Consider the following 72089-nt stretch of genomic DNA (forward strand, 5'->3'; position numbering starts at 1 on the left):
TGCCTCTTTTGAGGGCTATGAATGAAATGAATATCATGTTTATCTAATTTATTGCTTGTATTTTCTTTAATTTCCTTCATTACCTAGTTTCATGGATTATTATCCTATTAGCTTCTTACTCGATTTTTTACCGTATTCGTAAGTTAGTGTAGATTCTCAAATGATAAAAGATTGAGTAAGAATATCAAGTAAAATAATTAACATCACCCTTGAATATAAATAAGACAGTGGGGGGAATTATTTTAAACTTACACATTAAAAAGTAATTAAATATGAATCTTTTGGTCAGTCCATGACGGCATGAAAAGTTAAGTCGGGAGGATTGAGTCTGTCTACTGCATTTGGCGTAGTTCTAAAGGAGGATCCCACTATGTTTACGTTGTTGAATGAACAATAACGAGTGTGTCTAGTAACACTCTTCTACGTTGGCTTGTGATGAATACAACATTCGTCCTGGGAAAAAAAGAGCTTAGTTAGCGGACAAAAAATCTCTGCATGGTTGAAGACCGGATGGAATATATTGCAACGGCTTAAAAAATTTGGTCCAAAATGCAAGCAACATATGATGCAATGAGCACATATCGATTAGTCTCTTGAAAGTTGAAACGATGATTCCCCACGCTTCATGTAGAAAATTGAGCATAATACTCTCACGAGTCGAAGTTAAGACTGAAGACTTGTTTCTGGCATAATAATGCGGATGCCATTATAAACGAGGGTTTCACTCATCCCCACTTCAGTGTAAACAAATCAAAACTCCTAGCACACTTTCGACTCAATAAAAAAGATGGGACATTTCATAACCGACCAAGTTCTTTCATTTCCCAATCAACAAAAAAACACAATCTTCCTTCCTAATAAACCTCATAGGAAAGAGAAGACTGTACATTTTACAAAAAGAAGAGGCCACCAAGTGCTGCCCAATTGCACCGTTCAAAAGAATTATAGCCAAAATGGCGCGCGTTCAACCAATTTGATCGGCCCACATTCAAACCGGGGACGATCATTTCCATTTACCACCCAATGGTCCCACTCTGACAAGCTTCTTTTGCTATACAACTTCATTACACACTGTTAGTCCTAGACCATCTATATACATCAAAACGAATGACCTGTAGAGACTTGACCTGATGTTCATTGGGTGATACGCCGAACATCCTCCCCATTCATGCAAAAGCACAGCCCATCATTCTGCCTTCCTTGATCAGATGCTCGACCTGTTGGGGCAAACACCCTGGTGTATTCCTTTGTGTGGTTATCAACATTTAACGTAAGGTTATGAGAGTTTTGTGTTTTCCTGTCAATCCTGTATACTTTGTTCCTGCTTCTGTCCAGGCCAGCCCTGCAGTGGCACGCTCTCTCGTTCCATGTGTTATGAAGTCACTTCCGTTCTTTTCATTCACAAGGATGACTTATAAAACCCTCAAGGTCTCACTTAGAATCAAGAGCTGCCCCATGTGGTGAAGTTATGACACTTAAACGTGACCCTGTGATTATCACCCCTGAATAGCTTTCAAGCTCTCATCTTGCAGCGTCCATGATAGCAAATGCCCGCCAGAATCACCACTCAGTAACTGCTTTAGGTCAACTGTAAGGTGAAGGGCAGTAACTGGATGCTTATGATACTTCAGTACCTTGTGGAGCACGAACCTGTACTCTGGAGCCTTATTACTGAGATTTAAACCACCTGTTCCATGGCTAGTTGACTTCTGTTGGGGGCTCTCATGGTTGGAGTGGTGCACCATTTGCCACACCTTGACTGCCCCACTCTGATGACCCGTTACAAACCAGTTTGTATCCAGCCAATCAGAATAAGAACTACTTGTCACAGAAAGAATTGAATCAGAAGGCAGTTGGGATGTATTAACCATTGCAAGGCAGTCCCCATTAACGCTCCATACAGCAAGCAAGATTCCAGCTGCTGTCACAATATCCCCAGTCAAATCATTCACATAAATTGCGGATATCGGTGCTGGGAATTCTGGGAGCTGCCTAACAAAAACCAAGGAGCTGAGATCCCATATAACAACAGTGCAGTCATCTGATCCACTCACAATCAGCATGTAAGGCTGGCTAACATGAAGGCATGTGATTCTGGACGTGTGGGCACAAAGTGCCTTTTCCAGCTGTAAGTGTCTCATGATACGAGGACCATACTTGTTGAATCTCCAAACAGAAATTAAGCCATCATCAGCCCCAGTTACCAGAATCTGACCATCATGGCTCACACCAGTGCAATGAATCTGGTTTCCTCCATGAAGATTCTCATGTGTCGAGACCAGTCGATCCTGATCATAACTCATAATTCTTAAGCTACGATCAGGAAAACCCCATGCAACATACTTTGTATATGTTCTTGGTTTTAGCAAACAATTTGTTCCCGCCACTAGGATTTTCTCATTGACAGTTATAATCTGAGTTATGGAAGACGTAGTCTTGCGCACATCATGCGGAACAAGATGCTTCGAGTACTTGAGTGGGTGAGGAAGCCTTCTGTCAACCTGCCTTTTGACATGGGGTTTGAGAAATAACTGTTTGGGAGTCTGCCCAAAATGATTAATTTGTGCTAGAATTGAGGCTTTCATTGCAGGATCTGAAACTGAGTCTATGTCAACACTGCCCTCATATGTGTAGTGATAAAAGACATTCACAGCTTCCTCAGCCGCCTGCAAGTTAAGAATGAATTAGGGAAGGACAAAAAGGAAAATGTTTTTAAGCAAAAGCTGTGGCCAAAAGCTATGGAGTTGCTCTGAAAACCTGAATAAGCATATAGTGAAATTAACACACCACACACCCTACAAGGTGGCATTCCATATTTTCTATTCTTATTTTACTGAGTTGAACATTTAATGTGCGTTTAATACCAAAAGCACACATGGATTTCATCATACGAGTAGTTTAGGACTTAAGGCTCTCTTTTATGATACTAGAGGTAAATCATCTTCCTTATTATATCTTTCAGCTGGGCATTCTCTGGAGGAGGTAAGATACATGGTTCATAAAAAGACGAACCCAAGAGATGTCACATATACTTTAGAGAACATCCTAGTACTTGGGCAATATCTAGGGCTTTTAGTTTGATGTTTCTATTCAGTGGGCGTGGTTATTCTAATTCAATTACTTTAACTTTAATGGAGTATGTCAAAGATTGAGAATGATTGCAACATTTCGAATGCATATAGGTAATGACTGAGAAACTAGAACACAATGAGTATTGATACGAACCTTTCCTCTTTGTTTATATCCAAAGATGAGATCTATCCAATGATGCAAATTTTCTGATACATAATCAGATTCCAGTGCCTCCCTATGCTTTCTAATGAACTCTCTAACACTGCCTTTCGCCCAAGGAGGTAAACCAACATCACCCACCTGAAGTTGAAAACAAAGACGCAATTACTAAAGAACATGAATTAGAAAATGAAGACACAAACTATATTCTAAAGTATGTGAATTATCTTGATTTCAATCAGCAATTGCATGGGAGCAAACATTGGGACAGGGAGGACCAGACAGAAAGACCCCTTTCACAGCCTTAAACATGTACACCACCATCTAAAATCTCCCACCACTCACTATGTTGCGTTTTATAAAATATAGATATTCACACCCACAGTATGAAGAAACATTATCATCCAGAAGGATGTAAAATTATTCAGTACCATTATACTGGTAAATAGTTTGTCCCATGAGAATTTTTTTTGGTTTGGTAATAGACAGCAGAACAAGAAAAGAATTAAATGTCCAGTAAGCATTGAAAAATCTGACCTTCTCTCCTGACTGTTTCTCTCCCAAATCAAGATTGAAACGATTTTCCAGGAATTCTGGCATGTAGAAAAATTCTGGAATCAACTCCTTCACATCTGATGTGTTACCCTTTCCAGCAGCACTTGACCAAGTATCTCTAACACTATTGAAAAGACGATCAGCATGATCAAATTGACCTCCTTGTAGCTTTTGATTCTCTGAACTGAATGGTGGTAGGCGCAAAAGATAGAAGAGGACAATCCCAGCACTTGAATAATGTGAACCATAATGAAATTTTGGTATCTCTGGATCATCCCAGCTCTCATATCTAAGTACAAAATCAGAGAATAAGAAATAAGACGTGATACCAAGTAATAAGAACATCCACATGAAAATATAAAGTTAAAGTGATAACATGCTAGAGGGTAATCCAGAAGACTAATATAGGAGAGAGAGAGAGAGAGAGAGAGAGAGAGAGAGAGAGAGAGAGAGAACTTCAATCAGTTGAAGTACAGACATAAAGAACTAATAAAAGAACAAAGTGTAAACATGAAGGTTGACCTTTTCACGAATTCTTCTTCACCCTCTGATGTCTGGCAACCCATCGGTTTTTCAAATCTACGAAATGTTTTTGGATCCGATAAGTCCAGATTTTCACTCTCATAATCTGATAAAACCCATGGAAACACTGGATATTGGGTAAGATCACTGTATCCACGTCCAGCCAGGGTGTTGAGATGCATGAGATACTGAAAATTGCTTATTTCTCCATTTTGCCACCTTTTTGAAAAGGATTTTGCCACCGTCTTAAATAAACGGCTACCCTCGTTGCTTTCTTGTTTTGATAATCCTGAAATGGTTGTGTCCAACCTAATGCAAAGATACGAAACACCAAGTCAAAAAAATTGTGTTAAAATTTTCAGAATTGTTTTTTTGGGAAAACAAAAAAAATCAGAAGATAAGGAGAAACTATTGGACTGATTACTCTAAATGCTTGAGTAAAGCAATAACACAGGTAAACCTGCTATTCATATCTTTGTAATCTCATGCTAGCAATGGCATCAGTCAGACAAAGAGAAAGCATACACACAAACACATGTACCTCATAAACCAAGAACTAACAGAACTTGCACATATCTAAGAACCATCCAACATTTTATCAGCAAATGAAAATAATGTCCAAAAAGTTATATGACAGCAACAAAGTCCTAGGACGGTAGACTGAAAAAAGAGTGAAAAACAGAGAAAGACTTACATGCTGTTCCGGGGAAGATTCATGGCAACTAGATTTTTAAAAACTTCCTCCCTCTCCTTTTTGTGGAACACAAGGAGATCATTACATCCATCCATGCTAAAAATCTCGACAGCAACAGGACGCAGCTGGTAATCACGCTTCAACATTTCATGGACACTATCAAGCTTCCACATGTGCCAAGGGTGAGGCATGTTGCCACCTGTACACACTTTCTCCTTTCCCCATGCACCACCATTATAGGACCATGCTCTTCCCCCAACCAAGGACTTAACAGTTGTGCCCCAAGATGATGTTGACTTGGACTGGAAATCCATACTAGCATCCTTCTTTACACCCAGGGCCTGATCAATAATAGAGAGGTCATCTTCAAATTCCTTTTCACAGATGCACCCAGATTCATCAATGAAGAAATTCTCAATCACATATAGTGAGAGCTCGCCAATTAAAAATATGCCATCATGTTTGTCAAGGCCTACAACTCGTTCACAGTTATATCGAAACCGTATCCTTTCAAAAGGTTCCAGATAAGGTCTGATTAGGTATTCTCCATTGTCATGGAGTTCCTTGTCTGGTTTATCTTCTGTAACTTTTACATCACCAATTCTTGCAGAAGACGATTGCCACAGAGATCCTATGTCAGATCTTCCTTGTATGCTCTCATCTATGGGAAGAGAAGCTGAACTAGACTTACCACCAAACTCAAGTGCAGAGTGTAGACTTGCATCATTTATACTACTTCTATCTTCACTCCATTCATTTCTTGAAGCAGCAACCTCTTTGACATTGCCTGGTTCTTTGAAAAATGATTCATCATACAGCTCTCCATCAAGACCATTCTGTTTGGCACTACCAGGAATATCAGGAAAAAGTGGAAACGATGGTTCTGAATCATTATCAGAGGAGCCTGGATCGTTCTCATTTCTGGCTTTGTCAAGCTCTGCTTCCACAACCTCAAATTGTCCATCAAGAATGTTTTGGATGGTGTCAATTTTTAATTTGCAGCCATCAAGCTTTTTCCTCATCCTGTATGGACCTTCAATTGGACAGAGCTGCCAGTCCGGATCCTCAACAGAGGATTTTCGCATTGGGAATATCCCGCGCTCATGAACAAGTTGTTGAAGATGGGTTTGCCACTCACTCTCAGCATGCAGAACCCATCCATACTTGTCTTGACGGACAACTCTCAGCTCAGTAGACATTGCATCCCGTACCAATTCTAGAGCATATCTTCGTTCATTCACCTGCTCCCAGTGCTTTGAATCTAACTTTGATGCATCCTTTGATTTTCTCCCCATTTCTCTCTTACGACGACCTTCCATAGCTTTAATTCTCACACCAGGAAATTTTGCCGATCCAGTAATATACTGTACCCACATAATGGAAGCACACTGCTCTAGTACTTTCTCTACAACCTGTTCAGATTTCTGAAGCCACTCAAAGAACTCAGATAAACTTCCAGACAATAGCTTGTCAAACCCACCGTGTAGAACATCAAGCTGCTGGCCTTGGTTTGGTTTGGAGACAAGCAAATCTTCTAGGGCTGATCTACGATACACCAGGAGGTACTTGACGATATCAACTGCCATGTTCTGTACACTCTGCCGTTGGTCTCGAAGAAGAGATATCAAATTTACACAAAGACAACAGTTTATGTCAGTATCCATATTGCTGGGACAGAACATAATTCGCCTGTGAGCAACTAATAACTGCAGGACTGTGCAGATATCAATTCCTAAACTATCATCTGAAGAGTTTGAGGAGAGTCTCTTTCTGGGTTCAATTAACAAGCTCAAGCTTGAAAGCAGATTGTCTTCTCCTATTGATGTCAAGAATGTTGGCAGAAAGCAATACAACATCATACGATTTGTATTTTTAAGAATTGAGTATATATATGCGTCAAGTTGCCGACTCCCCCTTCCAATAGATAAGAGACCCTTTCCGCTAGCAGTAGCTTCTTCAATTCGGCCATCTTTATTTGCCAATTGTAACATAGACAATAAGAACTCGAGGGTCCTCAGTACAGCAGCTGGTTGAGGAAAAGCACCCATATATGCACGATCTACTACCATCCAGCATAATGCATCCAAATTGGAGGACCAACGACCTTTATCCAGCTTTTTCTCATCTTCTTCATCATCACGCAAGAGACGTCTTTCCAGAAAGTTCATCATTCTGCTCAGGCACAAACCCTGGAATACTAACACAGAATCTACATCCACGTATAGGGGAACACTTTCCAAGATGCTCTCTATAATCTGTGATGATTTTATTTGCTCAGTCACAAATTCCGCAAGAACTTCTGCAATAAAATCTAAAACAGCAGTTGCTCCTGCGGAACAAGGACCACCTCCATATCCACAATCATCCATTTCAAGAAGCAGCTTTGGACTAACGGCAAAAAAGGTATTTGCAGTAGAAGTCCCCAGAGATGTCGTCTTCACCTCTGTAGATTGATCAAATTCAATACTAGTCACAGAATGATCCACGGAAGGACTGGGAGCTAGCAGAGATCTGGATTCATTATAACCTGTACTTCCCAGCCATGATGTCAATGCTAGAACGGGTGAATGACTACTTGGAACTCTAGAGATGGACTTTTCCGATAAATTTGGAGAATCAAGCATGCTAAAAGAAGCAGAGCTCTGTGAATCTAGTGGTTTTATGGGCTCAGGCACAACTTTCTTCTTACGGAAGCTAGAATCATCCATGCTGGAAGTAGCAGACACCTGGTCAGCAATGTCACCATCTACGCTCTGCATACCTTGTCCATCATCTTGCAAAGATTTGTTCAATTCCTCGTGAGATGTACAAACTTTGATCTCTGCTTTCTCATCAGTCGCAGAATTTGGGGGCGCAGTTGTCTCTTCAGAAGTTGTACTTACTTGAGCAGGAGGGAAGCTTCCAGCACTAATGGAGGTTTTGGCAGACTGATCATGTTCATGAGGTAAGCTAGAGAATGTGTTCTGGGAACTACAGGTATCATCAAAATTGTTTGAGTTCTTCTCTTCTGTCTTAGAAGAAAGTTCTGTTGCCATCTTCACAGCAAGAGCCGCTCTGCAAACACCAGATAATCGTTTATCAGTTGACTGATACGAAAAGATAACAAAAGGTTTACAAAACTAACATATTTAATTGAATAGTGCAATAAGAAACAAATGAAATTGGGATGATAAAAATATCGTTTACAAGTTTAGCAGGTAAATTTTATATCCAATGACAAACCTGACACAAGAAAAATATAGGTCACCACAGCTTTCAAGAAATTCTGCTCGTTTGCAAATAGCAGTAAAAGAGGGGCACATTTTTGCCAAATCGACCATAAATCTCAAGACTGAAGTAGCAACTGCAGGTGCCGATGCCCCCCCACCCATTAATCGTGCCGCATATGTCTTATGCATCAATGCTTCACCTTGAAGCTCTCCAGTCATGTCTGCATTTCCATTCACAAGTTCCGCCACAATGCCAGCAACCTGGGAAAGATTGCCAGTTTGGTGGGCAAGCATAGACTGAAGGCTCAACCTGTCAAAAGTAGATTTTGCCATCGTAATCACAGACTCCAACAACTCTATAAATTTCAATTCCACAGAGCTTCCAGTATTGGGCATAAGGGCATGAAAGTCTAACATCCGAACTTCTGGCAATCTAGGATAGACAGGTTTGCCAAAAATCAGACAAAACAAAATATAATATATGTCTGGGGAATCATAAAAACTAGGAAGCACCCGGGACAAGCCTTGAAAACCTCCACTAGAGCGAAATTTCAAAGCAAATGTGGGAGAGGAAGTAAGACAAACACCAAGAAGAGTCATGATCCATCTCATGCTTGTAGGGTGGACAGCCTCATCAAGAAAATATGTTATCAATTTGGATGAAACAATCTTGTGCCACTGCTCAAGCAACTCTTCTGATTTAATGGTTACCTGCAGATCAATTAGCATCTCCAGCAGCATATTTCGAACAATTACATGTTTTCCCATGGCCTCACGCATTATTGGATTATGGGGAGTCAGTTCTGGTGGATCAAATGTCATGATCACAAACCTAACCACATGTTCCAGTTCAGAAGACAGAAAGCCATCTTCTAAAATAACCCCCAGCAATACAACCAACTTCTCCAAAACAGGAACTTCAACATCTCCACGTTGCAGAGTCACGAGTAAATGTTGAACAAGGTCAATACGGCGCAAGATAGTGAGGTTATGGTTCCTGTACCAGTGCATTGATACTAGATGCTCCAAAAATCCAAGGAGTGCAATTTGAATCGAAACTGAAGCAGCTACCCACAATGTCCAATCCAACAGGACATGCTCAACCATATCTGCATTGGATAATACAATGCAATTTGAGGTCTCAGATGGAATATCAATATTTTCTAGCTCCGAAATATGACTAAATGAATCTTTCTGCGCAGAAAAGTCATCCATGTCTCCTTGAGATCCAACCGATGAAAACTCCTCACGAAACCTTGACAGATTAAGTTCCTCAAAACTGGTTTCCTGCACAGTTGAGGCTGGTGACAAATTAGTCCGAGTATACTTCAACTTCCTTGGTTCAGAAAATGAAGCTTCACAGGCAGCAATCTGGAAAAATATCTCAAGAGATTGCATATCAAAAAGTGACATTCGTGGACGCAAAAAGAGAGAGAGCAGATGATATCCCCGGCATTTCTGCATATCTCTCACATTCTGAGGATTCTGATGAAGAGCACATGCCAACAAAGTGAGGGCCATGTGAAGCATGTCCCTAGTCTCAGCTGCCTCAACTAAGGCAAGGACAACAGTAATTCCACCCACTGGGCAGATGGTATCACCAACTACACATTGCCTACATAGATAGATATTCCCATGAAGCCGTCCAAAACGTGGAATACCTACAGAAAACTTGAAATAAGAACAATGCATAATAATAGAAAACAATAAAGAAATTAAGGTAATCCAACTGCTCCAGCTTTTAATTCTAAAGTAGCCACCATAAATGTCATATATGGAAGGCTTTGACTTGAAAATACCTCCAATAGGAGAGGCTGCTGCAGACATTGGATCAACTAGATTGAGCATGTGTAAAGCCCCAGATGCTCTATTGGCTTCTGTACAGGTGCCATCGAATGCAAATATAAGCTTCCTTCCAGCAAGCTGTAAGGAGAGATTTGCTAGTCTCTCCATGTCCCAAACAATTCCACTGCCATCTGCTTTTGTTTCTCCTTGCTTGTTTGCAGTATCATACTTCTGTGAATTAGAGACCAGGGTCAGATCAGCATCTAATGAGTCTAAGATAGCCATGCTGCCACCACCACATGCCTGGTTAGGGACAAAACGAAGGAGATCTGTGTCTTGGAAGAGCCCCCTATATCCTCTACCAAGAATGTACATGAAACATATACAACCTGAGGTGAGCACCTCTTCAAATAGATAGCACGAGCGGACCTTCCAGGTCAACTCACTAACTTTTGCACAGGTAACAGGGGTCCCTACTGTTACCTGCAAAGGCATTCCAAATGGTGATGGAGAATATCCCAGTTTCCCAGTGTGTCTCAATTTTCCATCGAGATACACATAAGCAACACTAGCTTGGAATAGTCCAGCTAGAGCATTTGGTTTGTTATGTACAACTGCAAGGTGATGCCACCTGCCTTCCTCAAAATCCAAGCCTGAAAATGATAGGTAACTAGAATTGCTGGTTGCAAGGGTCAGAACACCATCCTCCTGAAGATAGAGCTCTGCATAGAATGTAGTTTCATTATTCGCTGCACCCACAGAAAACATTCGCAGAATATGACGCTCGTGATTTTGCCCACTAGGCCGCCTTTTTGAAGTACCAGCTTTGGAAGATTCTGTTTCCTTAACTTGTGACTTGAAAAGATTTTGAAACTGAAACCAACAAACAAATGAATAACCAGCAGCTGGAGGCCAAGATCTTTCCCCCAGGGAGACCTGAATAGAAGCATGCCCACTTTTGCTCATGTCCATCTCTATAAATGGTGCAAGAGAAACACTGTCCGAGGCCGTATCCTCCATAAGGATTAACCTTTCCATCATTCCAACAAGTACGCTACCAGATTTCATTTGCCTCAGCTGCAACACATATCTAATGAGCATTCGGAGTTCTGATGTGGATAGCCTGTCGCCAACAAAATAATGAACCTTGTTAGTAAAGTCACATGAACATTCTTAAATTCTGTAGACAGCTACAATTCCCAAAATTCAAAAATAAATACACAGGCAAAAGAGAACGACAATTAAATGGAGATTGAACCGCAATTTTGACTGGGTAGAGAAAAAGAATTCTGACAATTGTACAAAGTTTTACCTGTATGCCCCAAGAACTTCTACTATCTCCAAAGCGTATTTAAGTAATGGAGATGATCCCGAAAGGAAGGGGCGGATGGTTTCCAGCAGAAGTTCTACGCAACCTATATATATAATAGAAAGTAGAAAGTGAGAACTAAGAACTGTAGTCATTAATTTAGAAACTAAACATTGAGTTATTTGCTTCGCACCAACAGAGGTGAGGTTTTCCTGATTGAAGGGGCCAGCACGAGCCAGACTTTCAATAAGTTTCAGCACTTCAAGCTGCAGCTTTGGGGTAAAGAGCAGTAATGAACGAATGAGAACTCTAATAGCACCTGCATTGTACACCCGTTCCTTATCGGGATGAAATGAGCCTGATGTAGTTGTTAGTGAAAAACTTGTAGCCCCGCTATCAGGCATATCAGATGATGTAAGACTTTCCGATGTCAAGAACGGTGGAAGTACAATTTCAAGAGCTAGTTCGAATAGTAATTGTATGACTTGTTTTTCACACTCCACACAAAGTAAGCCAGACTCAGACAAAAGCTCATAGAAAGTTTGGGATGTTATAATTGTGTGCAATTTTGTCCTGTTTACTGCATTATCACACACTCCAGCAGTCACAACACGCAAAAGGTGTGTAAACACCTTAATGTAGACTTCCAAAGAAGATTGATCCGCATTCCCTCCATCACCTTGGAAACTATGCAGTGTAGTTAGCAGAAGAGAAAAACCAGTAGCTTCACCAAAAATTCTCTGTGCTGAGTTATTAACTCCCAAAATTCGCCACAAAGCTCCCATTGTGTCACATTTTGCATCATTTTCAAGCCTGTATTGAGATCCCGAAACACTCGTAACCATTCCACTTTTCAGGATTTCAACAATTGCACCTAACTCTTCAGGATGTGCCTAGTAAAATTAAAATCAAAAGTTATTTGGGAACAAACGTAATTAGGCAAAGTTTGATTCATGCACTATGCCTTCTGCACAACAACTGTTAAAACATTCAGAAGTGCAAAGATTTGTTACTTTCAAGTTTCAACATTCATGATTTGGATTGCTAGTTGACATACATTCAGGAAGAAGAAAACAAAAATTACACAAATGGACCAGAGAAAAAAAAAATAATAATAATAATAATAATAAACAAACCTGGCTACCATCGTCAATGACCAAACATGACAAGACCCTAAGGACCCCCGGACGATGTATATCAGACACAAGAAATGGGAGAACAGCAGTTACGCCTTCAGCCAAACGAAAAGATGACTGATTTGTTTCTGTTTTCTTTAGTAAGGAGACCATGCAATCCCATGCAACAGAAATTGTACCCTCAATTTCGAATATAGGGAGCTTCCCTGAACCGGATTCCATTAACCTGGGTGATGAAATAATGACATCTTTATTATCCATGTGTGTTTTGAAGCTGTTTGATCCTGACTTTTTCTCCAGCAGATCAGTATTAGTATGGTCTACACCCAAAAGGAACTTGTGCTGCTTGAGGTCATCTAACAAAACCTCCAAAACACCAACTTCTCGGAGGACTTTCTTGTACTGCTGGTCAAATGATAGAAGTTTAACAAAGAAAGAAAGTATAGTGTGCTTCAAGTCTGATGCTATTGGTTGCTGCAGCAAGCAGCACAGTGACAGTAATTCTTGTTCAGGAATGCAATTCACAACAGTGACAGCATACTCTAGAATTTTTAAAATTATCTCACGGAAGGGAGGAGGAAAACCAGCCATATTTAGGATTAAAAGTGGAACAGTCCGTAACTGTTGGCACAACTTGTAGTTTTCAAGATGGCTTGAGAATATTTTAAACATCCGATTAAGAACTTCTGCTTGCAACTCCCTATTGTCCGCTTTGAGAAAAATATCCTGCAACATCTGAACAGCTTCAAGATCTTTAACTTTATTAATGTCCTTTTCCCACACTTCATCAGCCAAGCGGTCGGAAGATGCTGTATGACTCCTGTTATGATGAGAAGATTTGGCACCTTTGATTCCAGAAGTTCCAGCAGATTCGATTGGGCCAGTTTGAGCTAGATTAACAAGAACATCAAGCAACCTAGAGACTGTAGGAGAAAGTTGTTGGGTTACGGACTCCTTTTTTCCCATGAGATCTTGCATGTCTGAAACATTAGATGCATCTGAACCATCTGAACCAGAACTTTGGTCTGAAGATCTAAGATAAAGAGAATGAAACCCCTGATTTTTTGACATGGATGAAATCGCTAATGCAAACTGAACAAGGAACTGATACCCATGGGCATTATGAATATCTTCCCTGAGTCTAACACCACCAGCTTCTACATACCAAAATACACCAAATTAGAGCCAAGATTTGATTAAATTGCAGAAAATCATAATAACACTGTTCTAGATGATGCCAAAAATCAACAGGTATTCATCCATCTCATCAGGTTAATCTGTATCAATCAGAAAAGGAAGATTTAAAAGGAATTACCAGGCCTATACGACAGTTCTACACATTCAAGCAACAAATCCACAATTCCCATAGTGTATGCAGAATCACCACAGTCCGGATTAAAATCCTTAACTGCCATCAAAAGAACTTTTATCTGCATATGTGGGAGCAGAACATCAGAATCTAAAAAAAAAAAAATACACACACACAGCAGGACAATAAAAGCCATGACTGTAAGGTATGAACAGTAATAAAACAAACGTCAGCATAGCAATTCTAGAGAACATCCACCTTAACCATACATTCATCTAAACCTGATCTAGAGGGTGCGCAGAATGCATACATGACTGTGGAGCAAAGACCGTACAAAAACTGAGTGCATATTTAATCTAACCATACCAGATGATGTTTCCGAATATACCGGGCAGTGCTCCCATTGTCATTGACCAAAAGAAGACCAAGGATCTGGAAAATTGACCAGATGTTAACACAAGAAAGAAAAAATTAGCATGCTAAAGAGATAATCAAATACGACTAATATTGCTACCAGTTATGTACTGCAATAATGGAATGGAATATCAGCTATCGTTTACCTGCATAGCATGTCTATGAAGTTGTATGATGTGCAGCAGTACTAGTCCCTCCTTATATCGAGAAAAGACAGTCAACGACCCATTTGCAACCATCTGAAAGAGCAACTGAAGCGATTCATCCTCAATCAAACTCTGTGCTGCCAAAGGATGGTTTGCCAATGCTTTCATAACATGCACAACACTTCCCTCTACCTGCACAAATTAATAGGTTAGAAATGTGGTAGCAAGATCCAATCAAAATGCATCACAGATCGTTTGGTTGGTTTATTTATGCTAATATCAAGGCACTATCATGCTTGTTATGGTCATAATATGTAAATTTTTACTCCTACTTTCATGTTTTTAAAAGTAACTGTTTCTAGCAAACAAAGATAACAGCAACCAGCCTATATAACTTCTTTTTTCCGAAGATGAGTGGCAGGTGTGTCCCTGAGCATATAGATTCATGATTCATAAGCATGCATGCTGTTGAAATACCATTCAGCAAAAGCTACCTCAAGCCTATGGCCTTGACCAGCTTCACCATTGTAATCTTTCTCAGATGGATTTGGTTCTTCAAGACCAGCAGCCCTTTGCTGATGATTGGCTTCATCAGGATTTAGAAGGGCATTGAGAATGTGAATGAGACAGCATAATATCCCCGAATCAAGGAGAGATTGCTTATCAATAGGCTGCAACGGCAGTAATAAAGAGAAGAAAAGAAGATGAGTAAATTTCATAACTTCAACAGAATTGATGTATATAAGTTTCCGAGACGGTCTCGACTCTGTGATAGGATACACCGTTACACCAAAATATGAAAATATTAACATCAAAAATAGTGATCAACTTTGAATTTGACCTTCACAGCCAAAGAGAAATCAATAAATATAAAAATATAAAATTACCCCTGAAACAAGGACTTCTATGGCTGTCAACATGTTTGAACCAGGACTGATACCATCCTGCAAACGATAAGCAAGGATATAACTTTAAATAGCCAATGAAGGACAACATAACAAAAAGAATTAAGCTGACATTTTAAAAGCCTACCTTTGTCATTTCTGAAAAAAACTTCATTACTTTTACTACATCCAGACATCTTGTTTTGCTGCTGATTTTTAACTTTTCAATATCTGTTACAAATGCTCTTCCCACCACAAACGAGAATATATGTGTTTCAACTAATCTGTGATTCATAAAAATTTGCAGTGTTAGTCTAAAAGCTCTTGATTCACTTTCTGATTTCCGAAAGACTAGGCAGATGCAATAAAACTAAATTATAGTTGTACAGTGAAAAAGTTGCCTTAATGACCAAAATAACCAAAAGTCCCTTTTTGGAATTAATCAACAGTCAAAAAACTTTTCGACTCTAAATTAACACAAAACTGTATATATGCAAAATCAAACTCTAAATTAAATAAAGGAAACAAAGTTGATGGATGATAAATTGTTAGGTGTGCAGGATTAACTAGTTGTCCGTTCCCAACCTCTGCAACACAAAGTTGCAATTGCTGAAACTAATTCATTATATTTTCAGAGGTACCAGAACTCAATTGTGTGACTGGCCAGTAAAAAAGAATTCATTCATTAAAAAGCATCTTTGTACATAGTTTCCATCTCTCTTACACAGGAAAATTCACCCGTAGCCAAGGTAATTTTACTGCAGCACATATTATATTACAACATTTTTTAGGTTTTCTCTGATATAAAAAAGGTCCTAATATTCAGCAGATAAGATAGGGAGGAGAGTATTCATACATAGTAACTAACTGAGCTACATTTGCATGCTGCTTCACTAGTCTACAGAAAACATCTACTGTTAAATTTAAGGCCGCTTCTTTCTCCTGCATGTAACAAAAAAAACGCATTAGATATTGAATCTTGTAGATGACAAAAGATTTTGTATATAAAAATAGCTTCATGCAAATATATAAGAGATAGCAGTAACCCAAGAATGGAAACTTCTATCCCAATTTAGGATTTTCTTGGTAATTTAAGTACATTAGGATGTTTATCACAACTTTATGTACTATCTTGGCAGATATATCTACTCTCTAGGAACAGGATTGACTAAGATGGTTGAATTTGGACTTGGTACGATCTTATTTATCATACTTTCTCCCTACTGCTTGTGCAGCATGTTTAGAAGAAGCAGAATACAAAAAAAAAAAAAATTGAGCACAAACCTTTTCGGAGCTGGATGACCGGAATTCTTCCCAAAATCTCTTGAAGTCCAATTCCAATTCATGTTTGTCTCTGATTTCACAGGCATTGATGTTAATAATCCTCCAGAAGAGAACACTACTTAAATATAATCTACAAACACCTGATAACATAACATTTACTCCCTATTTGAGATTTCGACATGTAAGTTTACAAGTCACGATTGTAAACCCCACTCTTTGAAAAATTATTTCTGGGAGAAGAAGCTGGGGAAGAGTTGCATTAACTTCACCCTTTTTCGATTCTTGTATTCTTTATGCTCCAGCATGTTTTGAGTGGCAAGCACAAATTTACTCCTCTAATGTTTTAATAGAAAACTGAATACAGTAAATAAGTGTGTATAAGTATATACCTACATTACTACCCTCATCTTCAACAAATTAATGCACTAGCCAGCTGCTTCGTTCTACAAGGCTATATTCACAAACATAATCTATTACCCTTTCCTTTAAACTCCGGTAGAATCAGAAGCTTCTCTGGCGATCAACAACATTAACCGATTATCTGATTACTAATCTAAAACATCATGAAAACCTATAGAGGCAGGGGAATCCATTGCAAAGCGTAGTGTATAAGATGTCAACAACTTCAATTCGGAAACAGCTAAGTCAATGTAACCAGAATCCTACACTCCAAAAACTAATCACCAACTGACTCAGGCAACTAAGCCATCAGAATTGAACAAAGTCACGCAATCCAGCACAAACTCCGATTTCGCAAGTGCCGAAAGCCTCATTCAAGTCGAAAATAAACTAAAATCACACCACCTAAACCCCAAAACACTAATTCTAAGCAAAAACAACACACAAAATAGCCAATGCCGCACTCAAAACAAACCACTCGCCCTAATTGAAAGTCAAAGACGAACAAGAACAAATACATAAAGAGAGTAAAGAGCAGCACAGACCTTGAAGGAGAGTACGAGCCGTGCAGAGCTGAGAGAGCATTGCTGGAAGAAGAGAGAGAATCCGAAGAAGAAGAGGAAGCTGCTGCTGCTCCAAAAGCAGAAGCAGAAGCAGAAGCAGAAGCGGAAGCAGAGGGAGGGGAATTAGTAAGCCCAACCTTCTCTCTCAAGTCCTTAAGCAATGATCCCCATTTCATCGTTCTCCCACCGCCTTTGGATCCCTGAAACATACGCCGCCGCGTTCCTCCTCCTCTCTCATCCGCCGCACCAGATCCAAAGCCCTAGGAGGATCTGATCCGGCCACTAATCCAGAAATGAAAAACCAATCCAAACAGAAAATCCACAATTGAACGGCAGCGGGATCCGGCAAAACGACGCCGCTTCGTCCTCCGAGTTCGATCTTCGTCTCCTTCCGCGTCGATGGAGTTTTTCCTAATTTTCAGTCTCCGGATTAATTTTTGTTTCTTTTTTTCCGCCTAAAAAGAAGGAATAAGCTCGAAACGAAAAACGCGGAGGTTTAAGGACTTTAGGGCTGAGAGATAGAAAGAAAAGGCAATATATAATCTGTATTATAATCGTGATTATTACGAAGATGATGATGATGATGATGAAGAATAATAACTCTCTCTCGCTTTTCTCTGTGAGTCTCTCTGTGTTTCTGTTTCAGACGGCCGCTCTCTCCGCGCCTTTGTTCACGGTCTTTCTTCTCTCCTTCTGTGGAAGATTCAAAAATTATAAAGATAGATATCATTTTCATTTCTTTTTTATATTTATCGCCCCTTTCCACGACCACGTCAGTGTGGGATCCACGACTGGCAGCCTGCCACGTGGAGTCTCGAGATTGACGGGCAGACGACGTGAGAGCCTCTCCACTCTACAGGATTCAAATATTGGGAGCTTGGCTATTATGTAGTTGCTAATTTTATATTTAGATTGGGGAGGAAATGAAAATTTGGTCTATTTTGATGTTTGTTGTTGGGAGTATTTAATACTTTGACGTAAACTTTGCCCGTTTTGCCTTAATGGTAAAGGGATAGCACGTAATGTGTACCAAAAGAAGATTCACATTCCCTTGATATTTTGTTGCTTTGTTTTGTTTAGTTTGTTTTCAGTCATTGCTTAGATTCAAATTCTCCCTCCATCAAGGTTACTTAGTGAAACCCTAAACTTGTGTTTCGACTTTCGAGAGCACCTACCGCTACTAGTGAAGACTTTCAGAAGCAATAATCCAATTGTCAACAATGGTCATCGTATAAGAATTTGACAATTCTGATTATCGAGTGTCTACAATTAATACATAATTTGATTGTTACGCTTTATCTTGTTTGTTTTGCTTATCATTTGTCAGATTACCCCATATATGGATGAGGTGGACTTTGTTGTGTGAACGTTGAGATGCTTGATGAGGTACTTGTCACCATATGGTTGAGGTACTTAGTGGTTACGGTTTGGGGTGCAGTGAGTACTTTAGTGTCTCTGGCTCCCTTTTCATAGTGATGTTGGTTACTTCACCTGATTAATACATATACCCCCACTTGTTATTGGGTTTAGGTGAAACAGAAAATTTATAGATGATACCGAAAATTTGTAATATACTTTTAAAAAAACAATATTTTCTACAGCTGAAATTTAGTAGTAAAAGATGAAAACATCTGCATATAGCAAATTTATATAGAACAACTTTGTTCCACATATGAATAAATTATAACACCTCGTGATTTGGTAGCAAATTAGCTAAGATCCGCATGACCAAAAAAAAAAGAAGCTAAGATCCGACATGCTTCGTGTTAACATATGCAGGGGCAGTTGAACGTGACCCTTTGATGATCTACTGTGCATGCCTGCAGGGAATTTATTGTAATCGTTAAGAGCATCTTAGCCCACTCGAAATGGATGCCCTCGCTGTGAAGTAATAATATGACCAGGGGAGGGAAAACGAAGAGTGAAGACAACTAAATTATCTTGTAAGAGTGGTAATCTTTTAGGTGAAATATATTCATGAGTCATGACATACGAACTAATCTTAGGTAAATGCATTTAAGGGGAAGAGACGATCCTTTCACTGAATCGATCGTGGCTAAATTTAGTAATATGGTTCAGACCCCACTTTGAAAAGGATATGAGTAAATCTAAATTTTGGTAAATCTAGACACACCCGACGTAAGTATGTCTTACATTTCTATTTATTTTACACCATCATATAACTCGTTCAACTTTGTTGTTTTCTTTGTAATTAATATTATTTGTGAAAATACCGCAAACATTTATCTCTCTTCCTCTCTCTGTTAGCGAACCGTAAAATGTTTTGGAAAGTAGACACCCGTGGTTTTTCAATAACATAAAGTTCACAACCTAATTTGATCAGAACAGATTACAGTGCTCTGTCGAAACTGATCCGTCGAAGTTGACTGACTTGCAAATTCCCGCACAAAATTGTCATACTTTGCTAAAACGGTCATAACTCACTCAATACGATAGTTATGAACAAATGGTTAGTGTCCTTGTAAATTAAACACATATACCTTTTCAACGGTACTAAATTCACCATATTTCATCGAGTGAGCTGTTCTGCGAGTCTTATTGAAGTTGACCTAAGAGACTGGACAAATTCTGATTTGTCACATTTTCAATGTGTCTTTCACAAAGGAATGGGGGAATTGACCAATGAAGGACTGATTTTGGTCCGAGACGGAACCGTACACATCCTCTACGCTACCAGTGTCGACTGCTACACCAAGACGTACATTGATGTTGCTGGAATTCCCGACGACGTTGGTGTGGATACGATTTGTGTTGGTTCACTAAGCATAGAACTAAACCCATGTCAAATAAGCAATGCAATTCCAATGACGATACAAATGCGCATAGTTAATCACATCATAATGAAAAGCAATAGTGTCACAACTCCTAACAATACTTACATATATGAATCCATAGCTCATTGAGTCTCTTCATCATCTTTACTTAGACGAAATCCAGAATCAATAACTAGCTTTCATATGAACGCATGTGTGTATAAGTTATTGCAACCGATTGTACTACGTTCTCACGAACGTCGCAATCTGATTACATAAGCTCTCTATAATTTGGAGGCATTTAATCAAGCAATTAAGGTCCCTCGGGCACTTTCATATATGTGTCAAAATCCCTTTACATATATTTTATGACCACTATCATATGCTGCAAATCAATTTTCATGGACACTACTACTGATCAAGTAGCGGAAAAAAATTATGTCCATTACGAGAGAATATAACTCATCGTAGTCAATACTAGGATAATGAGACAATCTTTGCGCCATAAGTCTTGCAAATATTTCATGACTTCATCATTCTCATTACACTTACGAACAATGACTAATACAACGGAATAAAAGCATAAGCGAATACATCATCAATTATGGGAGATCAATCTATTAAACACACGCGAGCGCTATATACAATCAATTTGAGAGATTTTTATTCTTCTCTAACATCAATAAAATGAGTTTGTAGCGTCACACAAAAACTTAATTGATACACAATTTTAGAGAATATCTCTTGATGATAGGCGAAATTCTTGTGCGTACGCACCTCGTTTTTTTCTAGTTTTGATTCCAGAGAATAATGGTATCCCGTTCATCTAGGTGAGAGCCAAGATTGAAGCTATGACCATTACTAGTCCATCTATGTGTTTACCGCCCTTATTTTGTGGTGCAATACCACGGGCGCCGACAACACCACAACGTACGATGGTGTCATCATCGGCTTCCTTCCCACTGTCAGGGATGGTGCCAACGGTGCTAGGACCAGGTCATATGAAATTTTCCTATATTCTAAGAGTTCCAACCTTACCGGCACATTACAGTATTTAAGTGTGATCTCGTCACTTCACAATATCGGTAAAGTCATTGAGCATCGAATTTTTGACTTTCTGGAGGTCGATAATGTGTTGCACTTTTACTCACTTTGAGTAGTACGGGATCTGAATGAGACATAGTGCCACACCACGTCAATTACAGGCGTTAAAACCATATGTATGTCTCATCAAAGTGACCGTCTACGGATATCGCAGAATAGAGATCCACGGTTGTAGATTGGAAATAGCGGACAAACGTTGGTAATTTATAAAGCATAACCAACCAAAATACTTAAACATTTCAAGTAGACCCATTGAGATTACTACAATCGAGGCACATAAACAACTTAACCAGATAGGCGTTAGTGAAAAGAACGTTGGGATCGTATCCAATAACCATCTGGTACGCACTAAACGCTTGGTGAGTTGTGGGACTGAAACGAATAAGTATCGCTGCATGAAACATAATTACATATCCCCACACAAAGATAAGTAGGTTAGTGCTCATAACCAAGTCTGAGCTTTGCTTGATCGTGCAGTGAACGAACATGAGGAATAATATGTTCAACGACGATCCCAGTAGATATGCAAAATGAAATCATCAAAAGTCGTGGAGGTGAACTCTCCAACGGTATCCAATCAAATAGATTTGAGAGGATGTGAAGGGTGGTGAGCCCTTAGGATGATGATCATAGCTAAAAATAACTTAGCAAATGCAGTGTTCTTTGTGGAAAACAAAGCGACGTGTGACCAACGTGTAGATACTCTTAACATATACCATAAAATACCAAAAAATGTCTGCATTCAGTTGGATAGGGTATACTAATATCACCTTAAATATTGTGTAAGAATGAAATGTTCTCGGTTGGAGCCTTAGCAAATGAAGGACTCTCTTGAAAGTTAGCAAGAGAACAAGCTTTGTAAAATGAGCGATGGGCATCAAAGATTGTCATAGAGGCATTAGAAAACACTGGAGGCATCACAAGCTCTTGTGAATGAGAGGATGCCGCGACTGACGGGCTGAATGTCGTGGAGCTGCCGAGAGGGGCAGGCTAGGCCGCACCGTGCATGGCACGGATAGGCACGACCTCACCGTGTGGAGCACAGGTGAGGTGGTCCTCCAATCGCTTCCGAGACTTGAAATATTAATGATCATGTGAATTCGTAAGAATTCTAATCATCATATTACGTCCAAGATGTCCGAGACGAGAATGCCAAAGCATATAAGAGTTTGAATCACAAAAGTGGTGTTCAACCACATATGATTCAAAAATTCGAATGGAAGTAAGATACAAACCATTCCTGAGACTCTTTATCTTCCCTAAGCTGCGACGCTAAACTGCTTTCTTAGAGGTAACACAAAGATATTTCTCTCAATTCTCAACACAAATATCAAGATGAAAATGTATCATTGGCATGTATGGCTTTTAAAACTTAGCAAGACACAAAGATATACAACACAATCTCCGCACGAGATCCGTAAAACAACTACATACATCGTAGAACAGTGTGGGTGGTTACGCAATTAGCAAGACACTCGATTTCACTACGGGACATGCTCAAAATAAATTAAAAGAGTTAACGACGCGGTGAACAACTCTAGACAATACGCCGTAGGATATTGTAAGAGGGGTGATTGAAACAAAGTGCAATCTCATCGAATGTATCACATGACAATCAAACTACATTATTCAACTTAAGAGTTGGAAAAACATGGTATTGTAGCAGTTGAATACCAAACAATTAGGATGGTAAAAATCATCCAATTGGTGCGGGTGGTCACCAATAATAATAAAATCGTTTGAGCTATGAAACGACTTGGAGAAAAACCGGAAAATTAACCCAAAAACCATGTCAAAATAACTCAAAACTGGGTGAAATTTAGACTGGGAAAACATGACAACAAAAACTGAGGGAAATATGCCGGAAAATGATGAGAAACGATGAAAAAATCGTCGAAAAACTCACCAGAAACCGGCGGCGACCGGAGCTGGCCGGTATGGAGGTCAGAGCTGTAGGTCTGACAGGGGACGCCGGCAGGAACCAGGTGGCGGCGCCAAAAACGCCGGAATGAGGCCAAAAAGCCGAAAAAGTTACTTTTGCCGGAACAATACCAGGTACGGCCGAGGCTAAAACAACGTCAATTTTTAACGTTCAAAGGTCCGTTTTCCAAATTTTAAGGTCCAAATTCACAATGTAGTACTATTGGAGTCCCATGTAACCCAAAAGCGGCCAATTTAAAAACCACGTGAGTTGTAAACGTTGACCATTCATGCTAAGTCAAGGCAAATAAAATTCGCACGAGATCATCTTGTAAACAAGGAATACGATAAATTTTATTGAATATGTCAATCTTTAATACAACACAACACAAGCTTCCAATTCAAATAGATGAGTTAAGCTAAAGTCGAGCAAGAAACATGCCAATGCCAATGTCATACTTGAAAAATAGTAAGTAGAAAGCATAGTCAAAAGAGATTGACTAATCAAAAGTCTGTAGCAACAAAAATCTTGCATATCGGATCGGGCGGAACCTTAGCCTGAGGCTAAAAAAAATTACTTTATGGAGAATGGAAGAATGATACGTTTCCATCTCAAATGTTCCCTCAATAGATATAGATATAGATGTCAAAAAAGACATGTGTTTCTTGGATGTGGAGTATGCATCAAGGTCAATTTTGGTAATACAACATCATAGACAGTTATTGAATCACTTTAAGTGTGTCCCATATAATTTGTTATTTTTGGGATCTTTTGTCGGCAAATAGTGTTGCTTCAGAGTAATAGATTTCAACTCAAATAAATGAGTACGTAGATATTGAGATTAACATTTATAGACATGAGTTTAAGAAAACTCAAACATTCAAATAACAGTTGCGATGGCGATGCATCCATATGAAACGAGGGTTGTATAGGTTTCGAGTAATCAAAACTATTCAAGTATGTAACTGGAATTAAAAGGGTTGTGATGTATATGATCACAAAATAATCGATGCATATCGGCGATTCTCATGATTGCACCCAAAACAGTAGTGCACACAGGCGACCACACGAAATCAATTTTTTCCATTTAAATAATAACGTGACTCTCCCATGACCGGCACACACAAAACGTTGACCAAGAAGGGAATCATATTCATCTTTTGTCTCATCAGCGTTATAAGAAAGGCCAAAAAAGAGACATGAAGAAGCTCCACGTCGTCGAGTACTCGGTTGGGAGAAGCTGTTGTCGCCGGTGCCGGTTGACCAATAAAGGTCGATGGAGGATGGGGTGCCCATAGCAAATTCCTGGGTGCCCACACTAACTTCGATTTCTGATTTTTTTTTTCTAACAACAATTTGTCGAGTTTTCTCTATTTTTCCAACGATGAGGTTTCCGGAAAAGAAAATCAGGACTAGGGTTTATCTTTTTTTTTTCTTGTGGTGGTCTCGTCGCTTAGACACTTAAGAAAAAAGTGCTGATAACGTGTTTGAGGAGGAACGAAACGAGAATAATAACAACGTAATAGAATAACGTAACAGTTTATTGATTGATAATTATGCCTATATATAGGCATTAAATAACCACAATCTTATATGATTTGGAGTCATAATCTATTACAGAGATGCGAATTTATTTTTTACAGGAAACCTAATAAGGCTAAGACATACACAATGGTAGAATAGTAATTATCCCGTAACATTTATATATTTATTTTGTCATTTACCTTACAGCTTATATGTTTTTTTTTGTGAGAAACTGATGACAAAAAGGTAAATTTGTTAGTTCGTAATTTGGTAGTACTCTCATGCTCACTTTATAGTAGTAGAGATTAGTTTTTCCCTTTGTACGTACATTACGAAAAGCATAAGCATTACTATAACTATTACGCACCCTCGATTTTTTTTGTTTTGATTACGCTTGAGTTATATCAAAGGCTACTAATTTAGCAAAATAGATAATATTCAATATAAAAACTAAAATAAAAAATAAACATGCAGCTCATCTAAACCTGTCAACTAGATATATTGCGTGTTTGATGAATTAGTTCGTCATTACGTATATTAGTTATTGATATGGTAACATAATATTTTTCATACAATTCGTCTAAATATATTGATACGTCGTATGTAACTAGATACACGTCACTCAAATTAGCGCTTAATAAAAAAAGTGTATAATTTCATAATTTAAATACGATTTGGTCTATCTGGTCTATTTACAACAGCCCTCATGTTTCTCATTGACTTTTCTTTCTTCAAAAGAATGCATGAATGCATTATGCATATATGAACGCACAATTAATCAGACAGTATATTAAGTTAGGTGAGATTGTGAGAATGAGTCTTCCTCTGAAACCCGAAAGCAATCTAATTAGGGATGGTCGCTAGTGGACAAAAATCTCAAAATTTCCAACCTCATTTCACCGCCCACATTGTCATTTAACAAATTCAATTGTTTTTTAAATGGGCCGTGAGGGCTAACGTCTCCGTCATTACTCATGTATCAGGGATAGAAAAAAAAGGGTCACGTCTCAACGTCACGCTCCAAAATTCTTTGGCTGTAGTCTCTTCCCGCCAATCCCGTGATTTTGACCCTTAGGTATGATCGACCTGGTGGGAGTTTTTTTTGTTTATTATTATTATTTTTTGATAAGAGAAATCATATACTTCTTCTAAAAATGGTTTAAAACTTAATAAAATAAAATAAAATTACACAAGACAAAAGAGAAAATTAATTAACCGAACAGAATTGGTCCACTATTTGTTTAAACAACAACCAAAACCAACAAGATAATTTAAATCATGCTCATATGAAATTCACTCAATTAATTCACCCGAGCTAGCTCGTTACATTAAAATTGGTTACTGAATGAACCACAATTGGATATTATATTAAAAAGAGTACATCAAGAACACCTTGGGTTGCATCAGAAAGTTTTCTTAATATGAAACCAAATGATTTGGAAAAGCCACACAATTAATCACCACGAAATCAATTTAGTTTCCTTCTTTAGATTTGAAGACTTCTTCCTTAGCACAACTGATATTGCACTGGATGGAGAGAGAGAGAAAGAAGAGGCGGTGTTGGACACGAAGACCAAAGACGACATGTAGCTAAAATTTGTGAGGATATTTTTAGAATTGCTCGAGCCGCACTAAGCCGGGATGTATGTTATATGAGAGGCACATCGCAAGGTTAAGCCGAAATTAACTGTGGAAGAGAAAGAGAAATTTGGGATGCATGTGGATTACGGCTCGGCTGAGCCGATACTATTCTTTAAGTGATGAACAGTAGATTGTGAAAATAGTATATAGAAAATGTCCACCGTTGGTTTTTGAGGAATGATGTCTCATATTTGATATTATTGATGTTGAATGATAATGACGAGTTTTCTGACATCGCTACGATGCCGCTCGATTTCGTTTGGATTTGTGTTGAACTACATTGACTATTGCTCGACGGTTGTGATGGTTTCTAAAGGTGGGCCGCCACCTTGGATTGTACGGGAAGCAAGTCTCTAATTCCTTTGCCCCAGCCCATGACTATTGACTTTTCGTTTTTCCATAAAACAATTTTGATGGCTTTGGAAGCCTTCTTATCAAACACTTCAAAATATTATCTTTTCTTTCGAGTGAGATTGAACGCTTCAAATTTGAATCCCCTCATATTCTCCCATGACCATTCTTTCTAATCTAAGTGAGACCACACTCCAAATTGTGGTGTTTGTTAAGTTACATCTCAAGAACTTTACCTGTCAAGGCTCTTGAATAAACAATCATTTTTGTCGTGCTACACAACTCTTACATTCTAGTAGAGCATTAGATATTGGCTGGTTGCTAAACAAATTAATGATCAGAACATGACCATAGATTTAGAGTTGCGCTTAAGTTTCCCGAAAGTGTTAGGGCCTCTCATTTGAGACGCTAATGTTCTCTAGAGAATGGAAGCAAGCAAGAAATAGCAGAATAAGAAAGTCAGATTCCACCAAATGCACGAAACAAGAGCCCCAAGACAACTTTGTTGAGAATCCATCAAATAAATAAATACGAGGCATCATTGTTCTTGTGCATACCTGCTTTCTTATAGTCAATATCGAAATGATAGCAAGTAGCAGGATAGCTACTCCGGCATGGCTATACATGAAGCTAGTACATTCATTTCATTCATAATCATATTGTAACATGCGAGTACTCTTTTCTCAAGCAGGCCTGGGTCGTATACCATTGTGTTCTTTTGGCCTTTCCTTCGTGTCATCTATAGAACTACTCGTACGTAGTTGGACTGTGACATACGCTTATATTTGTTCAAGTGTTTCTGAGGCAAGTGCTCGATGAATTATCTAAAAGGAAAAAGAATAGACTAAAGTAAAGATTACTCGACAAGAAAAATAAGTTGGATCGCAAACTACTTCTCGTAACTTATCCATAGTGACTACGAAATCTCGTTCTATGGCATATACGATTTTGGGTACAAAAATAAGTGGAAAAATAAGCAAGGTATGATCGAAAGGAAAGGATAGTGTAATACTAGAGATCGATGCCTTATTTGAGGAAAGGAAATGGAAGTTCAAACTCTGTTGTAGCCGATCGTTTTGCTGAACAGATTGCGGATGTACACCACTTGAAGAGCACTTGCAGCAGCAAAGAGAATGTACTCTGCTAGCGTAAAGTAGATAACTCGTTTCTTGGTGCTAACATTTGCTGCCAGAACACAAGCACGAAAGAAACTCTATGGTTATAAACTACGAACAGATGATAATCCGAATGAAGGTTTCTTATCAATGTGGCGAACTTACTGTATCGATGCCTCGCATCGCGAGCTTTGAGGAACTTCTGCTCTGCTGTGATAGACTCCAATGCCTCCCTCAGCTCGGCGATCTTAATGTTTAGAGGATCCATATGTTCTGCACCACCAAAAATACATAGAAGCTCATGAGATCATGCTTAAAAGCCAGAGAACTTGAGCTAGCTAGGTTCGTTGATGTCGAGTGTTGAAGTTACTACCATCTTGGGCCAAGTCATGCTCATTTGGGATGTGACCAACATGTATGTAGAAAGATACCGTCTCTGGAGATGAAGATGGATTGCGGAAACAGAACTTGTAGATTCCGGCTTGCGGCGCCTTGAGTTCAAACCTATCCCCCGATGTTCCTTTCAGAGAAAATACTGTGCTGCCTCCCGGAGATATCACCTGTGAAACCATTTGAAAAATTAACTGTCAAATGGATTCCATGGCACAAAACTCTAAATCAGCAATATAGGATGTTTCATCAGAATTGGTGATCTCTTGCAATAAGAGGATACGGTAGCACATTCTTATCCGATGTGTCATTCTAATTGTTATGCATGAACACGAACAAAACTCTAAATCAGCAAAATATAGGATGTTTCATCAAAATTCTAATGTAATGTTACAAGCACTCAAACTTGTCAAACTGTTAGATAACATGAACATGATGTAGTTCGACATGTAGTGTTATCAAACATGCAAAGAACAGATCGGATCATGATTCAACTAGACTATGAATGGTTATTCAAATAATGTAGCACGATCCAAGATGCGTGACACCTACTCGACTCATGTAATAACATGCAATTTCTACAAGGAAACTAGAGAAATGCAACTTTCAACAATCACATAGACACAAGGGAAAAAGCTTACAGAGAATTCGATACCGGGATGATCATGGCTCCAGAAGATATCATGATCAATGGCAACAAAATTCCCAGAAATAATGTCTCCCTCATACAAAACCTGCTCCGAGACGCATTCCATTTCAGTCACAGTGATCGAAAGAGCAGCTACATTCCTATTCCCAATCAGCCACAACACGAAACTGCACGCTACGTAAAATCTAGCACACTCAAATCTCTTCCTCGTCTCCATTTTGATCCTAAATTTCCAACACAGACACACAGGACTTAGACTTTTTCCTTGAAATGGGATAGAAATTAGGCTCGAGCTTCGGTTAAGCCGTTACGAAATTTCGGTTGGTTCCCTCCAAGACTCTGGAATACTGGGCCATAAAATTGGGCCTCGTTTTTCTTGGGCTTTACTAAAAATCGAGATATATATCTTTCTGCAGTGAAACTGTGAAGCACAGAAAAACAATGGAGGAGGCTCTGCGAATTCGGAGAGAGGAGGAAGTTCCTTCGGCCAAAGACTTCACCGCACGGATTGAATCCAGGAATATTCCGGCAGTAAGTTTTCTTATTCCCTCACGTAATCTACTATCTTCTTCACAAGCATTTCTTACTCTCAAGATTCTGATTTTTTTTTATTTTTTTTTTCTGGTTTTGAAGGTTATCAATGGCTGCGTTAAAGATTGGGAAGCTGTATCGAAATGGAATCCATCGAATGGAGGCCTTGACTATTTGCAGGTTTCTTTTTCTTCTCTTCGTTGCTTTCGATGAAAGAATCGTAGACTGTGAATTTAGTAGAGAATTGAGTGATTAAAACTCATTTCAAGACCTAGATGGATTCAATTTCTAGTTTTATTGAGATTATTGTTGAATTCTTGCTTAGTGAAGTTCATGCTGGAATTAAGTAGTGAAGACGAATTCATAGTGCTTGGAATATTTGAATTTAGTTGCATATGTGCAAGCAAACCTTGGTGCAGTAATCCGTTTCGATTCGCCGAAATTAGTCTTGAACTCTTGAAGGAGTTACCTGCTAGTATTTTAGGTTTGTAGTTATGAGTTTGCTACATATTTTTGTGGAGCTTTTACTTTAACCATACTGAAGATTATGTTTGATGCCACATGATGATTAGGAACGAGTTGGATTGTGTGTTGTGGAGGCTATGTTGTCTGGTTTCGCACCTGTATTCTATGGAGATCTTAGAAGTCATGAAAGGGTAATTAGTAAGATTTTTCATTATGGTCTAGAGCATTCATTTTCCTTCCGAACTTCTCTTTAGGAGGTCTAACTGGTTTACTATGCTTTTTTTTTTTTGTAGGTACCGCTGCCATTTTCTGTCTTCATTCGTCTATGTAAGCAACGCATGCATCATGCAGAGGATGGTTCTGGTGGTTGTTTTGAATCGGAACGAACTGGGCAGCTAGGGCCTGAACCTGAGCATGACTGTAAGCCCTATGAGGATGCCCCTCAACAAATCTATTTAGCACAGGTTTCACATTAAAGAGTTTTAGATGATGGATATCCTACTGTACAAATAAAATCTGTTATTTGTTTCATTAAAATTGGTGATGCGAATGTTTATACATTGCATTCAGGATTATGCAGGATACAGTTTACTTTGTCCTTAGAGTTATCATGTTGCAACATTGAGAAGTGCTTTACATTATGCATGAATCAGGTACCCATAATCAGTAATGAAAATGAAGAGAGTGCTCAGCTGGAAACTTTGAGGGAAGATATTCAAATGGTTTGTGAATTCTTGCACCAGTCCTTGTCTATTCGACAGTCCACTAAATGAGTCCCTTTCCTAATTGTTGATTACATATGGCTACTTGTTGTTTTCTGCAGCCTTCATTTTTGCAGGATAAATCACTAATTTCCATCAACCTCTGGATGAATAACTCTCAAGCTAGATCAAGCACTCACTATGATCCACACCATAACCTTCTCTGCGTAGTTTCTGGCTGTAAACAAGGTCATATATTTTTTCTGGCCTTCTAAATTTATTCAACTGTTTCCAACTTCATATATTGAATGTGTTTATATAAATAATAAAGGAGTTTGGTCAATTCAAATTCCCCATTGCATTCAACTTTTGTCTATTTAGAGTTTGTTTTTTTTCCCTAAACCAAACTTGTATGTTCCACAGTGATTTTATGGCCTCCGTCCGCAACTCCTGTGTTATATCCTATGCCAATATATGGGGAGGCATCAAATCATAGGTACAGTACCTTTTGTAGTGATAATTTAAATTCAAAATAAATCTCTCCTGTTTTCTCTACTTGATATAGAAAATATATGCTCCTAGTCTAATCTCTCTCTCTCTCTCTGTTGTGTGTGTGTGTTTCTACTTGCTTTCGATATGGTCTCTCAACAATTTTGGCAGTTCTGTTCCTTTAGAGAACCTTGACTTTTCAAAGTATCCAAGAGCAGAATGTTCAATGGAGTATTCACAGAAGGTTATTCTTCATGTGGGGGATGCACTATTTATTCCTGAAGGCTGGCAAGTTTGACAATCTCACCCTCCCTCCCTTTGTTTTGAATATGTTGCAACCATCCCTTCCTAACTAGTCTTGTTCTCTATAGGTTCCACCAGGTGGATAGTGATGATCTGACAATTGCTGTCAACTTTTGGTGGCAGTCAAAGATAATGTCATGCATGTCAGAACACATGGATGCATATTATTTACGCATACTGTTACGAAGGTACGTGTGGATTTGGTTGAATTTATGTTCTATTTAGTCAGAAGAGTATTTCCAAAATAGCTGACTGGAATCTGTTTAACTTTCATGCCTCTCTTACGCATCATATCAATATTGAAAGAATGACAGTTCGAGAAATGGTATATCTCTCTCTCTCTCTCTCTCTCTCTCACACACACACACACACACACACACACACCCTTCTGACGTCTGGTGTGTGTTTATTCAAATCTTTGGCAAAGCCAATTCTTATATTTATCATTTGAGCTGAAGTTGGACTAATCTGACTAGTTCTTACACATTGACCTTTACTTTTCCTTATGAGTTATCAAGTATAATATGGCTAAATATATGGAAGAACAAAAAAAAAAACACTTAAATCCAAAATTGCTATTGACTCTTTTTTTTATTTTTTTATTTTGTATCAACAAGTCTCTGTTATGTAACCATTATGTTAGAAAATTGATAGGGCTAATAGTTCGTTTGAAAGTTGATATTACTGTAGATAGTCATTGATTGTATACACAACCAATGGGTTTTATCTCTTTAGCATGGTAGAATATGCTATAAGTAAATCAGAATAACTGTGGTAGTTAAGAGAACCAATATATAAGATAGATGGCTTGTATGCTTTGTAGAGAACCAATACATAACATATGGCTTTTGTACTCTTTTCAATTTGTTAAGCGGGAAAACTAGAAACTGTGGTCTTCAATCATGGTTAAAGTCAGTCTCCCTCCATTAGACAGATATACTTGGTTACTTTGATGAGATCTTGGAAGTTGGTATGGGGTTGATATCAATTCTGCGCATGTCTGTTATTATTATTAATTGAACCAGAAGTGAGCACTACAAGTTATATCTAATTTCTAAGATTTGGGACAGAACAAAGTGCTACCTAAAGCTTCTTCAGTGGAAATGCCGAGCACAAAGAAGCTTGCGCGCAAGTTGCTTGATAACGAACAATTAGGTCAGTTTCTATAAGTTGTCTGACAGATCATCTTACATTAAATTTACTTAATATTTTTTTTATCCACTGGAGTAATGAAAAGCAAATTGGAAGTGCATGTTTATGCCAGCGGCATTTCTCTTTTTTTCTGATGACCATGATTTGATGCGTTACCAGATCACAATGACAAAAATTTGGATCAGGCAAGTGAGAGGAAGGATCTTGAAGGAAATGAGCTAAAGCAAGAAAATACCTTGCATAAATTGGAACCAGTTGCCGCCCATGCTCTTCATGAACTTATTTCTTTAGTTCACAGTCATGTCAATCCTGCAGACCAAAGACAATCGGAGCAATCCACTTCAGCAGCTGATTCTGCAATCAGTATGAAGGACAAGGGTAACAAAGTTTCGGGATTGGATGCATTTAGGTTGGAAGATGACCCTGTGGCTAACATTATCTGGACTCTTCCGCCATGCACCCTTCAATGTGTACTTCTTACCCTGGTGGTAAGTTTGTAGAGTTTACTTTTGTTGCTAAGCTTACACTTGTAATTTGTAATGGGTAGCTGGATATTGCATGAGCTCTGGGTTGAACTCATTGTTCAAGGTGGCTTTGAATTGAATTATCTGTTCCATGTAATATTTGGTGTGTCAAATTAGGAAGAATTGAAACCAAAAGCAGGTCTTATTTCTTGAGAATCAGGACAGCTTTGTTATCCCTACAGAAATTTTATGCGCGTGTCTGCAGGCAATATGTTCTGCCTACTGTTCTGAATGCCCACACTTAGCAAGTACATATGCTTTAAAGATTAGATTCAAGCTTTGTAGAGGCTTGACCTCTTTTTTTTTTCTTTTCCTTTGCTCATTTATTACTTTTTCTTTGGGGTGTGCAAGATGGGTGGACCATTATTATTTGTCTGAAAAATAAATAAATGTGTTTGTGTGAGCCTTTGGGTTAACAGGGCAATTTTTTAAATGTCTTACATCTAGTTTGTAGGTAATCTGGTAATGCTAGCTGTTGCCTGTTACATAGCACATCATCATGTTGTATTCGTAGCAACATCAATTCTAGTTCAATGCATTTTTAGCCTGTAACTATTTGTGCTATCTTGCGTAGAAACATTTCCCTAGAACTTTGGAGGCTCTAATACTACACATGCTTACACCAGTTGGAGCAGAAGTTCTTACACGTAAATTTGAAGAAATGGATGAACTGAACACCATGCAAGATCGGTATATGTTATGGATTTTTTTTTGTCCTTATGTTTTTCATCAGTTGTTAAAAAGGTAAAAACATATATGCTCCAATGCAATCTGCTTTTTTGTCATTGCAGGAACAGATTCTACCAGGTTTTCTATGAATCATTCAACGACCAGTTTGCTGCAATGGATGCAATTTTGAATGGAAAGGAATTATTTGCCCTTCAGGTAATACTGTAATCTTTTTAAACCATGTCTTTCAGCACTGATGATAACAACATATTGTCCTTTGATCAAAACTTGAAGTACATAATGCAAAAGGAGATTTGTATCATACTGTCTTCCTGTTTGTATGCTAGTCTAAGAGTAAATTGGAACTTTTCTTTTCTTTTCCTTTCCTTTCCTTTGTTTTTTTTTTCTGAGAAGAGAGTAAATTGGATAGCCAGTGATTGAAGAGGGAGGAGATTAGGTTTTCCATATCACAACCATCTCTGACAGAACAAAAAATGATTATTAGCTTAAAAGACTGAAACTTAGAAAGTTTATGTTTCAATAATGCAGTGTAATATATAATCCTGAAATGGTGAACTGCTTGTAGTTAAATAGAATCTCTAGTGTTACATTGATGTTCATAAACAGTAGACTGATGTAAGCTCATACAATATTCTTTGTTGCAGGTGTACAAGAATGTGTTAGATAAGAACATAGGAGTAGATTGGGGTGGGCCAAAACCAGGTGTGTGATGAAATGCTGTATTGACACAGTTCTTAAAGATTTTGGTCCCCTCTAGTTATCTTGAGGGAGCTAATCGATGCAAATTCATTGCAGAAACTTTCTTTTCTTTGAACTCAATCAACTTTACATACTTTCCATCCCCAGGCTCTCACAACATGGGTGTATCATTGAGTTTGTGCATTCTATGTTATTTCATCTGACGCTGCAACTTTAGGTTTTCTGATATTGTGATGTTAATTTGTGTTTTGCATAATTTGAGATCTCACGTGGTCTGGCAGATGGCTAAAATTGTTACTGAAAAGATGAAAATAAGTACCTTTTTTTTTTAGCAAACATTGGTTTTCATGAATTGGTTGAATTCTTGAATTGAAGGGAGGGGGTCAAGTAACGCTAAGTTTAGGACCACAAGCGTGCTGGGAGCAAACGGGCCATTTAAAGTAATGAGAAGAACATATAGAGAAGCCAGCTGAAGAGTGAAGACTGAAGTTGTTATGTATGCAACTAAGATATGCTCCTTCTTAAACACGTCAGTTGGAGTGTTGTTCATGCTCAAATGTGTTTAGTTGCAATCTATGTTGTGGGATTTACAAGAACTACAACATGGCCGGTTTTCATGATTGACAGGGGTAGTTTTTTTTTTTAATAATCAAAAGGGGTAGTCATTTCACTTTCGAGGGGAGAGCCGAGGGATGTAGTAGCTAGGAAGGAAACTTGAACCAAATATTAGGGTAAACACCAACAACCTTTCACATCGACTAATGTATGCATGTCATATTGTCACAGTCTATAAGAATACCATTTGTAGAGCGATCATGGACGCTAAATGTTAAGAAAGCAAGAGATTGTTTGCGTGTACAATAACTGAATATGGCAGATGCTAACATCAAATATCTTGGAAAAATGAATCATTTTGATTATGAAGTTGCAATTTCAAAATTGGAAGGTCGTTATTACTCGATTTTTGCATCATAATGTATTGATTTTCTGCATTCGTATGGAATTTGCAGCGGAAGGAGAAAGGGTAGCACAGTCGAAACTAAGAAGGCAAGGAAAAGGGGTTGGTACTTGGTACATAATCATTAGGTTTTGAAGGACAAAATTTAGAAAGAGGGAAAAGGAGGTTCTGTAGAGAGGAGGGTGAGATTCCCCAGTGGAAGATGACAAATGCAAGTAGGCTATGAAAGCAAGGAAAGAAAGAGAATGGAATAGAAGGGATGCTTTTTATTTGTCTGGCTGTGCTGCAGAGGGGGATAGAAAGATGCAAAATCCCTTTTTACCAGGCAAATGGCATATAGTGTACCTTAACCCTGCAACTTATATATAAAACTTTCTAAAAGCTAGCTTGGATATACCATAACCACCCAACCTTAGCTCCTTTCAATAATCCCCAGGCTCTTTTTTCTAGTGGATATACTATGGTGTAGCATCAAGGATCCTACTCATTCTTTCTTTTGATTAATTTGGTCAGACATGATTAAGAGTCTCAGATCTTGTTTACTTGGGACCCTTTCTATCTAATAATGTCTGCCAATATTTGGTTCATAAGCCCAAGTCCTATATTGTTCACTTTCAATTACTTAGATTAATTCATCTATTGTTCATTTTTTTATATGGAGAAATTATTATATATACCCGCCGCATATCTCACTCTTATTCTTCCTTGTCTCGCAAATCACCTTGTGGGAAATGAAACTCTCGAGTCTCGATCAACAAAACAATCTCACAAGAAAAAATAAGAACATATGAAATCAATCCGTTTTGTATAAATATGGAATATCCAATTAGATTAGCATCGAGATAGATAAGCTTAGTGCATGTTTATGCAATCTTTGTCATTAGGTATACAATGATAGATCATAAAGAGCTAGCTGGGCCATGCAAAACAACATCGTTTCAATTATGGGAGGGTTATTGTAGGGTGAAGCTGCCAATGCCAAAGGGAGAAAAGGCTGTGCTGTGGGGATTTTTCTGCACAGAAATTGATAAAGAGAAACTCCATCAACGAAGAAAAGGAAGAAGACAGATTGAACGAAGGAATGTAGTATTTCAAAGTTTGTATCGAGCTATGGCATCTTTCTCATCACCGTTGACATTCATCAAACCTTTCATTTCATGCATCCTTGTGCTGCTAATTGTCTCTTTTCTTTTCCTCTTTATTAGAGCTAGGTTTAGTACCAGTGTACCACTATCGATCTCTATCTATATGTTCTAAATTTGCATGTCCCGGACCACCACCACACCGAGCACAAATTCACACATAAACCCATCGACTTAGTTGGCAAACCTTTCTACTCACGCTTGCAAATATAGCAGGTTTCAGTCTCCCCGCCCTATATAGATAGCTACTACTGTTTTTCTTTACAAAAGGGCCGTTGTCTCTTTAATTTTCCATTTTTATTACTACGCCACAAGAAAGCCATCTAATTAGAAGAAGGCAAATTCCTAAGGGTGTACTAGATTCGTAGGGGTTCTCTTCATAACATTTTGGATATTGGAAAATTCCTAAGCCTTCAAGGGATCGATTTACTTATATATATATTTATGATTTGCATAATTCTCTTTTATTGTGGCATTTCGGTGCCCTACAGGTTACATGATTCTTACATGTCCACACCCTTTAACCTTATTTCTTACTAAGATTAAGTGTATAGTGTAATGATGATCCAACATAATTTCCCGAAAATTACAACATTGTAGTACTATTTCTCGATCTGGATACAACATTGTAGTGCTACTTCCGGTAAACTGCATGAATCGGAAATGACCAAAAAGAAAAGAAAAAAATCGCAGCGAACATGTTCTAAGATAAGATATCTTAATGTACATGAGATAAGATATCTTAATGAACAAATTTCTAACATGCATGCAGATAATTTAACCTCTTAAGATAACAGTCTTAACAGAGATTCAAAAATACTGATTTTCATCCCCTTTTCCTTTCCTTCATTGACCACCAGCCAAGTTACTTTGTACCCCTCAGAGGTAGTAACTTCTTCATTGCTCAACAATCTCCCCACGTTTCAGAGGCAGTAGTCTCCACGAACCCAAAACCATGGGGCTTGAACAGCGTTTGATGGCCACGCAGACGATGGTCATGATTATACTGTTGGAACTCGACCGCACCCCCGGCGTACGATAGCATATCCTTGACGTCGTTCACAGCTCCATTCCCATGAATATTACAGGCGCCGTTGCCATCCGCCGACGTCAGGCCGAGGAAGTCCCTCGTCAGACGGTCAGTTTTCTGCCACGTAGCGAGGTCTCCGGACGTAAACCCGCCTAATGTCCCAAACTCATCCAAGCCAGCTGAGTGAGACTGCTGCTGCCCCGCCGTGGAGGCGCCAATGGTTGCTGTAACGACCCTAAAATTTCGAGCTTCAAAACTCAAAATCTTAGAATCGTTAAACACAAAAATAATCTCAATGAAATCGAAATCATTTTAATGTCGCAGCGGATCACATCTGAGTTTAAAATATAACTCAGTTAAGCCGATTATTACAAACCCAAATGATAATTCAACATATAACAAATGGAATTGTATAATCCTCACAACAACCTCACAAATAAAATCACACCAAATCTCACACACAATCCACGCTGGAACCTCACCACGACTGGATGCGATCGACTTCGAGTTTTCGGAGTCGTCACTCAATCACCACTACTCAGCACCTGCGGAAGTATTCCCTACACCATTGAAATTGGTGCACCGGGATTGCAACACAAACCCGGTAAGCTTTACAGCTCGTATGAGTAAAATATTAAAATAACTCAAGTCTCATAAAAGACACAACTCCACATCAACACAGTATAATGAAAAATCATGAGAAAACGAGCAACCCATCTGGTTACTCTAATACTTTCACAAAATGGTATCTAATGAGCGCTGGTACACATCCGTTACCCCTCACTTAGTATACCGCTGATGTTGGGCAACCACCCGCCACCCAACATCCAAAACAAGCTGAGTACCCATGATCAGATAACCACCCGTTACCTCATGCAGTACTATGGCAGACAGACTAGAGCTCTAACTGTATCGTAACTTTCGCCCGGCCAAAGGCTAGGTTCCGACTTGCCTCACATGTACAATAATCTCACATCATATTGTACCACACATCACGTCCGAAGACAAATCACAATATTTCACATTTTCCGTGATAAAATCACATGTACAATAATCTCACATCATATTGTACCACACATCACGTCCGAAGACAAATCACAATATTTCACATTTTTCGTGATAAAATCATGTACAATAATCACTCATCATATTGTACGTTTTAAAACTTTCACGATATATCCACAATAAAAATCATAACAGTATATTATATAGCAAACTATATATATTCGTACTTATTTACCATTTATACAATATATACATAGTCCACTATATCCTATACATGTCATATTTCATAAACACCTGAAAATTACGTACGATAATCTCACATCATATCGTACCATTAAAATCACACATGCACAATTTTTCTGTCACCGAGATGACTATTTTTAATGAATTAATAACAGTATGTAATTTAATGAACTATATATATATATGTATTTATTACCATTATACTATATATACGTAGTCCACTAAGTTATATACATGTTGTAATTCATTAAATAAACACACTTGCAAAAATGTTGAATCACCACGAGGGTAGATTCGTAATTCAGTGAGATTTTACTCACCTTATTGACTTGAGCGTAATTCCACAATTCGCGATGCTAATTCCTTTCCTCGATTTAACGATCACCTTAAAAGAATAAGAAAAGAATTTAGAATCGTTTCGTAAACCTTTAAATGCCAAAACAGTAATATACGGTTACTGTTCAGCAATTTTGGTTTATACGAAGTTACTGTTCACTGTTCACTATTCACGGTTACTGTACAATACTCAATTAATACGTATTTCTGTACGTATAAATATTATATACGTATTTCTGTACGTATAAATATTACATACGTATTTTTGTACGTATAAATATTAAATATGTACTTCTGTACGTATAAACGTTAATACGTATTTCTGTACGTATAATATTAATACGTATTTCTGTACGTATAAATATTAATACGTATTTCTGTACGTATAAATATTAAATACGTATTTCTGTACGTATAAATATTATATACGTATTTCTGTACGTATACGTACGATTTAAATGTAAATACAACTCAGTAAATACAATTTACTAAATTACCTTTTTACAATTTACTTTTTTACATTTACTGAAAGTAAATTATACTTACATTTACCGAAGGTCAAAATTAATTACATTTACCGTAGTAATTAAAATTTACATTTACATTTACCATTACACAGTAAATTACCAAAATACCCTTTCAGTCAAAACTATTTACACCGCCTCACACGGCGGCGCGTGTGGCACACGCGCCACCTCCGGCCGGCCGCGCGTGGGGCCCACGCGCCGAGGCTAACCACGGAGCGTGTGACGCCACCGCCGTGCCTAAACTCTCCCCCTCCTCCACCTCTATCCTCCTACGGCCTCCGCCGACCCCTAGGCTATCCCTAGCCTTCTCACGCGCCGCCTCTAGGCGGCGGTATCTCCTCCTTCTTCTCCTCCGCTCCCCCTCTCCGATCTACTTCAAACTTCCCCAAATCATTCACAAATACAACAACAACAATCCAACAATCGATCTAACCAAAACCCTTACCTAAATCACGAATTGAAATCGTTGAAGTTCCTTGGTAGATTCGGACCGCCTACGTTTTGCGTCCGAGAGTCACGCCGAGCTTCGTGGCGTCGCCGGTGGTGCGTCGTGCTCGAGGGGTGGTCACGTCGTGGTGGTGAGGTCGTAGCTGCCGGCGGTGAAGTCCTCAAGCTTCAATATGTCGCGTGGGATCGGGGACGAGGCGAGAGGGAGGAACTCGGGTTCGAGAGAAAGAGAGAGGACCTCGAGAGAGAGTGAGAGAAGAGGAGAGGGACGGAAGGAACTCGAGGTCGAGAGGGAGAGGTGAGATTGAGAGAAAGAGAGAGTGAGGTTTCGGGGTGGAAGGGAGAGAGAAGCCGAGAGAGAAGAGAGGGGTGTGCGGCGGGTGAGTGAGGGAAGGGGTTTCCAATTATGGGAACCCTAACTAAAACAATTTCCTTTTATACCCCCTCCCAAAATCGGAAACTAACTTCCGTCGTTAATAACTTTTACGTACGTCGTCCGATTAGAACGCGTCACATACTCTCGAACTCGTATCGACGAGCTCTACAACTTTCGTGAAGGAAGTTTTCACAACCGAGCAACGGAATAAAAGTCGATAAATTCGTTCGGAAACGTAACGTTTTCTTATTAAACGTTCTCGGAACGTTTCCGTTTCCGTTTTCGTACACATGCAAACAATCAAATTCAATTTAAATGAATTTCAAAACTTTATAGAATTTACTTCCAATCAAATATCGTTTGAAAAATTGGGGTTATTACAATCTACCCCCCTTAAAGGAATTTCGTCCCGAAATTCAAGCTCACTCAACAAACAACTGTGGATATCTGGTCATCATGTCTGACTCTAGCTCCCAAGATGCATCACCCTCATCATGGTGACTCCACAACACCTTGACTAGACCCACTTCTCTCCTCCGCAGCTTCTTAGTGGATCTATCCAGGATACGAACCGGTTTGACAACAAAAGTGGCATTTTCCTTCACTTCAATGGTGCTATGATCGATCACATGTGACTCATCTGGTACATACTTCCTCAGCATGGGAATGTGGAAGACGTTGTGAACGCCCGACATGCTAGTAGGCAAGGCTAGTCGATATGCTAGTTCGCCCACTTTCTCAAGTATCTCAAAAGGCCCAACATACCTCTGCCAACTTTTCTTTCTTGTCAAATCTCACTACACCCAACTTTGGCCCAACAGATAGGTGATCGACATGGTCTACCTTAAGTGCCTCATAGGGTACCATGCCGATGCTGGAATGGTAACTGTCGTTGTAGGCGAACTCAATCAATCTCAAATGATTTCACATCTACCTTAAAATCCAGCATACAAACTCTCAACCTATCTTCCGTTACCTCAAACTTCCTCCATCAGACAATCTGTCACATCTCCTAACAATAATAGTCGCATGTGAGCTACTCAAAATATAATCATCCTCCCGAAACATAATGATGTTTTCAACATGGAGGCGTCTACGCCCTCTTTTGTCTAGTTCACCACTCTCTTGCGATTTGACAGACTATCCTCACGTCATGAGTTAGCTCATACCACTAAGCATGGTCAAAACTCTCAACATCTAACATGAGTCAAATCAATGATTAACACATGCCTACTACTTACATCACACATAGTGGTCTTCAAATAAACGTGCTTTATCAAGACAATACCTTCATGACTTCACCACAAATCATCGTTAGAATAACGAACCTACCATTCCTTCCAATCAACAAAATAATCCCCTTTCATGATCATCTTATTATAACCATAAAAAGTTGTCGTGCATGATACCCACTCAAGTACCATATTTGTATCGGCAACACGATAAAGAAATCTTAACTCATTGAGTTCACAACCACCACAGAACACCACCTTGGATTAAGAATTACTCTCAAACAGTTCACCAGAGAATCGACTAATATACGCAAAAGGCTGTAGAAAATTCTACTACCACCACAAGAGAGATGCATCACGCATCCTACCACCTTCACCAAAGCTTACCGTCGGAAAAGAAGTTACAACTACTTGCTTCAAGTCGCAGGACAGGTAAAGAAAATATTTATCTCCCGATAGTGGAACATGAAAATTAGGTGGAATTACAGTGCAAAATAAACACAACCACAACTGAGATATACCATACCCCTTGGTTCATGCATACCTCAAATGTATGACACATGGTCCCACACAACGCCCCAGTGGCATCATCTATAGTATTGATTTTTCCCACAGTCGTAATACAATAAATTCAGTAAACAATTTCAACAACTGAATCCTGATATTGGGTCCACCATCTCCTCCAGACTAACCCAAGATTGTTGCCGCACTACCACTCTAACAGTTGTTTCTTTACTTTTATCATGACTCTCATGGCCAACGCATTCGGCCAAAATAACTCCTATGCAAGCAGCAATATAATTGATCACTCTCTTATCGTAAAATTTATCCCTTGTTGAACACTTGAGTCAACATCTCCTTATCCAACAATAATAATTTGATGCATAGAGGGAAAAAGAGCATCTAAGTCTCGAATACTAACACCACTTGCACTTGAAAAGAAAATCTGATTCTCAACCATTTCTTTACCGGTTGGAAGGTGCTTGTCACGAAAAATTCATTAAAACACCACTAAGCTAAGGTCATTTCATACCTTACCTTCAATAGAGTCACTTCACCGCCATTGCGTCTCATTTGGACCTGTGGCATTGTGAAGTTCCAATCCCCAACACCAAAATAATTTAATCCTGAAAGATCAGCGTTCTTATTTAAATGCTCATCTAGCAAATAATTAATTCATATCACCACATTGAGATTTCTCCATCACCTTATATTTCTTGCTCAGCCAAGAACAATGCGTAACATCAATTGTCTATAGCCGAACCAAAACAAGTTTGGAATGTCACGTCGACAAAATGTGAATCTCAATTCAATAATTGTATTACCACTTTATGGACGTATCATACGCCCTACCACTCTGTTACCAATAGCGTTAGAGATGTCAGTCACGAAAATTTTCGTTAACCACCTCCAACCTATGGTCTACACATCTCTTACCTGAACATAATATCTCAACCTTGTTAGGCTTCAACTTAGATTAGTTGCATAACTAAAATCTAGTCTTTAACATTTAAACACTGAACATCCCTCAATATAGGGTCAACGCTCTCTATCAAGACTCCTTGATAGTTCTCTGCCCTGATAGGAAACTATATACTCAAACCTGTTAGCATTCCAGTATTTGGATCGCATGTCAAACTCAGAGAGTATTGTAGCCTCTCTAAGCTGATCGCACTAGTCATTAAGTCTTTGAAATCATTTGTCACATCCATACGGCGTCTTCGTTATAGGGGCTATAACACAGTATCTCCTGAAACGTCTCACTTTACTCTGATATCACAACGATGTCTGTGATAGCTACTTCAGATCCACATACTCAACATATGCCATGACTCAAACTCTCATGGCATTATCCGCCTTGATTCAAAGATACGAAACTCTGGTTTCATGGGTCTACGAATAAACCCACCATGTCAAAACAATCAATCACCGTGTACTGTGTACTCAACCAATCAATTCCTATGATCACATCATAGGTGTGATCCGGAATCACGATCAAATAAGCAGAGAACTCTCCACTTCCAATCACAATAGGACAAGCCTTTCATTGTCTCCAATTCGAGGAACACTCCAAATGCGAAGTGACGCATAAAGAGTTTCTCATAGATGTAGGAGTCAATCCTACCATCTCCTCTACCGAACTATCACTAATAAGTGTCGATATCATCTTCTTCTCTTTCTCAGGGTACTCAATCATCTCAAAATAGATTATGATGCCCTCGATCCAGTGGTCCACTACCATATGATCCAGGCCTCTATGAAATATGACGTTGACAGACGATTAAAGTCCTTGATCAACTTAACAAACGACTATCGTCGTCTCTAACGACAGTAGCAGGGTCAACCTGTTCTGCCCGTGGAGCAGCCTCCTCGTAAAGGTTATCCACATTGCGGACTCGGCCTGCAACCCTACCTCGGCCGCGACCTCTCGTCCTTCCTCGGCCCTGTTCACAACCCTTTTTCCAAATTCATCACCATTCAACAATTAACACTTAGTCATACATGTGAAGTCTCGAATTCGACAAAATAGATCCAACTAATATCAATCATGAAATTTCAGAAGAAGGTGAATCATCAGAGTATCGTCACAATACTCTCTACAGGACCAAACCATAAGGTATGGCTCCTAACACTCTCGCGTACCCGACAACATATCAATACCGAGGAGCATGTGATGGGTGCCCGCCTGCAGTCGGATCATCGCTCCCGGATGGTATAGATAATCGCCAAATACGCACTTAGGCTCTGATACCAACTGTAACGACCCTAAAATTTCGAGCTTCAAAACTCAAAATCTTAGAATCGTTAAACACAAAAATAATCTCAATGAAATCGAAATCATTTTAATGTCGCAGCGGATCACATCTGAGTTTAAAATATAACTCAGTTAAGCCGATTATTACAAACCCAAATGATAATTCAACATATAACAAATGGAATTGTATAATCCTCACAACAACCTCACAAATAAAATCACACCAAATCTCACACACAATCCACGCTGGAACCTCACCACGACTGGATGCGATCGACTTCGAGTTTTCGGAGTCGTCACTCAATCACCACTACTCAGCACCTGCGGAAGTATTCCCTACACCATTGAAATTGGTGCACCGGGATTGCAACACAAACCCGGTAAGCTTTACAGCTCGTATGAGTAAAATATTAAAATAACTCAAGTCTCATAAAAGACACAACTCCACATCAACACAGTATAATGAAAAATCATGAGAAAACGAGCAACCCATCTGGTTACTCTAATACTTTCACAAAATGGTATCTAATGAGCGCTGGTACACATCCGTTACCCCTCACTTAGTATACCGCTGATGTTGGGCAACCACCCGCCACCCAACATCCAAAACAAGCTGAGTACCCATGATCAGATAACCACCCGTTACCTCATGCAGTACTATGGCAGACAGACTAGAGCTCTAACTGTATCGTAACTTTCGCCCGGCCAAAGGCTAGGTTCCGACTTGCCTCACATGTACAATAATCTCACATCATATTGTACCACACATCACGTCCGAAGACAAATCACAATATTTCACATTTTCCGTGATAAAATCACATGTACAATAATCTCACATCATATTGTACCACACATCACGTCCGAAGACAAATCACAATATTTCACATTTTTCGTGATAAAATCATGTACAATAATCACTCATCATATTGTACGTTTTAAAACTTTCACGATATATCCACAATAAAAATCATAACAGTATATTATATAGCAAACTATATATATTCGTACTTATTTACCATTTATACAATATATACATAGTCCACTATATCCTATACATGTCATATTTCATAAACACCTGAAAATTACGTACGATAATCTCACATCATATCGTACCATTAAAATCACACATGCACAATTTTTCTGTCACCGAGATGACTATTTTTAATGAATTAATAACAGTATGTAATTTAATGAACTATATATATATATGTATTTATTACCATTATACTATATATACGTAGTCCACTAAGTTATATACATGTTGTAATTCATTAAATAAACACACTTGCAAAAATGTTGAATCACCACGAGGGTAGATTCGTAATTCAGTGAGATTTTACTCACCTTATTGACTTGAGCGTAATTCCACAATTCGCGATGCTAATTCCTTTCCTCGATTTAACGATCACCTTAAAAGAATAAGAAAAGAATTTAGAATCGTTTCGTAAACCTTTAAATGCCAAAACAGTAATATACGGTTACTGTTCAGCAATTTTGGTTTATACGAAGTTACTGTTCACTGTTCACTATTCACGGTTACTGTACAATACTCAATTAATACGTATTTCTGTACGTATAAATATTATATACGTATTTCTGTACGTATAAATATTACATACGTATTTTTGTACGTATAAATATTAAATATGTACTTCTGTACGTATAAACGTTAATACGTATTTCTGTACGTATAATATTAATACGTATTTCTGTACGTATAAATATTAATACGTATTTCTGTACGTATAAATATTAAATACGTATTTCTGTACGTATAAATATTATATACGTATTTCTGTACGTATACGTACGATTTAAATGTAAATACAACTCAGTAAATACAATTTACTAAATTACCTTTTTACAATTTACTTTTTTACATTTACTGAAAGTAAATTATACTTACATTTACCGAAGGTCAAAATTAATTACATTTACCGTAGTAATTAAAATTTACATTTACATTTACCATTACACAGTAAATTACCAAAATACCCTTTCAGTCAAAACTATTTACACCGCCTCACACGGCGGCGCGTGTGGCACACGCGCCACCTCCGGCCGGCCGCGCGTGGGGCCCACGCGCCGAGGCTAACCACGGAGCGTGTGACGCCACCGCCGTGCCTAAACTCTCCCCCTCCTCCACCTCTATCCTCCTACGGCCTCCGCCGACCCCTAGGCTATCCCTAGCCTTCTCACGCGCCGCCTCTAGGCGGCGGTATCTCCTCCTTCTTCTCCTCCGCTCCCCCTCTCCGATCTACTTCAAACTTCCCCAAATCATTCACAAATACAACAACAACAATCCAACAATCGATCTAACCAAAACCCTTACCTAAATCACGAATTGAAATCGTTGAAGTTCCTTGGTAGATTCGGACCGCCTACGTTTTGCGTCCGAGAGTCACGCCGAGCTTCGTGGCGTCGCCGGTGGTGCGTCGTGCTCGAGGGGTGGTCACGTCGTGGTGGTGAGGTCGTAGCTGCCGGCGGTGAAGTCCTCAAGCTTCAATATGTCGCGTGGGATCGGGGACGAGGCGAGAGGGAGGAACTCGGGTTCGAGAGAAAGAGAGAGGACCTCGAGAGAGAGTGAGAGAAGAGGAGAGGGACGGAAGGAACTCGAGGTCGAGAGGGAGAGGTGAGATTGAGAGAAAGAGAGAGTGAGGTTTCGGGGTGGAAGGGAGAGAGAAGCCGAGAGAGAAGAGAGGGGTGTGCGGCGGGTGAGTGAGGGAAGGGGTTTCCAATTATGGGAACCCTAACTAAAACAATTTCCTTTTATACCCCCTCCCAAAATCGGAAACTAACTTCCGTCGTTAATAACTTTTACGTACGTCGTCCGATTAGAACGCGTCACATACTCTCGAACTCGTATCGACGAGCTCTACAACTTTCGTGAAGGAAGTTTTCACAACCGAGCAACGGAATAAAAGTCGATAAATTCGTTCGGAAACGTAACGTTTTCTTATTAAACGTTCTCGGAACGTTTCCGTTTCCGTTTTCGTACACATGCAAACAATCAAATTCAATTTAAATGAATTTCAAAACTTTATAGAATTTACTTCCAATCAAATATCGTTTGAAAAATTGGGGTTATTACAGTTGCGGCCTTTTGGAGTAAGGCAGTAGCTGACAGGTGACCTGACGTGGCAACACTTGAGTTTTGCTGTGTGCTGACGTGGAGGTTATGGAAGGGTGAAGTTATCAGGGGCTTCTGTTGAGGTGATGGTGTGTCTTGGAAGAGAGTTGGGTTTAGGGGGAAATGGTGGTAAGTTTGTTCAGGCTTGATATGGTGGTGAAATGGGTTCTGGGTGGTATTAGGGTTAGGGTTTTGGGATGGGTCCCAGGGAGAGAGGGTGGTGAATGGTAATGAAGGTGGGTTTGTGAAGTGAGTGTGGTCTGGGAAAGGGAAGAGAGATGTCTGAGTTGCGGTGGCAATAGCTAACTGGCTTGCTGAGATCCTTGCACTTTCTTCAGCCAGAGCATCACAGAAGGCTCTGTGAGTTATGAAGCTATCTTTCCTGCATATACAGAAATATTAACAAAGCTATATTAATCTCTCAGTAGCAATAACGAACTTAAATAAATCAAATTATCAAAATTACCATGAAGTCGTGAGATTAGCTTCCTAAGCAAGAAATATTACAATAATTGAGCTCCTATGCTAAGGGAGACGACATGAGATTTCAAACAAGTATAACATTATCAGTGTTTATCGGAATAGAACAATACAAACAAAATAGTTTAAGTAGCAATGAACTTAATTAATTGATCTCAAAATTGGAAGTTATATAGAAAAGAAGGCTAGCTATGCAGGTAGGCATGGATATTTGATCCCGATTAGAATCCCACATTCGAGCATAATTCATGTACACTTTAGTTATCAATCCGAGCGGTGTTATCATATATAGTTATACTGTTGGAAGGTAAAAGTTTGCGGATTTACGGGAAGTTCCGATCATCACTTCGTCTGTGTACATATGTATGTACATACATATGTGTACACAGATATATACATAACATACGTACGTGGAAAGTTTAATGATATATGATGCTACTGTGCTGAATTTACTTGGCCATATCAGTCATCACTACTGATTGAGGCCGGGCCAAGTAGGCAAATACTTATGCATGCGAAAATATTGGACATGGACTAAACGTCAAAAAGCTAAATTAATGAAAGATAATAACACAACAGATTAGATAATTACATAATGTAGGTATATGCATGCAGAAAACTACTGCCTCCATAAGTGGAATCAATATTACTTGATGACCAATTGACCAAATAGTTAAATTGAAAAAAGGACTCGTGCATAAAATGTAGAACCAGATAGGATATGCAAACTAAGGAGATCAGATAATACATTGACGAGTGCAAGAGAAAGCAACTAGGGATGCCACCAGATATTCTGGCAGATTTTTTCAGTTTTCATAATTATTACCAAAGTTCAGAGAGGTTCTCTGCCTTCCCTGCAAGTCATCAATGCCATCTATGCTTCATGGACCCAAAATATATAATTTGAAAAACCAGAAAACAAGCTAGCTAGTCACGGGTTGGTTTTTCTCCAATTCAACAATGAAATGAAATCACAAAAGTACTCGAACAATCTTTTAACTTTTTTCTTACATAAGAACAGTTCACCATCATTGTCTTCAAGAATGGAGCAAAAAAGAAGAAGAAACTATATATAGCTAGCTAGGCTCCAGCTAAAAACCAAAGAACTCAATTGGAATTGTAATAATTTAAAGCATTCATTTCAAGGACCTGAGATCTTACTATTGAGCTGCTTTAAAATCAGGACTCATGAAATAACAAGAGGGGATTTATTCGTGGACTCTACAAGAAACTGATACCCTTCCAAAAACAGTTGCTATATAGTAATTATGGGTGTCCAGTTTTGGTGCAATTGCCCCTGAAATATTCAAACTTCCAAGATATATGCAAACCCAATGAAAGAGTTTTGCCATTCTTGTGTAAGAACAACAACACAACAAATATCAATACATTATTTTAAATCAATGGACTGAAACGTACACATTGATGAAATTTCCCACTTTGAACAAAATACCAATTTACTTTTGTTAGTTCTGTATGATTCTTATTCGAGTCCAAACTAATGAAAAAACTTCAATGAATTCTCTTTAAGGCCAGCTGAAATAATTTATGACTCACCTGGAGAAAAGGGTTCCACAGTCACATCTATACTCTCTTGTACCACAAGTTTTGGAGTGAGCTTTCCAATCAGATTGAACAGCATAGATCTTGGAGCACTTTTCACACTTCCACTTCTTCTCCCCATGCTTTCTGCAGAAGTGCTTCTTGATCCCTGTAAGGTCCCCAAGTGCCCTTGAAGGGTGGTGGTGAACACAAGAGGGCTCAGGGCACACATAGGCTCTCTTTTTGATTAAGTCTTTGCTGCTTCTTTGCTTCAGTTTCCATGGAAGGTTGTGGCCTCTCCTGTGAAGCTGGAGGTTCTGGTCCCTCTGGAACCCCTTGTTGCAAATCTCGCACACGAATCTGTTCGTCGCCAGGAGCGTCTTTGGAGATAATGCTATCACTTCAGCATCAGGATCTTAATGATAGAACGTACAACAACAATGAACCAGAATTAATCGGTCAGAATTATTGCTTAGGATAATATTGCACGGTTAATTGATCAAGTGATTAATTACCTGGGTTTCCAGGGAGGCTTCTCTTCTTTTTAATCTTCTGCGGCGGCTGCTGATTGTCGAGAGGAGAAGAGGTAATGGTTGAAACTGAGAGAGGGTGTAAACAAGCAAAGTGATCTGAGATTCTGGAACCAGAAGAAACACTAGCTGCTTCTTCAGTCGACAAAGAAGTTGAATTGGACATGGTTGCTACTGAAGGAAACATTTTCTTTTGGCCTTATTGGAGCTAGGAAAGGAAAACTCCAAAGAGAGAAAAAGAAACTAAAGAGATGAGCAAACCCAATACACCCAGATGAGATCTCTTTAGATACTTGGGTTTTTCTCCCAAAGACTCAAACTTTAACCCCACTTTTGCACTCTGGAAAAATTCGGACTAACAAGCACTCTCCTTTTGTACACAACTAAGCATGAGAGTGAGCTGAACCAGAGCTTGTTCATGCACAACAGCTGGTAGCACAGGCAAATAATTATTTCATATACCGGAAATTAAGATGAAACAAAAAGCAAAATTTGAGCATATAAAAATCTCGTGAAGGTGATGACGATGGGTTGGTTACTCGATCTAGCTAGCTAGCTGCAAGTCGTTGTCCAGTGTACTCTATCTAGGCCATGGATTGCTTGTCTGAGCAAGTCTGCAACCCCAATTCCAACAGATATATCTCTTTCTTCTCTCTCTTTCAAACCATGCAACCAACATGGACAATAATATGATGTTGTTTACACCTTCTCGTTTGTTTGAAATTTTCCTCACTATCCAATAACCCTCTCCTTTTGTGTATATTTGTTTTGCAGTTAGAGAGCGACAGGAGAAATGAAGAGGATAATTCAGAGAAGCAGCAGCTGCTTATTTTGTAGCTAGCTTAAGATGATAAGCTTATAGTCTGTACAGAGAGAGAGAGAGAAAGTCATGATTGTAGTGGCAGACTAAGATATAGAAGATGGTGGCAAGTTGGAAATGTTAATCTATGGAATCAAATTAGGTAAATAGGAAAATACAAGCAGTAGTATAAGGCAATCGGGAAAAGGTTAGTATGGAAACCAAGGAAAAGCAACAAATTCTGAGATGATGAAGAGGGTAAAGGTCAGCTAAAGCAAAGACTAGGAAGAAGGCCAAATGATCCAAATCTACTTAATTTCAGTAATATTTTGCTCTGTTTATAATTAAGCAGTTTTCTTTTCGAATGTGACGTTGGCACTTTCTGTCTTTTCCTTTGTTCTTCTGTAATAAAACACCCAAATCCTAAAAGGGGCGTGATTTGAATATGGAATGATATTAAGAGGGATTGCTTTGCTAGCTCCCCTTTGCTTATGGACTTATCGGAAGACTTAGGAGAATGAGAAGCTCTAAAAGCTTTGTCAAGAGTGGTAAAAAGGCAAAGAAGATTATGAGCTAGATATATCATGGACCGACGCAATTGAGGCCACCACGTAACGCACTTCTCTTTCTAATACCCTACTAGAATATATGATTGATCCATTGATTGACCCCAGCTTTTGCATGCATAATTGAACTTAAAATTACGAAATTAATAAATTAGGCTATGATCCGAGAATAGTTATCGTATGAATTATAGCGATTTGAATCCACATGTCTTGATTTTTTTCTCTACGTAGAAAAGAAAAGACTTTCTTCTCTTAACTTACAAAATCTAAAATTTGCAGGAAAATTGTGTAGATTCATAAACTCATATAGGAACTACATTACATCGAATTGAAAAAGAAAAGACTCATGTAATTTGGATATAATAACTGATTCTCTAAGAAACTAGTGTAACTAATTATTCATGTGCCTAGGATAAAATATTTTTTTTCTTTTTTGAATACAAAAATTAAGTTGAAATTTTTTCATCGTTAACCTATAATGATTGAAACCATCGAATGATTTTTGTTGTGACTAACTTAATTAATAATTTAGCTTCTCAATCTGCATGCAATTATTTTATCGAGTTGGCATGCCTTGATGAATTATTTGGAGCTAGAATATTGATTGATCAATTCTTGTATGCCATAATATAGTTGAGGATTTCTTTCTCCTTTCCGTCTCTCGTTGTTTTGTTACTATTATTATCTTTCAGATCCCATCTGCTACTATATATAGTGAAAGTGCCCAACCTAAAACCCCACCAAGAGGGAATTTTGGAAGGCCCTCAAGTTTTTTTTTTTTTTTTTGCTTAATCATCTTTCTTCCAAACCCAATTCTAAAGCCACAAACAAATGGTCTGTTCTGTCACATTCCATAAGAAATTAGCAAATACCCTTCGCTTCTGCTTGTGTAATATACATGGCCAAATATGTAATTGTGAAGACTCTCTCTTCCCTTTTGAAACCATGCGTGGCCTAACCAGCATCTGGCAGCAACCATGCACTGCACACCAATCTCTCAAACCATAGGCATGCATGTAGGACATGTATAGGACCCTTGATGGTGAGCTACATGCATGTTCATCTTAATTCAGTTTTGATCTTCTAAATTATCGATCTTTTTTGGAATCCTATGTAGGTTTCTTTTTATCTTAATCTTTCGAATATGCCGAGCTTTCTAGCGAGATTCATCTCGCTTTTACTTTTGTGCTAAGATGTGAGATTAATTTATGCTTCGTTGATCAAATTGCTTTGGGGCAAACAGGTGCAATGTACATTGATATATATGGCTCAAGAAATTTGCCATGGGGTACAATCAAAAAGGCAATATACCAATCAGGTTTGGCTCAGTTGACAAGGGCGGACTTGAGGTGTACACCCACACAAGTTCAATCCCTGCTGCCAGCAGGCCTCGTTGGCTCGCGATTTGTAAATTCTCTTGCGAAAATTCATACATGAGGGATGTGTGACATGTATGTGTCCGTTGTAAGTCTTTTAAGGTTGAGGTTGTGGGTATGCCCTGACGATGGTGATGTAGCGTAACCAAGTTCTTACCATTGTAACAAAAAAAGAAGAAGGCAATATTCTCGGTAAAGTCATTGCTTCACATCCGCCAATATAACCAAGTTAACTTCGAATTATTGTAGACATTGTAGTCATTGCTTCACATAAAGTCATTGCTTCATTTTTTTGGAAGTGTTCAACAAATTTGGAACAAAATAGCTAGCAAAGCACACACTCTTCAATCTCAATCCACTTAGAATAGGGGTTTAGGGTTATGTCGATCACTTAGATCTGTTATATGACGTACATTATCGGTCGGATATTATTATTATTTTTTTAACCACAAGATGAAACGTCCTCGACTGTCTATCGTCTACGTACAGCTAGACGAGAGAGGGATGAGGGGTTTACTAAAATGAACCGAAACAGGTTATTCTTGATCTTAAATAACTTTTGCTGCAGTTTCTTGTTTTTTTTTTCCTTTTGAGAATGATTAATTGCTGTTTCTTATTTATTTCATAAACTCGAACAGAGAGATTCGTTAGGACATATTATACTACAGTCATATGGTCGATAGAGTTGAGTGACCCTTGCCGATTGCCATACCCAAGTATGTACAGAAAGTTTTCAAGAAAATATTACTCTATTCCCAAATCCAAAGTAATTCAAACAAATTAAGGACACATCCGATATGGTACTGCGTGGATTGTTCTTGCTGAACACTGAATCTAATTGAAAGCCAGCTTAATAAGTTATTATTATAAACAGTTAACTCTGGTCTTTTCTGTTGTGGCATGCAGAAGATTGACGAATGCAGAATAAGGTAATGAAAGAAACCAGCCCGGCCTTATTCACGTACGGCTCCTTTTATTCCCAGATTAATTCTCATACCATATATATTCACATATATACAATCACACGTACGTATGTTTTGGCTATGAGGATACAAGCAAAACGAATGCATTCATCTGGAAAAAAGAAGAAGAAAAAAAAATTAAACAAGGCATGTACATATATATAGTTTATAAATACAGAGAGGAAGACCTATATATATGTGTGTGTGTTTATTATGTGCTCTCTATATTTCATGACATTTCTTGTTCATCTCCATTTCCTCCATGTCCGGCAGAGTAATGGTACAATCCACTACATGTCTTTTCTTCTTCTTATATTGAGAGAATTCACAACAAGTTTAAAGGTAAAACAAGGTGATTACGTACAACATAACCAACCCGGCAACCTTATTTAGCCTTTTAGCGGACTATACTTAATTAGATATCGATCTAATTTAGCAATTTCATGCGACTCTATCTTTGGGTGTCATATATGGAGAGTGCTCTGCCTCTGCTCATTTTCTTAATATCACCTGAAAAAAAAAAAAGAGCATTGAAATGGCCCGGTGGGACGTTGGAAAGAAGCAGCTGTACGTGAATATTTGGTGGCCTGGTGGGCTTCAAAACAAAATGGACTAGTCTCATTGATAACTGTGGCCTCCGGCAAAGCTAGCTTTGTCTTATTTTTTTTAATATATAATTTTTTTTACAAAGTTCAAAATTTTGTTTATGTTACGAGATAATTATTATTCTACCCTTATGTGTGTCTTAGCCTTATTAGGTTTCCTGTTAGAGATAGATTCGCATCTCTGTAATAGATTAGAATTCCGAATCCTACGGGATTCATGTGATGTAATGTATATATATATATAAGTCCCCATATCATTCAATAATATAAAATTTTCATCCAGAAACACGTTATCACGCACTTTGTCCTAAAACCCTGAACTTTTAGAGCCCAAGAATTATTTTTTTTCACCGCCGGCCGCCTTCGTCTCCGGCCTCCGGCATCTTCCTGGCGGCGCCGCTCCTGCTCTGTCAGCCCCTGCAACCCCCCTGCAGTCCCTGCACGCAACCCCTGCAGCCCCGTAGGGACTCCTCTGCATTCGCTCCGCAAAACCATCTTTTTGCCCTGCAAGACCCTGCATCAAAGGATTCAAAATTGCTCCTCCCGCATATTCACGCAAGAAACGCTAACTTCACAAGCAAAGTCTTCGCTCCAGAGAAGCTACTCCCGTCTTCTCCAAACCTTCAAAGGAAAAATCATTGCTCGTCGTACTATGGTGATGACATTCATGCCGAGATTGACGATACTTTTGTCATCTACATACGATTTCGATCGTATCCTCCCAAGACTTTTATGTCATCGGACGAAGATCGAAAATGAATTCATCAAGCAACTTCCTGCATGATGATCGATTTACAGAGCAATTTAATTATATGCGGTCTATTTGGCAGACCAACAAGTATGTTTTTCTTAAAGTTGCTGCTTTTAAACACACACACACACACACACACACACACACACACACACACATATATATATATATTATATCGGGCGCTATTAGCCTTCTTCTTGTCTTGATTCCGGCCTTTCTTATAACGCTGATGAGACTATAGAGGGATGGGTTTCCCCTCTTGGTCATTGTTTTCTGTGTGACGGTCCTAGGGGAGTCACGTTATTATTTAAAGGGAATAAATTGATTTCGTGTGGTCGCCTGAGTGCACCGCTGTTTTGGGTGCGATCATGAGAATCACCGATCTGCATCGATTATTTTGTGACCATATACATCACAACCCTTCTAATTCTGGTTACATACTTGAATATTTTTTATTATTCGAAACCTAAACAACCTTCGTTTCTTATGGATGCGTCGTCATTGCGATTGTTATTTGAATGTTTGAGTTTTCTTAAAATCTTGACTATAAATGATAATCCCAAGGTCTATGTACTCATTTATTTGAGTTGAAATCCATTACTTTGAAGCAGCACTATTTGCTGACAAAAGATCCCAAAAATAAGGAATTCTATGGGACACACTTAAAGTGATTCAATTGTAATAACCCGATTTTTTTTGAACGATTTATTTTATTGATTTTAAAGTTATAAAGTTTGTGAAATTCATTAAACGTGTTTGTTTCGCTTTGCGACGTCGGAAATCGAAAACGGAACAGATATCGGAAATGTGATTTAGAAAAACGTTACGTTTCCGCGACGTGAGAATCGACTTTTGCTTCGTCGCTCGTTTGTGAAAACTTCCTTCACGAAAGTTGTAGAGCTCGTCGATACGAGTTCGTTGACACATCACGCGTTTGCATCGGACGTCGGACGCGAAAGTCATTAACATCGGAAGTTAGCTTCCGATTTTGGAAACGAGTATAAAAAGGAAGTTTTTGAGATTAGGGTTTCCATTTTTGGAAACCCCTCTCTCTCTCCTCACCCCAACTCCCTCTCTTCTCTCTCCCCGAGTTCTCTCTCTCTCTCGCCTCAGAAAATCGCCGCCGGCGATCTCCTCCCCTGGGCCGTCGTGGCTCTCACCGCCAGGCTCTAGGACATCGCAAGGACCTCCGCAGCAACCCTCGAGCTTGCCGCACTGTGCCTCGCCGCCGTGAGGCCGCACGACGTCACCAAAGTTTCTGCGTTTTCCTCGGCCGTGTTCCTCCGCCTCCGCCGTGCTCGAGATGAGCTTGCCTCCATCAAATCGAGGTGAGGTTTAGCTTAGAATGATTATTGTGATTGTTTTGGTATGTTTTGGAGGGAGATCGGAGATCGGAGGAAGATGGTGGAATACCGCCGCCTTAGGCGGCGCGTGTGGGTGCGTGTGGTAGCCTAGAGGCGGTCTGAGACCGTAGGACGGTGGAGGAGGAAGAGAGAAAGAATTTTAGGGCGGCGGTGGCGTGTTACGCGCCGTTATTGGAGTCGGCGCGTGAGCCCCACGCGCTGCCACAATGTCTGGAGCGTGAACAGTGATTTCAAAACAGTAAATTTGTAAAAAAAAATTTACGAACAGTGAATATAAAAAAGTAATTTACATATAGTGAAATGTAAATTTATTTTACGTACGGTATATTGTGAATGTAAATTACGTACAGTAAATGTAAAAGTAATTTCGGAAGGTAAATCGTAATTATTATTTACTGAGACAGTATTTACGATTGAATAGTATGCATATGTATAGAAATACGTAAATAGTATGTACATGTACAGAAATAGGTAATTAATATATATTTATACAATAATACGTGAATAGTAAATACGTGAAACAATAATTTCGTAAAAACCAGAAATTGCTGAACAATGAAATATTATTACCGTTTCGGCATTTATGGTTTTACGTAATGATTCTAAAATTCTTTCCTTATTTTTTCAAGCTGATCAATAATTCAAGTAAAAGATTTACTTTCGGAATCGTGGATTTACACTCGAGATTATAAGGTGAGTAAAATCTCACATTTACGAATCTACCCTTGCGGAGATTCAGAATTATGCTTAATTATATAGAACGAAATACGATATGTATATGATATAGTGAAATGTGTATGTGTATAAATGGTAAATAGGTACACATATATAGTTTGCTATATTATATACTATCGTGATTTCGTTGTGAATGAGTTCATTTTGGTGTTGAGATATATATATTAAGCATGTTGATTTGATTGTACAATATAATGTGATGATTATTGTACGTGGTTTTAACATTGAATTTTGTTAAAACGTGTTTTGTCTTCGGACGTGTTTTCTGTTTTCGGACCAGTCTTCGGACGTGTTGGCATGTCGGAACCTAGCCTTTGCCCGAACAAAAGTTACGATACAGTTAGAGCTCTAGTATGTCTGCCAGTATATTGCATAAGAGGTAACAGATGGGTTATCAGTTTATGAGTACCCATATATTTTGATATTGGGTAACAGATGGTTATCCAATGTCGGCGGCGTACTACATAAGGGGTAACAGAGGGGTACCAGCGCTCATGAGTACCCGTGTTATAAATGCATTTGGGTAAACATAGGGGTTGCCCAATTTCCCATGAGCACATATATTTTCACATTATTAGACAACTAAATCGGCCGTCTAATGAGTCATGAGTGCATTTATAATTGTTGATTTGTGGATTTTCGTATATTGTTATGCGAGTTGTATTTGTTGTTTTACTCATACGAGCTGCAAAGCTTATCGGGTTTGTGTTTACAATCCTGGTGCACCTATTCGATGGTGCAGGAGATAATTCCGCAGGTGTGGATTAGCGGAAACCGACAGACAACTCTGGAGGCTTGAAGTTGTTATTTCTATCTTGTGGTGAGGATTTGTGAGGGTTTTTACATTCCCATTTGATATAATGTTGAATTATAATTTTGGTTTTTAATAATCGGTTTGACTGAGTTGTATTTTGAACTCAAAGATGATCCGCTGTGACATTTGAAATGATTTCGATTTATTGATATTGTTTTAGAGTATTTCATGACTTCAAAATTTGAGTTTCATACTCGAAATTTTGGGGTCGTGACATCAATAAACGTCTATGGCGTTGTATTACCAGAGTTGACCTTGAAGCATAATCCACATCCGAGAAACACATGCCATTTTTGGCACATGTATCTATTTCTTGAGGGAATTTTGGAAATGGAAACGTAACATTCTTCCATTCTCAAGTAAGCACATTTTTTAGTCTGTGGCTAAGGCTCCGCCCGATCCGATATGCAAGATTTTGTTGCTACGGACTTTTGATTAGTCAATCTATTTTGACTATGTTTTTTGCTTACTATTTTTCAAGTATGATGTTGGCATTGCCATGTTTCTTGCTCGACTTTAGCTTAAGTCGTCTATTGAAATTGGAAGTTTGTTTGTGTTGTATTTAATATTGACATTTTCAATAAAATTTCTCGTATTTCTTATTTACAAGATGAACTCGTGAGAATTTTATTTGCTTTAAACCTAGCATGAATGGTCAACCTTTGCAACTCACGTGGTTTTTAAATTGGCCGGTTTTGAGTTAAATGGGACCCAAATAGCACTACAATATGATTTTGGACCTTGAAATTTGGAAAACGGACCTCGGAACGTCAAAATTGACGTCGTTTTTCCCTGTTACTTTTCCGGCGTGTTACCGGCGTTTTAGCTGCCTTCCTATCACTTGCCGGCGTTGTCGGCGCCACCATCTTGTTCCTGCCGGCGCCCCCTGTCTGACAGCAGCCCCGACCTCCTTGCCGGCCAGCTCCGACTGTCGCCGGTAATCGGTGCCGCCGGTTCCGGCAAGTTTTCGACTATTTTTTCGTCGTTTCTCGTCATTTTTCCAGCATATTTCCCGTAGTTTTTACTGCCACGTTTTCCAGTTCAAATTTCACCAGATTTTGAGTTCTTTTAACATGGTTTTTCGGTTAATTTTCCGGTGTTCTCCAAGTCGTTTCATCGCTCAAAAGATTTTATTATTGTTGGTGACCACCCACACCAAATGGATGAATTTCAATCCTAATTGTTTGGTATTCAACAGCTCCAATACCATGTTTTTCCAACTCTTAAGTTGAAGAATGTAGTTCTATTGCCATGTGATACATTCGATGGGATTGCCATTTGTTTCCATCCTCCCTCTTACAATATCCTACGGCGTATTGTCTAGAGAAGTTCACCGCGTTGTTGACTCTCTTAATTTTATTTTGAGCATGTCCCGCCATGAAATCGAGTATCTTGCTAATTGCATAACCACCCACACTATCCTACGGCGCATGTAGTTGTTTTACGAATCTCGTGCGGAGATTGTGTTTTATATCTTCGTGCCTTGTTGAGTTTTAAAGGCCATACATACAAATGATGGATTTTCATCTTGATATTTGTGTTAAGAATAGAGAGGAATAAATCTGTCAAATTTCATTGACAGTAGCTTTTTCAAGCTTAGACAATAGCTTTATTAGCCTGCAGACATAGCTTTGCTTGCCTGCAGCAGTAGCTTTATATAACTCAAGATTCTTTGAATCATGGGTTCGGTTTTACTGTCTCCTCGGTTTTGACATGATCATTTTTTATTCATTTTGAATGAGATATGATGATTCGAGTTCTTTGAAATTCACATGATCATCTATTTTTCATGTTCACGAAGCAATTGGAGAATCACCTCATCCGTGCTCCACACAGTGAGGCCGTGCCTATCCGTGCCATGCATGGTAAGGCCGAGTCTGCCCCTCTCGACGGCTCCATGGAATTCAGGCTGTCGGTGGCGGCATCCCCTCCTTCACAGGAACTTGTGATGCCTCCCGTGTTTTCTAATGCCTTCATGGCAATCTCTAATGTTAATCTCTCATTTTGCGAAGCTTGTTCTCTTGCTAGATTCAAGGAAATTCTTCTTTGCTAAGGCTCCAACCGAGAACATTCAATTCTTACAAAGTATTTAAGGTGACATTAGTGGACCCTATCCAACCGAATACGGACATTTTTCGGTATGTTTATGGTATAGGTTAAGAGCATTAACGCGTTGGTCACATGTCGCTTTGCTATCCACAAGTAACGATGCATTTGCTAAAGTTTTATCTATGATCATCATACTAAGGCCTCACCATCCTTCCCATCCTCTCGAATCTATTTGATTGGATACCGTTGGAGACTTCACCTCCACGACTTTGATGATTTCATTTTGCATGTCTACTAGGATCGTCGTTGAACATATTTTTCCTCATGTTCATTCACTGCACGATCTAGTAGAGCTCGGACTTGGTTATGGGTACTAACTTGCCGATTTTTGCATGGAGATATGTAATGATGTTTCATGTAGCGACACTTATTCGTTTTAGGCCCACAACTTGCCAAGCGTTTAGTGCGTACCAAATGGTTACTTGATACGATCCTAACGTTCTTTTCATTAAACGCATATTTTGTTAAAGTTGTTTATGTGCATCTATTGTAGTTATCTCAATGGGTCTACTTGAAACAATTAAGTATTCTGGTTGGTTATGATTTATGAATCACCAACACTTGTCCGTTATTTCCAATCTACAACCGTTGATCTCTATCCTGCGATATTAGTCAAGGTTCTAAAAAACGCTAAGCGTTAATCGGGCGGACAGCTAAAAACCAGCGCCCAGAGGATTAATCGGGGATTAATCGGCCCAAAATCGAGGCGGCCAAAGGTCTCCGGGCGCCTAGGAGCCGCCTAGGCGGTCATAGACGGGGATTTTTAGAACATTGATATTAGTAGACAGTCACTGTGATGAGACATACTTCCCGTCGTTAGGGGGAGATATGGAATGCTCCGGTTTTAACGCTAGGAATTGACGTGGTGTGGTACTATGTATCATTAAGATCTCGCACTACTCAAAGTGAGCAAATGTGCAACGCATTATCGACCTCCAGAAAGTCAAAGATTTGATGCTCAATGACTTTACCGATATTGCAAAAGTGACGAGATCGCACATAAATGTTGTGATGTGCCGGTAAGGTTTGAACTCTCAGAAAATGGGAGAATTTCATATGACCTGGTTCTAGCACCGTTGGCACCATCCCTGACAATGGGAAGGAAGCCGGCGATGGCACCATCGTACGCTGTGGTGTTTTCGGCGCCTGTGGTATTGCACCACAAAACAAGGTCGGCAAATGCAAATATGGACTAGTAAGGGTCATAGCTTCGGTCTTGGCTCCTACCTAGATGAGGGGAAGACTATTATTCTCTGGAATCAAAACCTAAAACAAGCGATGTGCGTAGGCACAAGTATTTCGCCCATCATCAAGAGATATTTTCTAAACATGTGTATCAACTAAGTTTCTGTGGGATGGTACAGACTCATTTTGTTGATGTTAGAGAAGAATAGAAATCTCACGAATTGATCGTATACAGCGCGCGCGCTTGTTTAATGGATTGATCTCTCATGCTTGATGATGTATTCGCTTATGCTCTTATTCCATTGTAAAGCATCAACGATGAGCTACTTGACCGAAGTGGAAAGAATCAATATAGGCTGAACTAGACTTGTTATGTTGGTCGTTGTTCGTAAGTGTAATGAGAAAGATGAAGTCATGCGATATATGCAGGACTTATGGCGCAAAGATTGTCTCATTATCCTAGTATTGACTACGATGAGTTATATTCTCTCATTATGAACATAATTGCTTTCCGCTACTTGATCAGTAGTAGTGTCCATGAAAACTGATTTGCAGCATATGATATTGGTCATAGAATATCTGTAAAGGGATCTTGACGCAAATATGAGAGTGCCTGAGGGACTTTAAATACCTCTAGACCACAGAGAGCTTATGTAATCAGATTGCGATGTTCGAGAGAATGTAGTACAATCGATTGCAAGAACTCATACCCATAAGTGTTCATATGAAAACTAATTCTTGATTCTCTATTCTGTCTAAGTATAAATGATGAAGAGATTCAATGAGCTATACATTCATACATGTTAATGTTGTTGGGACACTATTGCTTTTATTATGACGTGATTAACTATGTGCATATGCATTGTTATTGGACTTGTATTGCTCCCTTGACATGAGTTTAGTTCTACACTTAGTGAACCAACACAAATCCTATCGACACCAACCCCGCCAACAGCTCCAGCAACATCAACATACTCCTTGGTGTAGCAGTCGACACTGGAAGCATAGAGGATGCGTACGGTTCCGTCTCGGACCAAAATCAGTCTTTCATTGGTCCATTCTCCCATTCCTTTGTGAAAGACACATTGAATGTGACAAATCAGAATCTGTCCAGTTTCGTAAGTCAACTTCAACGAGACTTATAGGACAGCTTGCTCAATAAAATATGGTGAAATTGGTACCGTTGGAAATTTTTATGTGTCTACTTTACATAGACACCAACCATCTGTTCATAGCTATCATATTGAGTGAGTTATGGCCGTTTTAGCAAAATATGATAGTTCTGTCCGGAAATTTGCAAGTCAGTCAACTTCGACATAGCACTGTGAACTGCTCCGATCGAATTAGGTTGTGAACTTTATGTCATTGGAAAGCCACGAGTGTCTACTTTCTAGAAAATTTTACGGTTCGCTGATACCTATTTGGACGAAGAAGTTATGGCCATTTAAGTGAGTGAAGGTCATTCTAGCCGCGAATCTAATTTTTATTGCAAACTCTTATTTTGAGTTGTTATGCAATCTTGTTTCCTAAGATTTAAGTTTGGCTAAGTATAGCATGTATGATCTAAGGATGTGTGCAAATTAATGATTAATCATTGGCCCAAGACTACGTTTGAGAAGCATATAATGCATGTTGTATACGTGTTCTTTGTACTCCTTGATTATGACACTAATCATGAGGAGTTGTTTCGTAGACTTCAGAGGGAGTCTACCTCACATGATGTTATTAAATGTAGGCGGTGCATTGTGCTCTTTTTCCCTTAGATCAAACTTTTGTTTTTAACAAGAGGTTTTTATTTTGCGTGACAATGTTTTTACCAATGCAACGATGTGTACACCATGCAACCTAGGCATGCGACACAAGAGGGAGTGTTCCGGGAGAATTATTATTCTACCCTTGTGTGTCTTAGCCTTATTAGGTTTCATGTTAGAGATAGATTCGCATCTCTGTAATATATTAAGATTCCGAATCCTACGGGATTCAGGTGATGTAATGCTTATATATATAAATCCTCGTATCATTCAATAATATACAATTTTCATCCTGAAACAGTTTCGGACTTCTTCTAGAGGAAAAAAAACCAAGTAGATCAAGATGACTAGATACGCAAAATCAATCAGCTGAGTTAGTCAACTTGAATGTGTGCTACTTGGAACGGCGGAAATACTCCCCACATAGTGTTAAATGTTCTTTTTTGCATTCACTAACGCATGCATATAAGTCTTTGGTTTAGTAAACCGCATATTATGTGTACTAGTCAGAAATATATATTCATTTGAATCCGCTTATAAATCCTGTAATAGCTAGCTAGGAAAAGTGTGTATTTGAGAAAGCAAAGTAAAGTTTGAACCTTTTTTTTTAATATCAAATAAACATTTCAGATAACATGAAACCGTGATACATGAGATTTAGTTTGAAACAAGCCAAGATTGATTCCGGACTAGAATCTATACTCTGAACAGAAAAGTAAAAACAGACTCTAAACAGAAAGACGCCAGAATCAGGACAATGAAGCAAATCGGAGACAAAAAAGGTTGTGAACTGTGACAGAATTTATTGGCCAAAACGCCTGAACTCATGAACTCATGACAAGCCCTAACTCATCCGAAGCACAAACGGAGACGAACTCCGAGCCAAGGCCCACTAAGGGCGAGATTGGCCCACGAAGGCAAGAGAGGCAAACACTGTCGAGTTGAAGTCACCGGAATGAGAATGACCAATGAAGTGGCCGATTTTATTCAACAAAACAGGAAAACAGATCACAGCTCATGCAAACCTTGAGAGATCACCACAACGGAGCCAAACAAGGCAGCAAATCTGGACCCAAACTAATATTGAAAACAAAACCACCAACAACACCAAATTCACACATTGACGAGGATGCCTAGAGGCATACCGAGGCTTGAGATCGAGAAACCAGATCCATAGACTCGAATGACACCATCGTGGCCAACCCCATCAATAAAGCAATATTAGGAGATCAAGAAAGAAGAAGAAGCTCGCCGTGGAACTGACAGAGCTCCGAAAGAGAGAAGGCCCAGACCAAAATTGCTGGATCAAACACCGTAACAGCCAACAAAAAGGGAAATACCTCTCCCAGACCGAGACACAGCGGCAACGACAACTACACTCGGCCGGGAGAGGGAGAGAGAGGGAGGCCAAGATGTTTGTGGTCTTGTCGGTGGGAGGTTGAGAGAAAACTCAGAGGAGAGGAAAGCTATTTGTATAACGGTTGAACCTTAGGTATCCCAGCAAACACATGAAATACCACACAAAAGTTTGATATAAAGTAATTTTAAATGAAGTGCGGGCATTACCTTAATACCTTTCACTCTTTCAGTTGAGTTTTTATCCTAGTTTCTCCGAAATCCACTATAAAAGATAAAATAATAATTAAACTACTAGCGATGTGTCTTATTACTTTACTTAATTAGGAGACTTGTTTGTGTGCAGTTATATATGAGCGGTGTTCTGTGGCAGATTATTACTTTTTAACAACCGCAACTTTGTATGTAACTAATCAATTGAATATATAGCAATGATACAGAGCCTTAAAAAATTTAGACCTCATAAGCCTTAATTCTATGTGGCATGCATTGTCACATAGACACATCACATTTTCAAACAAAATCATGTCATGTCATTAATTAGTAATAGACAATCATATCCTTCAATTAGTTTCTTACATATTCAATTACTAGATTTTATGAGGCATAATTAAGATTTCACTTGGAATTTTCCAAATGCTCCAATAAAACGATTGTTTACCTTTTTTATATGAGATTTATGATTGTTGCCATATTAAAATAGTAATTTCATTAATGCAATTTATTAATAGAGTTCAAGATTATATCACTTACCACATTTTGTATGAGATTTTAATTTCTTTCCAATTTTATTGAGATAATTTTACCTTTTGACTTTTTAATTTACTTTTATGGTCATACTTAGCCAGTATACAAATCATTCTCTCTTTTTTAGAAGATATTCTCTAATATATAAACTCTGTTGTGGACGAATTATATGACTAGTTATATATACATATATATATAAATAAATTCACATTTTTGAAAAAAAATGATTTCGATGACATTGAACTGAGAAAAAAATGCCCCGGATCTTGCAGAGCGTTTTGGAGAGGCGAAACCTAGTTTTCGTGGTGGCGGCGGTGAGTTTCATGCTCTCCATATTGTGCGTTGGCGGGATGGCGACGACGTTGGCTTGGGGTTTTTCTAGATGCGGTGTCGAGGTCTAAATCAAGTTGTGTCCTTGGCTCCAACTGACAAGAGGCTATTTATCCATGGAAAGATGGTGGTGACGACGGCTCTGATCTGCCTTTGAGGTGGTTGGCGGTGGCACGACAAGGGTTGGAGTATCCAAGTCGGATTGGATCTCTGTCGAGGGCCAGCGGTGCTGATCGAGACTGTGCTAGTGTCAAAATTCCTGGGTTTTGGTGGATAGTTTTTAAAGAATATACCTATGATATGTGCTAAGTTTGGATTCAAGACCTATTGTTTACTACACAACAACAACGGAGGAGTATGTAATGGGTATTCAGACCTTTTGTATGCTCGACATTTGTTGCCCTGGTTTATCCCCCGGAGTACTCCTATGGCCGATTTGTCACCCAACCTACTTAAAGAACTTAAAGGCTTAGCCCCGGTGGTGGTAACTTTCTGTTCATTACGAACAACACGCCTCGCCTGCTCCCTCGCCGTCTCCACTAGCGCTCCTGCCCAGAGCGAAAAGAAGGTGAAAAAGCGCCGCCGAAGCAGCATGAGCAGGCTGTTATTGCTACGCAACAATAGAGCAGGAAAGCCTATGAATACGAGAGCCAGTGAAACGGTAACTACTAAAGCGTAAACAGTGCGCTTTTCCTTCCCCGCGGTAAAGCCTAAACGTCCTTCTGAAGCGCTAGCGCGTAGAAGAGGAGAGCTCGTCGCGTTACCTTTAAAGACAAAGCAGGCTAGAAGTAGGGTCACGCTAACAGACAGAGAGAGCCACAGGTTCCCTTACCGCTACCTTGTTACGACTTCACCCCAGTCGAAGACCCCACCGTGGTATGCGCCAATAAGTTGCTCCTATCAGGGTGATTTCGGAAGAGAAGACATGTCCTGCTACAATGTCTCACTCTAAGAGGTGGCCTTTGAGTTCAGTTGCTTTTGATTTTATATAAAATCCTAGTGGATTTCATAAAAAAAAATTATTTCAATATATATATATATTTATATTGTATTCACATTATGAAGGATATGATTGTTTTTTTTTTCCTAAAAAATGACCTGGCGTTATTTTGTTATAAAATGTGATATGTCTATGAACAAGATATGATACATAGAGTTAAGACATTTGAGGCCAACAATCATTTTCCTTGTATATATGTCGATCACTAAACATTATACGTCACACACACACAAAGAAACCAAACACGTACGATGTTATAAATGAAGTTTATTGAACTGAAAGAGTTGATCGAATTCATGATCGATTATCATCACACTCCAAGCAACAAGACACAAATTATAAAGGAAAGGACAATGAAAATCAGAATAGAGGCTCTAGCAAAGACCGCTATGCCAAGAATCACACACAAAAGCAAACAAAGTAAAACAAAGCAAATGAAAGCAAGCCAAAGGAATATTGCAGAAGACCTTATTCTAAACAATATATAGAGCTAGTGCTTAACTTGTGGATCGATCAGCACTTTATTAAACATGCACGTAAGGCATGCATAGTCTTGAAATTCCTCCGTTCAAAGGGAGTCGAGGATTAACAGAGGCTGCTAATCGTCATCCACGGGATCATCCTTCATCTCCCAGCGTCCATTCTCATTCTGAACCATGAACTTGTGTAAAATCCAAATAGGGACAACTTTGTATATATCCTAATTTGTCATAGTTAAGACCGTTCGGTCTTTTGTTCACCATCAGGACATCGCGGAGACCATTATTCAGAATGAATGCGCCGTTGACCCCTTGTTGTGATGCAACGAAGTGCAAGTAAACCTCCAACTTGCCTGCGTGTTCTTTCGCATTCTTCAAGTAGGGCGAATTGGTTGAGTTAAGTTGCACCTCTACTCCAATCGATTTATAATATTCACCAGCAGGGAAAACTCGTTTCCAACAATTGCAGTAGCCGAGCGTTGTTTGCCGAGTTTGTTGACAGGAGCTTCAGACGGTAACTGGTTTCCTCTCCAGGCAATCAGAATGTCCCTCCTCCCCAACGCTATAGTTTCTGTATCGATTGACACTGCAACGTAAGCCATCAAGTTGGATTGGCGATGTGCCGCTTTTGATGATCCATACACATAGTTCTTCACGTTGTACGTGCATGGATTGCCTTTCACCAACCCCACCTCCTCGAATAGATTTGCCTTTCCATGTTGGGGACGTCCGATGAACTCGGGTTTTGTGGCCTCGATGATCAATGAAGGCGTCGTCGATGGCTCCGGTCGTTTCACCGTAATGAATGAGATAGCGGCGGAGGTCTCGGTCGAGGGAGTTGTTAGACCATCCCAGAGATTGTCCCCGGACAGTTCTTTCCAGTTATCGGCGAAGCCAGACATGACGCCCACTTGCTAATGTTTTGTAAAGAAGATCGAACTATACTTCGGCCGCAGAAAAGAAGAAGAATTATACTTGAAAGAAAAGATTGGTATTAATTCTTGGTGTGCATTTCTGTGCTGCCCTAGCACTCGTATTTATAGCTGCTCGAGCTGCCCTAGCTGCGAATGAAAAACGCTTTCACACCACCAAGTTGATCGAAGATAAACTTGAACTATAATCAATGACGTTTTCGGTAAAATGTCATGGAAAGAGAGTAGATGACGTCGCTTATAGGATATTCTTATTAGAATAGAATTGTTGAGGGACGGCCAGCAGCCAGCCAACCCTCGATCTGGTGCCTGGTGGCATGTGATTGGTTCAGAACTATATATGATTATGCTAATGTATATAATATTAGTATTTCCGGCGACTATATTCCGTTCATTATCACGACGCGGTGATAAGAGAAAATTTCCAGAAGTCACTGCGGACTATATATTTCATTCATTCGATTCGCTACGTACGACTGTGTGTTCTCGATCTACAATTATAGTTCCTGCATTGCTTTGAAATGGTAATTTGCTAGAAAAAACAATAACAGATGATCGTGATCGATATGTGTTGTGCTATCGCCCGGATTAATTACGTACTTACTGCAGCCGTATTTAGTGTATATATATATATATATGATGGATATACTTCTCAGCTATGAAGCCTGCATGTGTTTATTGAAAATCACAAAGCTTTCAGTATAATTTCTAGCTTCGATTCCATTCGTAGCTTAATTAAGGAACTGTAGGTCACAGCTAATTGCATGTTATCATTTATTCTATCTTCCTCAGGATATGTTTTAAAAGGGATTTCCAGAAAAATGATCACCACGTTTGTTGTACTTCTATATATACAGATCGTAGTTTGAAACTAATCTTATCAGATTCATAGTTCTGTACAGAGGTCACTAAAACGAATATAAGCAACAGCCGCCAGGCGCATGTTGCAATGAGTTGATAAGTTTTTTTGTTCACATTCGACATTTATAAGTATTATATACAAAACTGGAATTCGAAGCTGTACATTGGACAATCAAATGCAAGAGGCCGGCCAAGAGAGTTAGCTGCTATAGCTAGTCCGTGACTGTCCGTCCTTCAACATTTCTATTCTAACAAGAATATTCTAGAAACGACGTAATATATTCTGTTTCCATGAAGTTTTCTTTGATGCGTCACTGATAATTACTTCAAGTTTATCTACAACTACTGGTGTGTAGGCTGCAACCGCAGCTGTAAATACTAGTGATGGGAAAATTTAGTCGAGGAGGTGGGATTTGTGAAAGGTAATCCATAAGACCATATCAAATTACACTTTCTATCAAGAATGTAATAACCCTAAGATTTCAAACAATATTAGTTTAATTTGAATTCTATTAAATTTCGAATTTTAATTAGAATGAATGTGATTGGTTGCGACGTTATGAAACGAGAAACAGAAACGTTCTCGGAACGTTTAATTAGAAAAACGTTACGTTTCCGCAACGTATATATCAACTTTTATTCCGTCGCTCGATTTTGAAAACTTTCTTCACAAAAGTTGTAGAGCTCGTCGATACGAGTTCGTGAGTATGTGACGCGTTCTAATCGGACTCGGACGTGGAAGTTATTAACGTCGGAAGTTCGTTTCCGATTTTGGAAACTAGTATAAATAGAAAAATTTAGGGAATAGGGTTTCCATTTCTGGAAAACCCTTCACCCGCCCCCATTTTCTCTCTCTCTCCTCTCGCGACTCTCTCTTCCCGATCGCTCTCCCTCCCTCCATCGAGCTTCGCCTGCAACCTCAGCGACCGGCCGCCGTGGTGCACACCGCCTAGCCCAGAGGCATCACCCACTCCTCCGCAGTCGACCCCGAGCTTGCGGCGCTCCGTCTCGTCGCGGAGAGCTCTCTCTCACCCCGAGCCTCCCTCTGCCTCGCGCCCCGATCGTCGCCTCCAAGCTGCTGTGTCCCTCACCACCGTTCCCTAGGGCATCGCGAGACCCTCCACCGCCCCTCCCTAGCACGCCGTGCCTCGTCTCGCCGCCAAAGAGCCGCATCGACGAGGGAAGTTCATGCGCGAAGCTTGTTGACGATTCAATCGTTTCCGACGCAATTTGAACTCCGATCTAGGTAAGGATGCATTTAATTCATGTTGAGATGATTGTGTGACGATTGTGTGATGTTTTTGGATGAATTGGGAGGTTTTTTTTGGAGGAGGATCGGAGGTGTAGGTGAGGGTTGAGCACCGCTGCCTTAGGCGGCGCGTGTGAGTGCGTGAGGTGGCCTTGGGCCGTGCAGGGGTGGAGAAGAAGGAGAGGGGAAGAAATGGAGCGGCGGTGGCGTGATACGCGCCGTATTTGGTGTCGGCGCGTGTGCCCCACGCGCTGCCACAGTGGGTGGCGCGTGAGCGCCACGCGCCGCCACGTGTAGCGGCGTGAACATTGTTTCCGAAAAGGGTAATTTTGTAATTTATTTTTACGTACGGTAAATGTAAAAATGTGATTTACGTACGGTAAATGTAAATGTAAATTTTATTTATGTACGGTAAATGTAAATTTTATTTACATACGGTAAATGTAAATGTAAATTACTTTTAGTAAAGGTAAAAAGTAATTTTGGAAGGGTAATTCGGTAATTATTATTTATTGAAACAGTATGTACTTTTGAATAGTATTTATACGTACAAAATACGTAAACAGTATGTACTCGTACAGAGATACGTATTGGATGCGTATTTGTACAGTAATACACAAATAGTAAATACGTGATTAGTAAACAGTGAGCAGTGAATAGTAACCGTGAACAGTAAATTCGTAAAAACCGAAAATTGCTGAACAGTAACCGATTATTACTGTTTCGGCATTTAAAGGTTTACGAAACGTTTCTAAATTCTTTTCTTATCTTTTCAAGGTGATCGATAAATCAAGGAAAGGAATTATCTTCGGAAATTGTGGAATTACGCTCGAGTCGATAAGGTGAGTAAAATCTCACATATTTACGAATCTACTCTCGCGGTGATTCCAAGATTTTTGCAAGAGTTTTAAATATTGAAATACGACATGTATACAATATAGTGGATTATATATATATTGTATAAATGGTAATAAGTACATATATATATAGTTTGCTATATTATATATTGTTATGAATTCATTAGAATTGGTCAGCTTGATGACGAGAATTAAATGTTGAACATGTGATTTAATTTGTACAATAATGAGTAGATTATTGTACGTGATTTTAACGTTGTGATTTGTTAAATCGTTTTGTCTTCGGACGTGTTAAAGAAATATGACATATATATAATAAAGTGGATGGTATATATATCGTATAAATGGTAAATATGTACATATATATATAGTTTGCTATATTATATACTGTTAGGATTTCGTTTGTGAATTATGATCACAGTGGTGATGAGCATTATATATTGAGTACATGATGAAATTTGTACAATAATGAGTAGATTATTGTACGTGTTTATGTCTTCGGACCAGTCTTCGGACGTGTGTGGCATGTCGAAACCTAGTCTTTGGCCGGACGAAAGTTACGATACAGTTAGAGCTCTAGTCTGTCTGCCGGACATCGGGTAGCGAGGAGGTTGCCCGATGTTGGACATAGGGTAGCGAGGAAGTTGTCCTATGTCAGGAGTAGGGTAGCGAGGAGGTTATCCTATGCCGGGCGTTGGGTAGCGAGGAGGTTACCCAACGTCGGCGGTGTACTATATGAGGGGTAACAGAGGCGTACCAACGCTCATTAGTACTCGTATTATAAATGCATTTGGGCAAACAAAGGGGTTGCCCAATTTCTCATGAGTATTTGCATTTTCATATTTTCGGGACAACTAGATGGGCCGTCCATTGACTCATGAGTGCATTTATATTTGTTAATTGTGGATTGACATATATATTGTTATGCGAGTTATATTTGTTTTATTTTACTCATACGAGCTGTAAACCTTACCGGGTTTGTGTTGACAATCCCAGTGCACCAATTCGATGGTGTAGGGGATACTACTGCAGGTGTCGATTAGTGGGAATCGAAGGACATCTCTG

General features: G+C 39.1%; 5 protein-coding genes across 5 annotated transcripts; 1 reads left to right on the forward strand and 4 right to left on the reverse strand.

The window, feature by feature from the left end:
- Positions 1–347: 347 nt before the first annotated feature.
- On the reverse strand, positions 348–18106 carry LOC126783253 (protein SPIRRIG-like). The gene is made up of 19 exons (XM_050508687.1): positions 17423–18106; positions 16479–16548; positions 16051–16136; positions 15343–15478; positions 15198–15254; positions 14805–14981; positions 14311–14502; positions 14117–14182; positions 13757–13871; positions 12442–13598; positions 11499–12198; positions 11309–11411; positions 10011–11119; positions 8225–9872; positions 5003–8056; positions 4309–4617; positions 3769–4075; positions 3226–3372; positions 348–2666 (listed from the first exon to the last, which is right to left on the reverse strand). Exons 1-19 carry the CDS (start codon positions 17647–17649, stop codon positions 1497–1499), a joined length of 10830 nt encoding a protein of 3609 aa, XP_050364644.1. The 5' UTR covers positions 17650–18106; the 3' UTR covers positions 348–1496.
- A 9700-nt stretch (positions 18107–27806) lies between these two features.
- Positions 27807–29126, reverse strand: LOC126783259 (transmembrane emp24 domain-containing protein p24beta3-like). Its single transcript, XM_050508697.1, has 4 exons — positions 28902–29126; positions 28244–28430; positions 28036–28143; positions 27807–27940 (listed from the first exon to the last, which is right to left on the reverse strand). Exons 1-4 carry the CDS (start codon positions 29124–29126, stop codon positions 27807–27809), a joined length of 654 nt encoding a protein of 217 aa, XP_050364654.1.
- Positions 29127–29342: 216 nt separating this feature from the next.
- On the forward strand, positions 29343–34760 carry LOC126783256 (lysine-specific demethylase JMJ31). Its single transcript, XM_050508695.1, has 15 exons — positions 29343–29440; positions 29543–29620; positions 30013–30096; positions 30199–30369; positions 30559–30627; positions 30729–30855; positions 31030–31102; positions 31267–31383; positions 31467–31586; positions 31705–31723; positions 32469–32553; positions 32710–33038; positions 33649–33764; positions 33866–33959; positions 34409–34760. Exons 1-15 carry the CDS (start codon positions 29351–29353, stop codon positions 34472–34474), a joined length of 1638 nt encoding a protein of 545 aa, XP_050364652.1. The 5' UTR covers positions 29343–29350; the 3' UTR covers positions 34475–34760.
- A 2707-nt stretch (positions 34761–37467) lies between these two features.
- Positions 37468–51038, reverse strand: LOC126784131 (protein indeterminate-domain 12). Its single transcript, XM_050509618.1, has 5 exons — positions 50182–51038; positions 49682–50081; positions 47606–48026; positions 44068–44215; positions 37468–37817 (listed from the first exon to the last, which is right to left on the reverse strand). Exons 1-5 carry the CDS (start codon positions 50381–50383, stop codon positions 37468–37470), a joined length of 1521 nt encoding a protein of 506 aa, XP_050365575.1. The 5' UTR covers positions 50384–51038.
- A 16206-nt stretch (positions 51039–67244) lies between these two features.
- LOC126784132 (phospholipase A1-IIalpha-like) lies at positions 67245–68027 on the reverse strand. Its single transcript, XM_050509619.1, is given in 5 exon segments — positions 67245–67334; positions 67336–67553; positions 67556–67884; positions 67886–67958; positions 67961–68027. Coding segments are annotated over 5 exon segments (777 nt in total).
- Positions 68028–72089: the final 4062 nt, after the last annotated feature.

The sequence above is a fragment of the Argentina anserina genome, chromosome 2 (assembly GCF_933775445.1).
Source record: "Argentina anserina chromosome 2, drPotAnse1.1, whole genome shotgun sequence".
NCBI lineage: Eukaryota > Viridiplantae > Streptophyta > Magnoliopsida > Rosales > Rosaceae > Argentina > Argentina anserina.

Coding starts and splice junctions, on each gene's coding strand:
- LOC126784131 (XM_050509618.1), bottom strand. CDS start 50,383: ATGTTTCCTTCAGTAGCAACCATGTCCAATTCAACTTCTTTGTCGACT. Junction 50,082..50,181: donor AAGCCTCCCTGGAAACCCAG/GTAATTAATCAC, acceptor TCTATCATTAAG/ATCCTGATGCTGAAGTGATA. Junction 44,216..47,605: donor TACTCCAAAAGGCCGCAACT/GTAATAACCCCA, acceptor ATTTGGAAAAAG/GGTTGTGAACAGGGCCGAGG.
- LOC126783259 (XM_050508697.1), bottom strand. CDS start 29,126: ATGGAGACGAGGAAGAGATTTGAGTGTGCTAGATTTTACGTAGCGTGC. Junction 28,431..28,901: donor ATCCCGGTATCGAATTCTCT/GTAAGCTTTTTC, acceptor ATGGTTTCACAG/GTGATATCTCCGGGAGGCAG. Junction 28,144..28,243: donor GCATGACTTGGCCCAAGATG/GTAGTAACTTCA, acceptor TTGGTGGTGCAG/AACATATGGATCCTCTAAAC.
- LOC126783253 (XM_050508687.1), bottom strand. CDS start 17,649: ATGTTTCAGGGATCCAAAGGCGGTGGGAGAACGATGAAATGGGGATCA. Junction 12,199..12,441: donor TCATTGACGATGGTAGCCAG/GTTTGTTTATTA, acceptor TAATTTTACTAG/GCACATCCTGAAGAGTTAGG. Junction 3,373..3,768: donor AGAAACAGTCAGGAGAGAAG/GTCAGATTTTTC, acceptor TTTCAACTTCAG/GTGGGTGATGTTGGTTTACC.
- LOC126783256 (XM_050508695.1), top strand. CDS start 29,351: ATGGAGGAGGCTCTGCGAATTCGGAGAGAGGAGGAAGTTCCTTCGGCC. Junction 31,384..31,466: donor CTATTTATTCCTGAAGGCTG/GCAAGTTTGACA, acceptor TGTTCTCTATAG/GTTCCACCAGGTGGATAGTG. Junction 32,554..32,709: donor GCTTGATAACGAACAATTAG/GTCAGTTTCTAT, acceptor ATGCGTTACCAG/ATCACAATGACAAAAATTTG.